This window comes from Lygodium microphyllum, chromosome 12 (assembly GCF_053477565.2).
Source record: "Lygodium microphyllum isolate KBCC chromosome 12, Lygodium_microphyllum_v1.1.10, whole genome shotgun sequence".
In the NCBI taxonomy this organism is placed as follows: Eukaryota; Viridiplantae; Streptophyta; class Polypodiopsida; order Schizaeales; family Lygodiaceae; genus Lygodium; species Lygodium microphyllum.
In genome coordinates, this window is record NC_141146.1 from 20402409 (window position 1) to 20474497 (window position 72089).

At 39.7% G+C, this 72089-nt stretch overlaps 2 protein-coding genes across 2 annotated transcripts in view; both read right to left on the reverse strand.

Annotated features, from left to right (window-relative positions):
• Positions 1-9259: 9259 nt before the first annotated feature.
• On the reverse strand, positions 9260-18623 carry VPS24.1 (SNF7 family protein). Its single transcript, XM_087689247.1, has 6 exons — positions 18323-18623; positions 17526-17602; positions 17038-17140; positions 16826-16947; positions 9942-10130; positions 9260-9751 (listed from the first exon to the last, which is right to left on the reverse strand). The coding sequence occupies exons 1-6, from the start codon at positions 18432-18434 to the stop codon at positions 9677-9679; spliced, it is 678 nt and encodes a 225-aa protein (XP_087545373.1). The 5' UTR covers positions 18435-18623; the 3' UTR covers positions 9260-9676.
• A 48415-nt stretch (positions 18624-67038) lies between these two features.
• Positions 67039-72089, reverse strand: part of PSF2 — a 15135-nt gene continuing 10084 nt past the window's right edge. The window contains exons 4-8 of the mRNA XM_087688909.1: positions 68230-68329; positions 68076-68106; positions 67851-67943; positions 67616-67774; positions 67039-67447 (exon numbers count right to left, since the gene is read on the reverse strand). Of these exons, the coding sequence (XP_087545035.1) occupies positions 67427-67447; positions 67616-67774; positions 67851-67943; positions 68076-68106; positions 68230-68329 (404 nt within the window). The 3' untranslated portion in view covers positions 67039-67426. The remainder of the gene's footprint in view (positions 67448-67615; positions 67775-67850; positions 67944-68075; positions 68107-68229; positions 68330-72089) is intronic.

Sequence of the window (72089 nt, forward strand, 5' to 3'; positions counted from 1 at the left end):
TAATCTTTTCTTTTTCTTTATACTTGTCACGACCATACAAAATTTGAAATTGACGAATAAACTTCAGAAGAAGATCAGGATTTCGGGAACCATCATACATACTGAACTTGATCTTCTTTTCAAGTTGAGATAGTGACTTAGTCTTCTTCTTCTTCTTATGCCTTCGTCCATGCTCGGATATTGAGGTTGAAGATGATGAAGTGCTTGATGGGGATGAAGATGGAGACGAGGGTGAAGAATGTCGACGCCTTTGACGATGATGAGGTCTTCCACGAGAAGGGTGTGACTCTTCATTACTAGAAGAGGATCCATCAGAATAGGCGCCAGATGACTTTGAAGAAGAGGATGAGCTTTGACGCGATCTCTTTCTTGAAGTAGAATGGGACTGCCTCTTAGAAGTAGTTGGACTTCTTGATCGGCTCCTTTCATTGGTATGGCTTTGTTTCCTTGAAGTAGATGGACTTCTTTCCTTGAATTCTTTGGGATTCTCAACTTTTTCTAATTTGAGAAGTTGCTCACGAATTTGCTGATTCTCCTCTCTAAGACTTTGAATGGCTTGAAGGATAGCACTCGATTGATCCATTGAGACTAAAGAAAAAAAATATGCTCAAGCACTCAATGCAAGGGCTGAAAACAAACAAACTTATAGTTGTAAGCACTACCAGTGTTGGGGGTGAGGACCGAGCCAAAGCTCTGATACCACTGTAAACGCCCCGAACAACGTAGTATGCTTAACAATTATGATATTTGCTTGTTTTTGAGATTTAATATAAAAGAGAATGAACACTTAAAGCTGAAAATGAAAATTACTCACAAAATTACAACCATGAAAATGTAAAAGTAATGGAGACAAGATTGAGGGTTGAAGATGGGCAACCCCCCCCCCCGAAGGAATGTATTTCTGCTCAACCCAAGTCCCTTAGGGAATAGCTCAGTTACAATCAACCTGAGAGTGAGAAGAAGTAATTCTCACTCTCACAAGATCATGCAAAGATGTACAAACACACATGCATTATCTATTATGCAATGATAAGAACTGATTTCTTTACAGTATGAGAGAAGAAAAAGGGGAATTCAGCCTTTCTCCATCGTTGATCAGCAGTACATGGATAGAGCTTGCTTCTTGTAGCTAAAATGGAAGAAAGAGCTCAAGAAGGAGGTGCTGTAATGAATTTACAGGCTTGCTGTCTTGTAAAACAACAGTGATAGAAGAGGGAATATGGAGGAATTTGATAATGGAGAAGTGGGGGATGATGATGGGGATGGATGGGGCCAGTTTCTGGCTATCTGTGGGTGTTGTACATGATTTTACAGCAAAGAAAAATAATGTTGAATGAAGAAAAACGAGCTCTTATTTATAGGAGAGGGGAGAGCTAGTACAAAAGGGGAAAGTGGAGTAGCACAAGACAAGTGTCCAGCCACATGTCATGAGATGTGACAAGTGGTGGGACACTTGGAAACTTGTGTGACAAGTGTCTTGACACTTGTCTCTTCTCTATGGCCTTCCTTTTTGGGTTGAATACTGTCAAGAATAGAAACAACCAAATTTAGTAAGCATAGTCAGAGTACAGAACTTACTATTTTTAGAATGACATCCCTATTTTTTAGGACTAGCATTTTTAGGCTAATTCGAGGCTCCTAAAATTTAGGGATCTCCTAAAATTTAGGGACCCCCCAATATGGGTATCATATGAAAGCTTTTTCCGTGTACATCGCAAAAATGGTATCCGAATCTTCATGTGACTTTCCTATGCAAAGAAATGTGCATTTCAAGCTTTCAGCCCACACATGCACATTATACAAGCATTTCATGATCATGCCATCTTGTTGATTGTAACTGTCTGTTCTGGTGGATCTAGCCCACACTTCAAGGCATCAATCCTTTCTGTGTGCGAGTCTAACCCTGATATGCGTGAGTTCTAGTCACAGGCACCCAATCGGGTCATATAGGTGGAAGTGTGAACTATCTTTTCTCTAACCCACCGTGTGGGTCCACCATAACCTGTGACCACTCATCAGTGGCCAGCTCCAATGCACTTTTCTTTATATCTAATTAGTGCAAATGAAATAAATTTAATAAATCATTATATAGACAAATTAATGAAAAAGAATACAAATTCTGTTTCTATAGAGTTGTGACATAGATGGGCGGTAGGAAGGAAGTTAGGAAGATAGGAGGATAATGGGAAAAAATGCCTAGACCACCACTTGCTATGTAAAAAAGAGGATAAGGGAATGACCGCCCAAAAGAGATTTAAGATTTTGTATATAAAGTTGAAAAGTGAATGAGAAGCTCATTCTTGTGTGTGGCCAAAAGTAGCTCTCCTCTTCTTCTTCTTCTTCTTCTTCTTGTTTGCTTGAGAGAGGGAGTGTGAGAGTATGAGGGAGTGAGTGTGTAAGGGTGAGGGATTGTGGTGGAGAAGCTCTCCATCTTATCCTCTCTTCTTCTCTTCTCTTCTCTGGCTCACAACAATGGAGCTTGGAGTGTGGAGCTTGAGGATCGAGCTTGCTTAAAGCTTGCACTTGGATCGTGGAGCTATCGAACTGCTCAAGAGAGGAGGCAACTCGATCGGGCATGGAGATAAGCTCACTACACTCGTAGAGAGAGATAGCATGTCAGCTATGTGAGAGGTAGCCACTAGTGCTCGGCTTGAAACACTTGAAAGAATAAGCAGTCTGTGGGTCTTGATGGTTGAGCTTGAGCTTGTGCCTCTACATTCTGGTTCCGTTGCCAGGACCAACGGATTCAAGCCTTGAGTGCTTGCACGCTTTAAATCGAGCATAGAAGTAGAGTTTTCCCCAAACCGGTACTTAAGCTAGATAGGTAGGAAGTGAGGGAGTTTGAAGAGGTATTCAATCTCCTTGGCAAGTTTTTGGTTCTTTGGATTTGGAAAAGTATATTAGAGTAGTGTAGGTGTTTGCTTTGTGATTTGGATGCATTAGGGTAGGAAAAAACAAAGAAAAAAAAAGCAGACATTAGGGTTTCTGTTGTCATAACAGGGCAAGGGGGTTTGATTTGTTTGCCGATTTGTATTTTGGAGTTTATTTGCTATTCCAAGTATACACAATCCTTCATTAGGGTCTATTCTTACATTCTGGAAGTTTGTGCAACCCCTCATAACCAAAATCGTTAGAACCAAGTTATTTTCGTCATCCCTGGAAACTCTCCGTAGGAATCGAACACTGTTATTAGAGTTTAATTCCCAGAATCGGACTCGGACGGTTCGATTTCAAGAATCGGGCGGTCCAATTTTCGAACTCGGACCAACCCATCCTGTTCGATCGAACATACCCTGTCCGATTTCAAAAATCGGACATCCCATAATCGAACACGAAAATCGGACATCCCAGAATCAGACGCCCAAAATTGGACTACCTAGGAATCAAACACTTCAAATCGGACACCTGTGAAATCCGACTCTGACTCCCAAAATTGGACGCATGAAAATCGGACACTCAAAAATCGGGCCACCATTATTGGACCCCCACAGAGGGGGTTATGCCCCCTCTGCACCTCCCCCAAGTTGGAGAGAAAACGCGTGTCGTGACAAGTCCTCCAAATTAGATCGTAGTGTAGTAATGGCTTTGCATAAGCATAGATTTGATGGAGCATTTTTCCTTCCTTAGGAAGATGGTGGGCGTAGGATGAGATGACATCTCTCCCCATCCTATTGTACCTATGTACACTTGTACCTTTTTTTATTTTTTTCATCCTCCACTGAGGCAAATTCACCTTTAAGTAGTGGGAGGTTTTTGGGGGTAAAGGCAACTTTGCCTAGCCACCCATGTATTACTACACTGACAATACCCGCGCCTACACACTGCAAGCACGACGAGCGCCCATCACTGTCACTTCATTCTTTATTCTTTCAGTGACATTTGAATAAAGGGAAGGTCGGTCACATATTGTGATTGTTGGAGTTCCCACATTTTGACTCTCTCTCTCTCTCTCTCTCTCTCTCTCTCTCTCTCTCTCTCTCTCTCTCTCTCTCTCTCTCTCTCTCTCTCTCTCTCTCTCTCTCTCTCTCTCTCTCTCTCTCTCATCATAGCTCTTGTTCCTGCTCGTAATTCCACTTTCAGGGCTCACCTCCCTTCAAACAATATGCAAAGAGCTTGTAACAAAGCAACAACACAAGGATTCAAGAGCAAATGCTTCATTATAGTATGACATGCAAGAGAAATGGAAAAGTATACATGTGCTACAATATAAACATAGAAGAAGAATAGAACAAAATAGAATAAATCCCATCCAAAAGATGAAAAAAAAAATTCAAACCTAGCACCCCATTGGAAACGATTTTGAGAAGAAGATAGAAACAACAACAAAAGTATGCACGATGTAAGAACTCTAGAGCAAGCAAAAATCCTTTTTTAAATGAAATATCTACAATGTATAACAGTTTTCATGGATATCTAGCAAGATATAGAAGCTACTCTTCGAAGAGCAAAAACTTGATTGATTAGGATGAAAAAAGAAAACTACTTTTGTTGGCATTTATCAATGTTGAAGTATCATATAGACCATTAATAGAAAGAACAATGAGCATACAATGCACTTAAATTCTTCTACAACATGATAGAGTACTCTTTCTCAATGAAAAACACCATTAACTAGACTTGGTTGCATGTGCATTACTAGTTACAAATTTGGTAAAACAAGGTAAGATAGTTACTAGAAAAAGTTGGATCCATGCAATTTACATGGTAGACAAATGATAATGGTAGGATTGTCAACCTTGTCAAGTTAGGCCACTAGGCTATTGTTAGGGTTGCAAAGGAAATCTACAAGGTGGCTATACCCCCAACACTTTCACCAACTAAATTTCACTCACACCACATACCTTCATGCCTTGTTTCAATGGTCAAATCTGGATCATGGACAAAAGTTAGGCTTGCAAATAAGCCCATGTATTGCAAGGCGCGAATAGAGGCATGGTTTCTTAAAGTATGTGTGGGGATCAATGTTGTTCTTAAGGATGAGCATGGCTTGTAGTAGGTAAGGAATTGGAGCTATCACCTTCATGTGCAATGCAACATCTCAAGTGATTCACTCTATCACATTATGCAAAGCTATCTACAACGTGGGCATGTCTATGTATCCAATTGTGCACGCACGCACGTGCGCACGCACATAGAAGGCAAGAATCATTGCAAATCCATTCTCCAATATAAAGCACTAGAAGAGGGTCAATTATAGCTTCTCTAGTGGGATAGTATGGTCATATATTGATGCATCAAGATTGATATGTGAAGGACCAAGGTAAGCATGCAAGGGCTAGCAACTTCATAAGCATTCATGATCAAGGTCTCAATGAGTTGCCCAACCATTGAAGACTTGTTTTTGAACATGTGTTAGATGTCGATGTCCCAAAGCCTCATGTATAACAAGTTAAGGTAGCTTCTTTGCTTCGGATGAGTCATCAAAGGAGTTAGATTAAGAGAAAGCCACTACTATGACATACTTGAGGAGAATGAGAAATGCTCGCTATTGCACTCAAGATAGCAACTTTTATCCATAGTCCTTGCTCCTAACAAAACTACTACTTCAGCAAGGTAGCTTACAGCTTGATGGTAGCTTGCGTCCAACATAATACATCATAAGTTGTATGTTCTCAAAAAGCATAACAGCCAACAGCTTTCACATGTAAAGAGTTAAAGAATGAAATATGATTTATGCATTCTAAATGGTTGAAAACGTCTTACTTGGATGACATTGTGGGTGAGTTTGAAAAATCTTAATTTGTGGATTGTAGATATGTTAGGGATTGGAGTACCATAACACTAAAATGCTATTCAAATAAGAAATCGGTTTGAAACAAACAATTGCCAAAGTTGAGCTAGAATGGAGCATTAACATCAAAAACATGGCACCTTGTGAGCATATATCAAGGATGGCATACATTCGCATGCATGTATGATCTATGCCATTTACCTTAGACGATGAGGAGAATTTCCCAAGTTTAGTTTCATAGAACGGTAGTATCCTTGCCATAATGGCTAACATGTGCAACATGTCTCCAACCAGCGCAAGGAGCTAGTCCAAAAGTAATGGTAAGTAAGCATTTAAGTTCCACATATAATATGGTCAATGTATACATGGCTAGTAAGTCACAAGAAGTGGATCCTCATATATCAAGGTAAGATTAGTGTGCTACCAATGGTGGTACATGCACATCAAGGACAAGGCAAGGTAAGCATATGATCTTCCCCTTTGGCAAGGTTAGTTTAATACAATGAATTGCAAGATGAGGTGTACTAAAGTAAAGCCCATCAAGTAGTCAATAGCATTTGCCCTATCCCAAAATGGATAGCAAGTGAATCCTATAGATGATGGGCCATTATGCACCATGTGATTACCAATGGCAAGGCAATGCACTCCTAGATCAAGGAAATGTTTTTTTTTTTTTTAAGGTACAATGTCTAACATATCCTTTAACATTGTAGTAAGGCCTACCTCATCTAAGTCCACCTCCACATATATGAGCTCTAACATGTCCAAAAAGAGGGCTTGTTTGTTAGAAGCACAATTGTTTAGGTCGTTGACAAGTAATATGTCTTCCATGCTGGAGAACCCCATGATGTTTGCATAGAATAGGAGATGATGCTCATCTTCATGCTAACATATTTGGACATGGACGGAGAAAATTTGAAGCCAAAGTGCACATGTGCTAGACCTTTCAATCTCACCTAAGATCCACATGTATCTAGCATTCTCATTTCATCTAAAAGCATGTATAACTCCCATAGATCCTCTATGTAATATGGCTACCATGGGCCTCTTCAACTTGTGCTCTATTTGTAGACTCCCATGAATTATCTTCATACTATTGAAAGGCTACTTTCCTAATTGTAGAGGGTATAACACAAGGTTATGACCATGGATGTGTCTCCAAATAAGCATGCATCTATTCTCATGGAGCCATCCCAAATCTATGCAAGGCTTTCCATGCAACACATTTCCCAATGAGATAATCTTCCAAATATATACTCTTCCTTTTTAGAGCACCTTTCTTGCTTATAGGAAAGCTTCTCAACCAATTGTGTAAGGAAATCAAAAGATCAATGCTCTCTCTTGATTATGGTCTTTACCAACTTGCCATGTGTTTGTGAAGGGTTTGTCTATCACTCCAAGAATGGAGCACAAGATGTAGATCATTAAGTAGTGATTCTCGTCATCCAAACCTATCACCAAATCATCTAGTACTCTCACCTTTCTTATGTTTTTCTTTCCTATGGCCTTATGCACAATAAGCTCTATAGGTTCTTGTGTTGTCTTTCTTGCACCCTCTATCTTTTTTGCCATAATTATCTTTGAGCTCCTCTTGACCAATTTCTCAACCTTGCCCAAGTTAGCCCACATATCTTATGGGATCCTCAGAGAGAGAGAGAGAGAGAGAGAGAGAGAGAGAGAGAGAGAGGGGGGGGGGTGGGAGGGAGAGAGAACATGTGCATGGGCATGCGTGTACATGTGCATACAAGTTGCTGAAATAAAGAATAAGTAGTGTACAAGTGGTTGCCTAGCTAGCTTGTAAAAGCCGTACTTATGATGGCTTTTACAAGCTAGCTAGGCAACCAGTTCTACACTACTTATTCTTTATTTCAACAACATGCATGATGAGGGAGAGAGAGGTATGCTTTGATGTTGCTTAAAAGCTTCCTCCTAACCCATAGTGGATATTGCATTTACTCACTAGACAGAATCATACCCTTATCTAGTTGAATATGTACTACTTATTTCGAATGTACTAAACCTGAAAAAAGAGAAACCCAAGCCAACATGGTATGCAATGGATGCATCTCAAACCCTTTTTTTCTTTTTTTTTTCACTACTCTGCTTTTTAATAGATCCATCTCTCTCTCTCTCTCTCTCTCTCATCTTGTATGTCGGCCACCTATTCTTCGCTTAAATGCATCACCTAAAGCTTTCTACTTTTCCAATAGATTCATCTCTCTCTCTCTCTCTCTCTCTCTCTCTCTCTCTCTCTCTCTCTCTCTCTTGTCTTGCATAAAATCAATGCATAACAATTTTTATATTCATCTCTTTTCTTTAATTTTTTCTACTTTTTTTCTCCTCTCCCCTCGCCTTTTTTAATTCTCTTTCCCTCTTTAGTTTTCTCTACTTTTTTTTACCTCTCTCTCTCTCTACCCCCCCCCCCCTACATCTTACATGGCAACTTGCATGTGGGCTACCTGTGGACCATTGCTTCAATTATATGCACCACCTATGGCTCTCTCTCTCTCTCTCTCTCTCTCTCTCTCTCTCTCTCTCTCTCTCTCTCTCTCTCTCTCTCATGAAATCAACGCATTGACAAATTTTTATAATTCTCTTTTCTCTAATTTTCTCTACTTTTTTCTCCCCCCCACCTATGGCTCTCTCTCTCTCTCTCTCTCTCTCTCTCTCTCTCTCTCTCTCTCTCTCTCTCTCTCTCTCTCTCATGAAATCAACGCATTGACAAATTTTTATAATTCTCTTTTCTCTAATTTTCTCTACTTTTTTCTCCCCCCCCCCCTTTTTTCTAATTATCTATTTTCATCTTTAGTTTTCTCTACCTTTTTTTTTTACATCTCTCTCCCCCCCAATCTGCTCTCTCCCCCCATCTTTCATGCCAACTTGCATGTGGGATGCCCCCCCCCCCCCTCTCTCTCTCTCTCTCTCTCTCTCTCTCTCTCTCTCTCTCTCTCTCTCTCTCTCTCTCTTTTTTAAGATTCATATCTCTCTCCCCCTCTCTCTCTCATCTTGCATGCAATCAAACCATCCCCAATCTTTCTTTATACTCTTTTTTTTTCTTTGTTTTTCTAACTTTTGCCCGCTAGTCATGACGTGAAATGGCAATGCCAATGTCTTAAGTAAACAACTGATGCAGTCGTAAGGACCTGCCTGATTAATAATGTGTTGTTTGAAATTCATAGATACTCGCCATATGAAAGAAAGCGTAGATAGTAATGTAGTCACCATAATGTGTTGTTGGAGAAAGTGATCATATCAAAGCAAGAAAGTGGCAGGAAAAAGCAGAACACGTCTTCCAATCCACATTTTACAAGTAACTTGATGATGGCTAACTACCCAGAATTCAGCCTATACCATCTATCTAGCCTTACCTTCTTATATGCAGCTTTCATATACTCTACCAATTCCCTACTGTCCACCTTCATAGTTCTCATTCTTTGATATTTTATATACAACCTACGGATGTAACTCATGTTTAAAAGGAGTGGCTATATGAAAGATGTCATAGCATGCACGATGACCATCTTTGTGCTGGTTATGCTCATTTAACTATATCAAATGCATTCATTGCATTCATGTACGCACACAGGCCTTCTAAAGGTAGACCAATAAAATGGGCACATGATCATTAGATAGATCCAACACCCTATTTCTGATGTTAGTAGCTTATAAAGCTGGTCATCTCAGTATAGGTTTGAGGACAGCAAATACTTCTATGAACAACAACAGTCAAGCCTTAAGACAAGGCATTTGAATCCACAATAGAATGGATTCATGCAATTTGGGTGCTCAGTTAAGAAGATTAAACTCAATAAATGTACAATATACACAAGGCAAAACTGATTCAACTAGGAAGCCCGATCAGGGACAGGAAAGCTCCTCCTAGGTTCTGAAACTTCAGGACTGAAGCTGCAATTGCACAGTAGTGGATAGTGGAGTCCAGACACCTCATGATCTGACATCAGCAAGTCGTGCTCGAAGAGCCTCCAATTCTTCATCATCAGCCTCCTCTGTAACTGCTTCCTGCAAGTACAGCACCTCAGTTTGTTAGGTGTTACCAGTGGACACACTGCATTTTGACCACGCTCTTTAAGAACTTGCTCCTAGCCTCTTTTAAGACTGGTCACTGGACTATCACAAGTGTATACATGCCTAAAAATCAGGTAACTTAGTTTGTATGCTACAGATGATTGTCTAAAGAAATCAAGAATACCTTTTCTTTATCCTGCACTGCAACTGGCCTGACCCTCTCTTTCCTTACTGTTGCAGGAAGTTGCGCTGCAGTTTCCCCAGCAACTTCTTCAAGAACCTTATCAACTTCTTCTTCAATTTCATCCTCAATGTCATCCGTATCAAGTGCAGTGTCAACAGCATCATTGACAAATTCTTCCATGACTCCAGCCTTCCACATAGAAAGTACCCCACTTATTAGAGCTCAATGACATTACCTTCATGTTAAAAAGCAACTGCATAACTCTGCAAACCTGCACTGCATTGGTATTTAGACATTTAAAGAAATTCATGCAGATTGAGTTGCAAAACTCTACTGCCCATGCTGAACTATACTTACACATCAATACTCACATCAAATAGGTGGATTATGGTACTTAGTCATAGACTTTAAATATTAGACAGTATACAAGGAATGATATCCTCTTGTCTGCAACAGTAAAGAGGTCACACAACAAACAAGAATGTGCTTCCAGCTGCCTAGAACTGTTCTAGACAAAGTAAGACTTGTCCGCTGGACATAAACTTCCACCATGTATTACAGTCTTTCCCTGTCTTCTGGGGTGAATGAATCTGGGTTTGCTCTGCTGTACATGAAAGGGACTTCAATTGCAGAAAATTTGCATGCTTCTCCAACTCTATAACTTTCATGAATTGGGCTTTCAGAAAGCTTTAATTTCTTGTTTATGCTTTAGGAGTCTATTGAAATACACATGATGCCATATGCCATAAAGTGTGTTTTTAATATATTTTGCACAGGTCACCATGGAGAATCTATATCTTTGTATAAAGGACTTTTCTCAAAAAAAAAGGACTTTAACAAAGCTCACAAGCAGGAGATGACAGCAGAAATACAATGGATGCAAAGATCCCCTCTCGGACCTTGGGAATAGCTGAAGGCCAAGTGCATATGATGAAGCATAGAGGGCAACTGAAGGGCTTTCATGAAGATATTCACAGCATTGTCCTTAGTATGACAATAGACCAGCTCCAGCTCTCCATCCAAACCACTCTCTTTGAACAAAATGATACTAGACCTCCGTGTGTTTTGAGCAAGCATGAAACACCAGGTTCTTTACAATGTCAAGAGAAATTTGGTTGTCATACCAAACAAGAGTAGGTGCCACATAAGGAAACCCAATGTCTGCCAATATCCATTGAAGGCAAACTGCCTCCAGAGCAGAAGAGCACATTGTGCAGTAGTTTACCTCTGTCCAAGAAAGGGCAACAGTAGATTGCTTCTTGACCACCCTCAAAGAGATCACATCGAATCCAAGGGAGAGGCATAGTTTGTGGTAGATCTACATGTCTCAACATCACCTACCTAGTCCGAATCTGACCATCTTGAAAGAGTAACAAAACTCACATAGCGGCCTGCAAATTATAAAAGAGAGGCTTCTTCATGAAAGTGAAAGAAAGTGCCACAACAAAGAGATGGCAAGTCGAGTATGAATGAGCCATATCAACAACCCAACCAGACTACAATAGCAGAAAGCCATCACAAACTGCTTAGTGGATTCTAGCTTCTCTTGCATGCCACAATGCCAAGTCTTCTATATAAGAGCCTCCTAAATGGTGCTAGGCTCCCTATTCTCCATGATCTTGGTCATAAGGATAGAGTTCACACAAAGTAAACACCTCTAAATTTGCTAAAGGCGAGCTAATCTCCAAGGTACACCCATAGAATCTAGGAAACAAGTAACTCTAGAATGATGCATAAGCTTACAAAACCACCATACAATGGTGAAGAATTGATCCTATGAAGGAGACCGTGAAGCCTCAGAGACCTCTAGGCTCCTATATCTTGAAAGAGCTCTGTCTCTCAAAAATTTGAGTCTTGCTCTAAAGGAGAAGTGGAGGGAAGGACGTGTATTTTTGAAACCTCACTTAACATGTGGATTAATTTTTAATCACATGGTTAAGTAAATGTTGCACATGTCCGGTATAACTAGGATTAAAGTAAATTTACAAGCCCGTGACACGAGGAAATCACAGGATGTCAAAGGCAAAAGTTGCTATAAGTTATGCCACACAAATACTTGGTGGTATCTAGTGACAATTGTTAGCCTAGGTCATTCATTTGGCCATAAGTGTCAGTTGGTGACACTAGAGAAGTGGTGTTTAATGATACCTAACGTCAATATGATGGTCAAAGATGGCACAAAGACACTCGGGAATGGAAGTTGCCTAGCCAATTTAGTTATTGGCCAGTCGGATTATTTTTCAAGGCGTCAAGATAATTATTAGATTAATTTTCAGTATTTAAAGATTGAAAATTAATTAGTACTTAATTATGGATAATGTTGGAAAAACTATTTGGGAAGGCTACCACTTGTCAAAAATGCCTATGCAAGACTAAAGAACGTCTTTAGAGGCTGGAGAGAGGCATTTTAGTTTATTCAGCCTACAACAGAGAGGGAGGAGATGCTGCTGGTCTGATTTGCAGCCATTGGAGGACCTTATGATGCAATCAAGGGCAAGAGAAGACCATCAACAACAGATGACAACATCTACAAGCTGTTGAGATAGGGCAATAGCAATAAATGGCTGATTTTCTTCGATTCTTTGCATCTACAAGCTGTTGATATAGAGCAGCAGTAATAAATGACAGATTTTCTTCAGTTCTCCACGAAGAAAGTCTGAATTTTCTATCTCCTCAGCATTTTCTCTCATCTCCCAGCCTTGCTTCGAAGATTACAGCATTGAGATCACCACAAGCTGAGAAATTTCAGATTTCTCTTCTGTAAACCCTAATCTACAACGGAAAATAGAATTTAGCAATAGCCTCAGAAAGCGTGCCAGAAATTGAAAGCTCCAAGACATAAATTCAACAGGGCTGAAGCTGTTTTTAGTCAAATTCAAGTGGAGGGACCAGCAAATCAATGAATTTGGGGCATTTTCCATCTCTATCGAAGCAAGTGAAGGCCAATTGGCTGCCCGAATCAAGGAGCAAATTAGATTGAAGACTTGTTAGTCATTTTGGACAGCAAGGGGAGTTGGAATACCAAAAGGGATTGGGAGAATTCATTGTACATCAACTTCTTCAATTAAGTTAAATAAATACCGAAAGGGGCGCCAATTTTGAGGCCAATAAGGTGTCCTATGTCCAAGATTGTAAGTTAATTTGCATTTCTCAGTTTTGTAATAAATGTTACTGCTATAACTAAGTTGTAATTAGGGAATTACCACCCATCCACGGAAGGAAGGCTAGTTACAAGAAGTAAAACCAATGGTGGAGGTGATAAAAGAAAATGTAGAGAAGAAGCCATGGGAGTAGAGACGAGGGAAGTTAAACAAGGAGGAAGTGGAGAGACTAAAATCACCGATAAAGATGGTGATAAAAGACAAAATAGAGAAGGTGCCATGGAAGTAGGAAGAAGGGGAGGTAACCTGGAAGCAGGAGGAGGGGTTGAAACCAACCTCTGGAAATAATCTAGAGAACAATGAACATTAACTAACTTGCACACAAAACAAATGAATAAATAAACAAAAAGACACACTAAAAAGGAGAGCTAAAAAGCTCATGCACCACGGTAGGTGACACTTAAATCGAGAAGATATGCCCCAAAGTTAGACGTCCTTTACAATATTCCTTTATCATTATTCAAAGCTTACACAATTATAAGTGACCTGTCATCAAACCAACGCTTCTCGTAATACCGTTGATTTCCATGTGCCTTGCATTTCATTAGGTCCTACCTTGCATTTCTCTAGTTTTCCTGTGCACTCCGTGACAAAAGAGTTACAATCTCACTCCTATATGTGCCAAACTAGTTACAAATTACCGTATTTCAATGACTCCACATGAAAGAACTAATCCACAAGTGCTCAATAACATTGTTACCTTTGATATTGGTCTCCAACTAACTTTGAAGTATTCAAAAATACACATGAACACTTTAATTTGCCAAACCCTCAAAATAACAACCAAGCCCATTCTCACTAGCATTTGCTTTGCCAACTATCTTCCATAGTCACTATGCAATCCCAAATGCTTCCTCTCGCAAACAAAAAGATTTCTCACAATGAAAATGTGCAAAAGTCACTTTCTTCCCAATCAAGTTGTCCACAAAGTGCACAAGGCCCAAGATCTCATAGCAAAGAAAGAATCTCTACCCATTGTGCTGTAATAATATGTTTTAACAATATTTAGATCAAAACAGCAACATACCCTACTACAAACAAAATTCTAGTTTTCTCAAATGAATTCCCCACGCAAAGAGAAGATTGGTTGTTGTTTTGACTCCATATATGCTATGAGCATATGCTCCATGGCTAAAAGCTTGCAATTTTTGTAGCAAAGAAGAAAACGATTCTCTCCAAACTTATGCTCAAATGATAGAGAAGAGACCCCAATAGCCATGATTAACTCTCTAAACAAGTAACCAGCTCCTTAATCAAAATTCAAGTTTGATTAACGGTCCATTAATCGTAAATACCCTACTCAATGGACCAAACTTAAGCACATCGGCTTGCTTTACAACTTAAGTAAAGCTACTTCCTAGACGAAACTGTGATGATTTAGCAAAACTATATCTTTTCTAGGTTCCTCCAAGTATTATACATTTGCTAAGTTCCTTTTGCCACATCCTTGTACCATAGCCCGTAACCTTGTCCACTACATGCTCAATGTCAAATACTCACTGATGGTACAATGGCCACCATGCCAAGGGCTAGGAGTACTAATATTAGTTCATTTTAATTAAATGATTAAGCTCATTTCTTATTCTAATGATATAACTCCTTAAACATTACAAGCCACACCGATGAAACGCAAACTCGCTATTAAGATCCAACATAGCATATGAAATGACCAATATATATTTCCAAGTAACCAAGAGCAAGACCGTGTGTGCACGCTCTAGAACATCATATCCACTAATGTGAGAATCAATAATGGAAGTACAACTTTATTACCTAAGGTACTAAGGTACCACAGCATTGAGGAGTTTTCACACAGGGAAAACCCCCTTCTCTAGCAAAAAGGTACCAAGTGCATGTGTATGTGTGGAGCCTTTGTGAGAGATGGTGGTGGAAGAGGAACACTTGAGTAAGAAGAAACGATCAAGGTAATGAAGGGAGAACACAGTTGATTACTAAATGAAAGCTGAATACAATGATCAGCTCTCCATGTGCTGCAGTGTGTGCACAAATGCCAAATAACATCAATGAGGCACTTCAATGAGAGGTAGATAATGAAGATGGCTGCTCATGATTAGGGCAAAAGCTGGACGAGTGAAATAGGCTAGGAGGTATGAGCATGGGCAACCTACTGCCCAAGATGGCCAACCTGTTGCCACCCATCAGAAACTGGCCAACTAGAAGCTGGAGATGCCATAGCAATCATGAAATATGGCCAACCTAATGGCTGCCCAATACAACCGACTGCCACATGGCATAGAGCCCCATAATGATGACAAAATAGACTGGAAATGCACTAAATGACTGACATGATGTCAAAGCTCCCATGTGTCCAAGGGACCCTAATTGAGCTCACAACCCAGAGATGACAGCAGAAATACAGAACTGCTAATCCGAAATGCATGATGCTTCAGCATTAATTAAGGCTTCAATCTGGCTTGCTCAACATGGATTTTTGCCCACTTGAAAACTTCATCGATCCTTCTCCTTGGTGGGGTCAGCAATAAGGAGGGGCCCAATCCAATCAGACACCTCTATCCATTCAGCTTGTGACCTATCCTTTCTATGCATAAGCAAAATGTTGGCATCACTCTTGCAACCCCTCCGCCCCTGCTTCTTCTTCTTTTCTCTTTTCTTTTTTTCGCCCAGGGCACTTGGTTGTTTGGGGAAGAAGGGGCAAGGGAATAATCAGCATCACAATAAATATATTTCACTTGTAGAGAAAAAATTGGGTTTTCTTAGAGCTTCCAAAAAGAGTGAGCTAAAGATGGCACTTCCTATGGACTAGAGAATCATATGCAATGCAGTTCTTGAAGCTTATGCCATAGATCATCATCAGGCTACTAGAACCTTTTTTTATTTTTTAAACCATTTTTGGGCCAACTGGCATTGGAACAAAACATGAGTTGCCTGAAAGATTAGTCAGCTACTAGAACTGCACAAACTAATTAGTAAGTATTCTCAGCCTAGCAGTCACAGACCAGTCATCATTCTAGCCTAATTCTCCAATCACCAAAGCATGCTTTAGACAGCAAGCTAGCAGAGTTATTGCAGTGCTTAGCTACAGCACTTCAGCACTCAGACTAGCTTTGTACTTGATCTTGATAAGTTGTTGCAGTTGACAACTTCAATTCTATATAAAAGCATTATGATCAACCTCATACCTAATCTTGCAACGTCCCCATATTGAGCACCACCAGCTCTTCCTATTGGCTGCTACAGCTCTTCACAATCAAGCTAGTCTATTCAATATGGTACTCAGAAAACAGGATCAATTGTTTAGTGACTACTTGCAAGTATACAGACAGATTTACAATATCAGCGGTCATGGACACAACTATTTATATGTATAGTAAGACAATACTGTATGGATCGCTGATTGATATGGTGTCAATGAATATGAAATAGTGATAGAAAGCCATAGGCTGCTGAGGATTGAACACAATAGGTGCACCAGCTCCTCGCAGTCCTTAACAAGTTTGCCTATGAAGTACATATATGTATGGGTATTTGTAGAAAACAACTCTTTCCAAAAAACCAAAACAGTACATCAGCACAATGTTTAGCTTAAAAACATCATATACAGAACCAACCTAATCTTCTTATCAAACCCTTTGCCCACAATGTTCAGAAAAATGCAAGGAAGTGTGTGAATAGAAATGTTTATACAGTCTCAGCCACAATCCAGTAAAGCAGGTGAAATTTTGGTGACATTGACTTAAGTACCTTTGTCATCTCTTTGGTGAACTCTTGCATTGTGTTTGAAATTTCAGGTGCCTTCATCAATCCATTTACAAGTTTCATGACTTCTGAGCTTTTAGACAGATGTCCAACGACTTTTGCAGTTGCTGAATCCAGTTTTAGGAACCATGTTAACAACCCCCTCAAATTACCAAAAAAACCTCCAGAACAAACAGATCATTCAGATATATACATACCGACACTTTCTCCAAGATGCATGGATATTGAGTTCAACTGTGCTCTGTTCTCATACAGACGAGTTACAACTCGTCTCGACCGGACAATCTCCTTTGCTAAGGCCTACAGTTACACCAAAGAAGACATCAGCACTAGAGATAGAGATGCATTTCACTGGTTGCTTGAAAAAGCCTAAGTCCCAAAATAAATGTGAGTTTGGTAAAAACATGTACTAAAGAACAACAACTCCCTGTTTTCTCTCAAACTAATGTTTCACGTGTGATTCCAAAAAGCATTAACTTTGCACCCTCCTAAAATCCTTGCCATTTATTTTTCCATTTCCATTCCCATTGTCTTCTCACCACTCTAAAACAGTTACTCACACGTGTCTTTTCTCTTGTTATAAGTTCATCCAATCTTACAATCTAACATTTGACTCAGATTGATAAACCAGCTCAAACATATCACCAATAAATTGTCACGACTAGGCAACCTTCCAAAATCAAACCTTTGCAGAGACTAGATCATTTCTCTTGACTGCCTCTTTGATGGCTTTTTGCACATTTTTCTCTTCACGTTGAATATCTGAAATGTCCAAGAAAGGGAAATCAAGGGCTTTAGCAGATATGACTTGTGTAGTTGCAAAGAGAACAAAGACATGCAAGCCAGCAAACATAAGAGCGTGTCACAACACCTGCCTTTCACATATTGCAATTATGAATGAGGAAAAAAAGAAGCAGGACTGAGGGAAGCATTTCAACAGGCAGAGTCTGAATCTCGTTACCAGAAGCTGATTTGTAATATCCTAGCATCTGTGTTGCAAGAAGACAGCAACGATTTGCTTGAGACATAGACGCATAGTCTGAATGCCAATAGTGTATATCCTAAATTCTGCGCTTTGTTACAATTAAGGGGGCTCTATTCATCCACAAGCATAGATTCCTTGAACATATCCTAATTTCTGCACTGCAATGTGTCTTTGAGACAAATATCCTAATTTCTGCACTGCAATGTGACTTTGAGACAAATAAGGAGGTTCTGCTCGTTGATACCTCGCTAATGTGCGGGCCAAACCTCAGGGATCTACTTCTCAAAAAACATGCAGGTGTTGCTTGAATGCCATTGTGCCATTTGGACTTAGCCTAGTCATTCCACGGTGACAAATGTGCGAGCCTTGCCATATCAATCCATGCTTCTGTGCTGGTTTTCCTGCGCTCCATTGCACTACATGCAGAGGGTCAGGGATCTGCTAAATCCCGTTGAAGGACGATCTGACTGTTCGTAATACGATAGAAGGGAGCGTACCTCGAACCTGCCGCTCGACATTTCTGGCTTCTTGTCTAAGTTTCCGTTGCCATTCACGCAACTGCTGCTGAGGATTAGGCTTCGGCTTCAGCATGTTTTTCACAGCTTCCATGGCCACGATCGAGCAGCTGGTCTCGTCTCTGGAAAACGATCCAAGATCACAGACGCACACAGCGGGAAGGGAACGTTCTTAACGGTTGATTTTTATCGTGGACTGCGATTCTCAGAGGACGCACATCAAACGACGAAAATTGCTGCGTATTTACAAGCCATCCCTCCGACCCATTGCGCTTAAGGAAAATAACAACTTCTTATATTTTGGCTTGCCATTAAGAAGCCATTCTCATAACGTTGTGTGACATTTTTTCTTGGGAGAAATTTCTCTTTTCTTATTTTCGAGGAATTTTCCAAATTCGAAAAAACATATTTTGGCTTGCTTATCACCCATTGTATAATAAAAAGTATTTATTACCCATCAGTTAATAAATATTAATTGTTACCTATAAAGACCTTGATATATTTTGGCTTGCCTTAAGAAGCCATGGTGATCATGTTGTGCTACTTTTTTTCTTATCACATAAAATTTATTTTTTTTATTTTTGAGGAGTTTCTCAAATTTAAAAACACATATGTTGTGACTTTTCAAATCTGGGGTAAGTAAATGAGTAGCAGGCTACACCCCAAAGAGAGATCAAGAGAGAGAATTCTTCTCCAATTGTGGGTGATATAACTTGTAATCTCTGCTTTCAAAACTATAGCCAACAAAGATGCATTTCACTGCCTTGCCATCCTATATTTTGCATCTTTGCACAATTATTAATGCCAAGCCTCATGTGGAGTTTGGTAGGAAACTTGTTTAGTACATAAGGTGTGCAGATAATAGCCTTAAGCTAGTAACTATGCAGCAAAGCTCGACTTTTGATCATACATCATGCCATCATACATCATGCCATCTTCATGAGAGATTGATTATGTCTCTAATCTATATTATTTTATTATGGTGTATATGAGCATGTACTTTGATGTTTTAGTGGTACCATCCTGCAACTATAGAAGAGTGTACTTGACAATCATTTGAATGCAATGTTGTTGTACTTTCATCCAATCATCCTTTCAGTCTTGTCCATGTCTACTCAAGATTGTGTTTATGAGTCCAAGTCAATTAATCTTGGAACCTAATTCACTTAAGTAAGAGTCTTGTTCAATCATTAGTCATCATACTTCTTATCACTGACTTACAACCTCCATAGCTAACCTTGCTCAGGATCCATGTTTCTCAACAAGGTATCAAAGCCATGGTGAGCTCAACTTAGCTCAATACACAGCTCCTCCAACTCAGGTTTAGTAGATGACTTCATCTCCTCACTCCATCTTCACATTACCCCTTCTTGGCTGCCATAGCCAACAACACCCACCTTCAGTGGAGGGCTTGTATTTTTCTTTCCAAGTAGTATTTCTTGGTGAACTAAATTGGAAAACTCTTCCTTTGCTTCTACACTTCAAGCTGGCACCTCACAATTTGACATTGATGCCTATCTACTCCAGCATTGTGCTTGCTTCAGGTCTCTATTTAGATCTAGCCGCCTATTGGTCATACAACCCATACTACTCAAACATGCTATGATCAGTCTTGCGAGTATAGGGCATCTGAAGCCCATCATGTGAGCTCTCTCCCCACTAGAGGATTCATTAAATAAACTACTATAGCTTTTGCTACAAGCAAAAAACCAGTCACTTGTGTAAACCCTAAAGTGGCCAACCATAGCCACTTTTCTTCAAGTTCATTTCTCACTCTATTTTTCTATTCCATTCAGCTTGAGCAAGTCACTACCACTCCGATTTGCTATTACATTCAGCAAAGGCAACCCTCCAAATCAGCAAGAGAAGACCCACCTTGAAGCATTCAACATCAAGTTCTTCAAAGCATAGTATCCATTGATACTCATCCAATATTTAACACTATTTTTATTGTGTCTTTGACACAATCAAGTACAACTCATTTGTTGGTTTTATCTCAGTTGTTTGAAGCTAACTCTTAGTCATGGAAATGACCAACATGAAGATTTTCATATGGATGCCTTCCATGACGAGTGACACAACTCTTCTTGCTCATTTGTACTACATAGAAGTTTTTTGTGCTCTACTTGCAGGAAGAGATGGAGTTGCCTACATCCAAGTGTAATCAATGATTTTATCTAAAGATTTTTTAGCCACCATGGTCATCATGCAAAACCCGAAGCTTATGACCTCTTTGCTTGAGGGGGACCAGAAGATAAAAGACAAAGAAGAAGCAAGCAAAGTGGAGAGCATCAAAGTAAAAAAGGACAATGAAAAAAATGATATGTTATGATGAAAGGAAATCGCAAAAATCTTACAATGTCATATTTGAAGATGAAGACCATAAGGCCCTATCGATCCTTGTCTCCAAATTTTACTCGACCTTTTTTAAGCCTTGTATGTACTTGCATCAATGCTCCAATCATAAGCCTTGTATTCCTCATGTAACCTATGCAACAGCCTCTACACACTTAGTGAGGCCTTCTAACCATCCCTATATGTTTACCATGTCTTTGGTGTACCCACACTTAGTAGAACGTTTTGTTTCCTTGTAATAGCCAATGGATGTTTCACCTTGTTTGTGGTATGCCACACTTAGCAAGGTTCTACTCATAATAGCCTCTATATACTCAGTGCTTTTTAAGGTTGTGATTGAGGAGGGGTGTTGAGAAATATGCAATCACACCCATATGTGCCTCTTTGTATGGAACAACTAGGCAAGAAATATGCAGCTCAATCTAGGAAGAGTTGCCTTTATCCCATACACACAGTGGAGGAAAGTAGTACCATCTTACAACTACAAAACAATGTACTTAACAATCATTTGAATGCGATGCTATTATACCTTTTACTTTCAATCTTGTCCATGTCTACTCAAGATTGTGTTTATGAGTCCAAGTCAATTAATATTGGAACCTAATTCACTTGAGCAAGAGTCTTGTCCAGTCATTAGTCATCATGCTTTTTGTCCTCACTGACTTCCAATCTCCATAGTTAACCTTGCTCAAGATCTGTGTTTCTCAACATATGTAGCCTACATAAATGTATTTTTCATGTGCCTCGAGCATGTCAAATTTTTGCAATCAGTGCAAACTAGCAAATTTCAAATGAAATGTGTGTGCCAAAGTTTTGCCATATGAAACATCTTGCAATTTTGCAACTATAGATGTCATATCTTCCACACATTTACTATAATTATTGAGCTTGTAAAATCCACAATATATCAAACAATATATAATATTCGTATCACCACGTGAGAGATTATAAATTATATATTTGTCATCCATAAAGTTGAAATCAAGCCAATCTTGACAAGTGTAAAAACCAACAACAAATTCTTTTTTATTTGTGGCACGTACAACACATATAGAAGTGTAAAAGTACTACCATTAGCATTAGTAAACACAATTTTTCTAGCTCCTTTAATAAGATAAGAAAAAGTATTGGGACATGTGACAATACTATCCTTAGGAACAAACTCACGAGAGGTGAACAAACTGTGTTTTGCAAAGTGATATGCATTGTAACACCACTATCAAAGTATCATACACTTGATCCACAACAAACATGAAAGAATCATTTAGAGAAGGATTATAATCATATTAGATACTAAATGCCCACTCTTTATCTTGCATAAGTTTTACAAAATTCGAATTAGAAGAAGAGGTATCTTTTAACAATTTATTACCCTCTTTCTTCTTATTTTCTGTTGCATCCAATTTTAGACATTCTTTAATGGCTTGATCTCTTGTCTTACAATACCCACAATAGCTTTTACTGTCACTTTTTTTCTCACTCTTATTAATCTTTCTTTATCAAAATAGTACTTGGATATTTTTGCTTACTCACAAATGTGTAGCTTTTTCTTTAATTTTCTAACTGGCTACAAATGCTTATTTGCAATATACACAAAGGTCTTGTTTTTCCAAGTTTGTTCATATTAGGCTAAACACACAACAATCGGGACACTGGACTGACTTCTATTATTTCAGAAGCTACAACTCGCTTTGGTGACAATCTCTCACATTGTCTCTTGACACTCTGCTTTGACTAACCATGCATCACTCTCTCTATTCCAAGAAATCAATAATACAATACTAGCTTTGAGATATAGTGAACTCACCTATCTTACCTTTTCGCATAGTAATTCAAAAGTTTGAAGACTCAAAGATGGTTTCACAACCTTAACAACACAATTCAATGTTGTCGCTCCTTCACATCCACCATTGAGCACACCAAGGATGAGAGAAGATGATGGAGGAGTTGAATGAGAGAAATAAGATGGAGAAGAGCTTCACCTTGCCAAATCCCTCACTCGCTCATAATCTCATAACCTCATACACAACTACAAACTCGACCCTCTTACTATGAATGGGAAGAAAAAGAAGAAAAGCAATAAGAAGATAGAGAGCTTCACTTTCCCTCAATCCCTTGCTCAATACACCTCACACACACACACACACACACACACACACACACACACACACTCTCTCTCTCTCTCTCTCTCTCTCTCTCTCTCTCTCTCTCTCTCTCTCTCTCTCTCTCTCTCTCAACAGTGAAGGCAATATGATAGAATAGAAAAAGAGGATAGAAAGCTTCAATAGTTTGTAAAATATTACACGGCGCAGCGAACAGAATCTGAGAAAGAGATAGAGAGTACACAACAGATAAGAGGAGAATCAGTAAATTCTTTAACTCCAAACAACTGATACAAAGATGGCTCTGTCCACCCGTGCGCTTCCACTGTGTGAAGCTTAGATGGCGATCTAGACAAAAGATAGGTGAAGAGTTTAAGGCTAGCTGGAACAACAACTCTGACTGGGTGAAAGATGAGTGAGTGATGGCTGCGAAGGGGTTTAGCTTTTATAGCCCGCGAAGGTCGTTAGGTCGGCCTGCTGACCGACCTACCATATGAGCCTCCACTAGTCGGCCAGGGAATATTCCAAGGAATATTCCCTTTACCATCGGGCCGGGGGCGCTGCCCCCGGACCCTCGCCAGGGGGTCCGCTGGCCCCCCTGGGACCCCCCAGCCAGGGGCCGCTTCCGCGGCCCCCGGACCCCACAATAGGGGCCCCTTTTAACTCCCTTACACCGCAACTCGATGCAATGCGCCTCGAGTTGCTACCAGCTTAACCACTCTGTCTAACCCAAAGATTAGACCCACAACAGTCACCTTTTTGCCATCCGGTCACATAGACCTCATCTGATATACAAGTCAGGACTCAACCAATGTCCGGGCTCACATTTGGCTTCTCCTCATAATGGGGGCCTTACAACTTTGAGCACCATGGATCATTGGTAGCACCTAATGAGGGTGGGGCATTGATCATATCTAACATAGTTACATTGATAGAGCTTTTCCAACATGGATGCACCAAAAGGATAAATACAAATGAGATCTCCTATTCTTATATAGACACAAATTAGGGTTAGGGTTAGTTCACATCTCTAGTATGGTGCCCCGTTTGCATTTTAGGATTTGTATCCCTTTTGCATTTTAGGGATTGTGCTCCTTTTGCATTTTAATATTTCCACCAATTCCGAATTAGGGTTTGCATCCTCTTTTGGTCATCCTACCCCCTTTGTGGATTCTAAGCTAACCATTCCTTGAAGCACGCTTTGTCCTTAACCTAAATAGACCTAGCCTATACTAATACAATCACAATTACATGTGCACAATCTACATTCAACAATTGTGGGTGCGATAAATACAATGCAAGTGATGATACAATGTGCATGATCAATTGTCACAAAATAATGCATCCATGTAATCATGTGGCCCTGAGGTACAACAAATAATAAAAGTGTTTAAAAATAATGCATTAAAGCTCTGAAAAAATAATATCCTTCTAAAAATAATGTATGGCACTTGCACTTCAACCTTCTTTGACTTTAGCATTCACAAAATACTATTAACATTATCCACCTCCGAGACGAGTACCAATCCCATGGCACTCACATCAAAAGTTGATGTGGAATGCTAGGAATAGTCAATGAAGTAGCTCTAAAGAAGGAATGGTCGTAAATCACATTGCCTCATTGTGATGAAGCTATTATTGAAAAGAACATGTCCTTGTTGATGAAGACTTATTTCTGCATTGATGAAACAAGTTGCAACTTCTCCTTAAGAAATAGATAACCATTAGATGTTATATTTAGGATACTAATGAAGAGATTGATATGTCATTGTTAAGGCCTCTTAGATGTCATTGTCTTTGGTTTGAGTCACTCGTACGATTTTGTTGGTGTGAGATTAGATATCTTAACTGGATTTAAATGCACTGGAGCTTTTGACTGAGAAGAAGAAGATGTGTGAATCCTTGGATTCATTGTACTCTTTAGGCTAGAGTTTGTATTATGTTGTGAGGCTAAAGCATGAGAGGTTTGTTCCTTAATTGAAATGACAAGTTTGTAAATGTTGTGACTATGTAGGTTCCATCTCAAAATTAGAAGCAATAATTTCCAACGTAGTGGATTGGACAATCTTAATAGTCAAAGAAGACTAGCACTTGGATTCTTTGGATTGATTGAAAATAGTCTTAGTCTAGGAATTTCCAACAATGTTCTTGACAACACTCTCAAAGGGAGGTTGTCAATCCTTTGACATTTTCTTGGCTATCCCTTGTGGATCAATTTTTTAGGATTGAACAACTGCAATAGGCTCCTAGTACTATATTTTCAATTTGATATTGGATGACAAAGGTTATGTTTTTCCGAGAGACTTTGGTTGCTTTGAAGGACCAAAAACAACTAAGGGTCATTGCTTGTCAATATTTAAATGCTCTATCTTCTCCTTCTTTGGACTAGCTATTTTAGCATGACCAACATTGCTGGGAAAAGTGGATGCTTTCTTTCTTTCTCTTGACTCGAATGACTTCTCAAACACTACTAGTTTCTCATGTAAAACTACAAAACTACCTTAAGTGGTTGCTCTTTCGAATTTGTGGACAATGGTGTCATAAGAAATAGCTTTTTGGCAATCACTAACTTGCCTATTTTTGGCTCCTCGAGCATCTTAGTCCTTGATCTAGTTCTATGTTTGGGTCTTTTTATTTTTCACTTGGATTTCAATGGGACTTGGGCTCTGGTCAATGAAAGTGGCTTTGCACTTGGTTTTGACAACCGAATCTAACAAATTTCCACATAAAACCCTTAAGCTTATAGCAAGGCTCTGGAAACCCATCACGACTTTGTGCTAACTCTTCATTTATACTTCTTTTGAGTGTATGTCCTAGGTCTCCTCTTCCTTCTAGACGAATTTCCATGCCTAACACCTTGAAAAGTTGTTGGAGTGTTCCTAGCATTGTTAGTTTATCCTTTGGCTTTAAGAGGATGCTTACTAAGTGGTTCTCTCTTATCCTTGTGTACTAGGAGCAATTCCTTCAAAACTCTTTGGCCATCCTCACTAGCTTTTTGGTCTAACTCTAAGACAGGTTGCTCGCCTTTCCTTGGAGAAGAATTAAGGTTCCCTTTGTTGAAAGCAGTGATAATCTCAACTTAGAACCTTAGCTATATTCGGTGTCTTTTCAGTCCACAATGCATTTGGTTGCATGCTTGAAAGATCTTCCAAGCAGGACTTCCTTCTCCATGTCCTCTCAATTTGGAAGCACATAGAAAACAATGGATATGATTTCAAATGCAATAATCAAAATAATATTGCATCATTTTAGGAGGAAATATGGTGATCCTCCATTTGGTCTAATGGGACTGCATTGGTTAGGACAAGTTTAGGTTGTCTGATCTCAATCCATACATCATAAGTAAAAATATTGTAATATGAATCTTCGTTAATGAGAGCATCAATGATGAGCTCTTGCTTGGTAGTCAGCTTGACCCTAATGTATGCTCGAGGTATTAGCTCTACATCTTAAGGTTCAGTGTTTGAGGCTTGGACCTTTTGAATGTGAGGCCATGTATATCTTGTTAGGGTGCTACTAAACTCCTTTCATGTCAAACAATCATGATACAAGTGAGTGATGCCACACTCAATGCATCTCAGGTCAACGTTTAAGAGGTTAACTATCACCATCCAATCCATTAGTTGTGGCCTAGGCTCTTGAGTTGCTAGCTCATTCATATTGTCAATGGATAGTTGGATGGGAATGTATGCTCTTAGGGGTTTAGGCCTAGTAGATTTCATAGTCTAGTCTACTATTAAGCACATCAATTGAGTATAAGCCTCTTAATATCCAAATGGAAAACTCTTTCACTCTTCTTGCTAAGTCAAGGTCTTGTGCCACCTTGTATGCACCGCCTTCTTCTTGATCTCTCAACTTGTTTCTTGGGGTGCGTATCCTTCAAATTTATCTCTCTTTGGTCACTCTTCCTTGTGATCATGTACTAAGTGCAAGTGTTGAATTTGTGGGCCTTGTCGTTGGCTTCTCCTAGCAATAACTTCGATCTTGGTTCTTTCTATGGATGGGACTCAAAATGATTCAAAGTTGGTTGAAGACTCTTGGTAGGTTGGTCAATAGATTCTTACTCGTCAACCCATACAATGATTAGAAGTCAATGCATGGTGGTAGCTTGGATGATCCCCCCCTTCGATGTGTAGTGGGTTCTATGGTTAGATATGGAGTTAGCCTAATGTGTATGTGACCTAGGTGTGCAATGTGTGCCAAGTCCTTGCAATGCGACAAAGTGTTTCCTTAGTTTAGCAAGCTCCTTGTTGAGTTCTTATAGCATTATGATATTTACTTCAAATGCAAAATCAGGCTTTCCTCCTTTTAAAAAACAAGGTGCACTTATGCAAGCAATACCACATGTATCACAATCAACAAGATATCAATGTGTCAAGATTAGTTGTACATGATGCAAGGATAAGATGCGTAGATGCAATGAGATGGGATTGATGTTGCGCAAGGATAGACAAGTGAGTGCATGGAATTAGGCGTGCATGGGGATAGTGTGTGTGTGGAGATGTAGTGTGGAAGTTCCTAGTGTCAAAGTAAGTGCAAAGACTGTGTAGAAGCACAAAGCTAATGTAGATGTCCAAGGTAAGTGTAGAAGGGCTAGGCTAAGGTAGAAATCCTATGGTAAAAGCCCAATACACAACTCCAAACTCAACCCTCTTACCATGAATGGGAATAAAAAGAAGAAAACATAGAAGAAGATATAGAGCTTTAGTTTCCCTTAGTCCCTCACTCAACGCACCTCTCACTCTCTCTTTTCCACTCACTCTTAACAATGGAGGTAAGATGATAGAATAAAAAAAGAGAATAGAAAGCTTCAATAGTTTCCTTGATAGAGCTTCTGTAGCATGGATGCACCAAAAGGGTAAATACAATCGAGACCTACCCTTATATAAACACGAATTAGGTTTACACTTAGGTCACTTCTCTATAATGGTACCCAATTTGTGTTTTAGCATTTTTACCCCTTTTGCATTTTAGGATTTCCACCATTATATGAATTAGGGTTTGCACCCTCTTTTTTGGACATCCTACTCCCTTTGTGGACTCTAGGTTCCTTAAAGCATGTATTGTCCTTAACATAAATAGACATGGCCTATACTAATACAATCAAAAATACATGTGCACAACCCACACAACAGTTTTGCATGTGCAATAAATACAATGTAGATGATAATACAATGTGCACAGGAGTGAGCTCAGCTCTCACAAAATTAGATATCCACGATAATCATGTGTTACTAAAGTATAACAAATAATACAAGTGCCCAAAAATAATACATTGAAGCTTTAAAAAACAATATCCTTCTAAAAAATAATGTCTACGACTTGTGCTTCAACCTTTTTTAACTTTAGTTTTCACAAAATACTATTAATAGTTCTTCTTTCAATAAAATAAACTAACTCATCAAATGACAAAGTGTTGGAATTCTTTTATTATCAAACAAAGAGTAGATGTGAAACAATGATAAGAATCAAGAAGAACATTAAGAACAATTTGCACAAGTGAATTATTCGGTCAATTTTCATTTATAGCAATAATTTGCTTTAAAGAGAGAAGCCCATGAGTGCATGAGTAAGTAGAAGAAGCAAGGGATGTGCTAGCTATGTTGTGATAAAGGGCAGTGCCCATGTCTGCCCGTAATGGCCAGGCTATACATAGTGTTGAGAATCAAGCTCGTGATTAGTATCACTGACATGACCGACCTTATCTAGACAAATGTCATCTTAACTGTCTCTCTACATGTGTGGTGTAATTACTGAGTCGGTTAGACTCAACCACAGTTAGTGGTATGATCAATTAGTGACCTAGTGTGTTTTCCACTTATGTGTGATTAGACTTTAGTAAGCATTATGGAAGAATGAGAACAAGAGAACAATGAGAGTTCACTACTCTTTGTTACAGCTCCATGTCTTTGTCTCTCTCTCCCTCTGAATCTTGAGCATAGTATCAGAACCTAAATGCCTGAAGCCTAAAGGCTTGGTAGTGGCCATTTGACATCAAGACATCAGATTTGAAAAAAGTGTCATAAAAGGAGACTATGCCTGCATTTCGTTTTTTTTTTTTTTTTGCAAAAGCCATATCTTGCTATAGAAATGGATTTTGGAGAAATGGCATGCAATTCTTGAGTGGTCTACAACTTTGCAAAAGAAAATTTTTTCAAATTCTTCATAGATTTTGAGATATTTAGCACAGACCTGTGCAGACTGGCGGTTCACTGCACTAAACAGCAAGTGGTTCTAGGGCATTGGTGGCTTTCATCCTAGCAATGTATATGCCCTTATTATCATGTATTTGAGCATGATAATAAGGGCATTGGTGGTGGTTCCAGGGCATTGGTGGCTTTCATCCTAACAATGTATATGCCCTTATTATCATGTATTTGAGCATGATATTGGACTATTAAATGCTCAGTTTTGGAGCTTATTTGTAGGCTAACAATATACCTACAGGGTTGAAGTATCTGTGATACTCAATTGCTACTAACAAACGCTTAGATCATACCACTTGAGTGGTAGATGCTTTTTGGGATACCGTGAGGACTGAAAGTCCAAAGTTTGCACTGATTGGTTGCTGGTTATACTGGGGTATTGACTGGTTATTGTCTGTAGGAAGTATACCTATCATCTTCACTTGACATACATGCAATATATTTTGACCGGTTAGAACTCTTGCATAGAGTGGCAACTGGATGAGATGTTTTAGGGCTTTTTTGAGATCTGGATTCTGAATACTCTTATTTTAACACAGAAAATAATGTTGGTTATAGCAGTGGACTGGTTGTATTTGGTATTGCTACTTGCATACAGTACAAACATTGATGCTTGTTGGGTCACATATTGAATCCCCAATGCATTAGGACATGTCTATGGTGGTTTAAGGATATTTTTGAGCTGAGAATACCATGATTATTGCAGAGTTTATGCTGTTGGTCATAATAAGCTATTTGTTTGTCATCAACTGTGAAAAAGTCTAGTTAATGTCAACATCAATTCTATGCATCTATTGATGCTTGTATGGACATAGTTTGTTTTAGGGATATTTTGCCACTACCATAGAATGTTTTGAACTTATTTGAGCTTGGTTTATGCTCAATTGACTGTGGTTTTTTTTTCCTAGAATATAGTTTATATTTTATAGGTTGTCAGGAAAATTGGTCTTGAACTGCAGGAAAACTGTTTATGAACTGTAGGAAGTTGTTCCTGAACTGCAAGAAGACTGTTTCTGAACTGCAAGAAGACTGTTCTTGAACTACACAGATTTAAGCACTTACAGATACCTTAGTTGCAAATATGGTAAATGCTCAAAGCACTAACAATATCACTCAAATTGTGGAAGAGAAGATTGATAACAAAAACTTTTCTCTATGGAAGTTTAAGATGCAAAACTTTTTGATTGGCAAAGGCTATTGGGATTTATGTACGGGGGTTGAAGCTGGAACCCAAATTGCTTGAACTGAATCCTACACAAGAACAATGGAGAGCTCACCAACAGTGGTTGGAAAGAGCTAATAAAGTAATGTATTAGTTTTCTTTATGCATTTCTGATGCGATGGCTATGCAGATTACCAATTGCTATTCCCCGAAGGATGCTTGGGATGCACTCATGAAGAATTATAGTAATGTCACGCATGCAAGAAATATACAGTTGAAGCAACAATTCAATAACATGTTTAGGAATGGCAGGAGCATTCAAGCATACACAACTAAAATAAAGACCATAACTGACTAGTTGGCTACTATTGGATCTCGTGTTTTAGAGGATGATATGATTGCAATGACATTGTATGGGTTAGGCAAGGAGTATAAGGCATTTGATACGTCTATTTCTCTGAGAATAGAACCCCCTATTTGCAATGAGTTACTTGCACTCCTGCTACATGAAGGAGTAAAGCTTGGCTTAAATACAGGTTCAAGCACATCTCAAGGCAGAGACACTATCTTTTACTCTAGTCAGTGAGCTAGAGGTGGTAGAGCTTGTGGAGCTTTTTGGGGTCAAGGAGACACTCAAAACACATATGGACAGCAGTAGCAAAATGCTTGGCATAGCTCAAATACACAAGGATAACGAGTATTTGGAGCCTTTAGAGGCAGAAGTGGTTCCTAGCAGTCGCATGAGCAGTTTAATAGGGATAAAGACTGTCATTATTGTGGAAGATATGGGAATATTGCAAAGGATTGCCATAAAAAGCAAGCTGATATAAAGGCAAAAGGTAGGCAACATGGACATTATGCATCTTCCAATGGTACTCAGGATGACCAGGGAGATAGACTGTTTGCTATGCAGCATGTATCTAAGAATATGCCTAAGCAAGGCAAAGATGAGAATGGTACATAGACTCAGGAGCATCCAATCATCTGACTCCTCATGGTGAATGGTTTGATGAGTTAGTAGCAGGGTCTCATGGATTTGTATGTACTAGTGATGATACACAACATGATATTCAACATACAGCTGTGGTTCCGTTGCTCATGCCCGATGGCAAAAAGAAGAGCCTACATGATGTACTACACACATACCTTCTATTACCAAGAATTTACTATCAGTTGGATAGATGGCAGAATAGAATCTGCAAGTCAAATTTAGTAGGGATGGTTGTTTTATTGAAGAATATGGCAATGGTTGCAAATTGATTGCTAAAGGCAAGAGAGATGGCAAAATGTTTACTTTGGATGCATCTATCCCAGAATTGAAGGTAGCCATGTTTGCCCATGATAATGAAGTAGTTCGAGATGTAGAAATCTAGCACAAATGTATCGGTCATGTTAATATACATAAGCTAAAAAATATGCAGCAGAAAGAGGTTGTGCTTGGCTTATCGAAGTTCAAGTACATTGATCTTGGACATGTATGCTCTGTTTGTCAGTTTGGAAAACAAGAGAGATTCCCGTTCACGAGACATGTCAGAAACAATTCTTGGCCTTTGTAGTTGATACATTCGGATGTATGGGGTCCTACCCATAATGCATCTTTTGGTGGTGCTAAGTATTATGTATCCTTCATTGATGATTTCAGTCGATGCACATGGCTATATATTCTTAAGCACAAGGATGAGGTGCTTGATGTCTTTAAGGACTTTAAGAAGCGTGCTAAAAATGAACTTGGATGTTATATCTCATGTTTGAGATCTGATGGAGGTGGAGAATATGTATCCAGAGAGTTTGACAGGTACCTTGCTAAATATGGCATAAAAGGGCAGCTCACATGTAGTTACACACCTCAGCAAAATGGTGTGGCTAAGAGAAAAAATCAGGTGCTTATGGAAGTTGCCATGGCAATGGTTAATGAAAAGAATTTGCCAAATGTTTATTGGATTGAATGTGCTAAACCGAACTACAGCTGGGGTTCACGATTTAACTTCGTATGAGAAACTGTATGGGCACAAGCTAGACATTAGTCACCTAAAAGTATTTGGTTGCATTGCCTACGTACATGTGCCTGATGAAAAGAGGAAGAAGTTAGACCCGAAAGCTGTCAATAGTGTTTTTCTTGGCTATGCGCAGGAGAGAAAGGCTTACAAATGCTATGTCCGTCCACTCATGAAACCTTGATCAGCAGTGATGTAGTTTTTGATGAGCTGGCCTCATGGTATGGTAATCTGAATGCAATGGTCTTTGATGGACGATCCAACTCTAATTATGCTGAAAATTATCCTTTAGCTAGTACGTCTATGAGTGTCCACCGACAGGTGATGGTTCATCTACTGTTAGTCCTTGGACAGGACGACTCCGCAGTCGTGCTACTGCATCCACTGACACGGATATGTCAGTGATGGGGAGATTGGATAAAGGTAAAGAAAAAATATTTGACGATGTCACTAGTCCACTTACATTTGGATATGAGTCAATTGGTAGTTATAGTCTTGATAGTGAATTGGGCATACCATTAGTTATGACGCCTGGTGCGAGGCAAAGCAGGTATGTGCCGCCTCATGAGAAACAAGCCTAGAGTACATCGCAATTAAGGAGGTCCGAAAGGGTCAGAAAACCAATTGATAGGCTGACATACAATGGGTATTTAGCTAAAGTGTTAGGCTACAAAGAGCCTACGAAGTTCAGTGAGGCAGTTACAGATGAGAGTTGGTGTGCCGCCATGGATGAGGAATATGTATCATTGGCTGAAAATGAGACATGGGAGTTGGTCTGTTTGCCTGAAGGCAAAGTACCCATCGGCTGCAAATGGGTTCATAAAGTGAAATGCAAGTCAGATGGTTCATTGGAAAGGTATAAAGCCTGACTGGTTGCAAAGGGATATGCACAGTAGCACGGCCTAGATTATGAGGAGACTTTCAGTCCAGTTGCCAAGATGGCAATGGTGACAACAGTTATTGCGTTAGCAGCTTCCAAGGGCTAGAAATTATGGCAGATGGATGTTAAAAATTCATTCTTGAATGGTGACTTGCTTGAAGAGGTGTATATGCAGCAGTCTAAAGGTTATGTACACCCTGACTATCCGACATATGTGTGTAAATTGAAAAAGGTCTTGTATGGATTGAAACAAGCGCTGAGAGCATGGAATGCTCACATAAGCACTTATTTGCAGCATCTTGGTTTTCAAATAGGTCATGTAGATCACATCCTATTTACAAAGAAGACAAATCATGGTTATGTTTTTCCGGTGGTTTATATCGATGATTTATCATCATTGGAGATGATGATCATGGAATTGTTGAAATTAAAGCAATGTTACAAGCTGAATTCAAAGTCAAGGATCTTGGTGAGATAAAGTACTTTCTCGGGATTGAGGTTGTGTTTACACCTCAAGGTATATGGCTATTACAAAAACAATATGCTCATGATACATCGCTGAAATATGGCATGATGGAGTGTAAAGCCATGGAAACACCATTGGATTAGAATATCAAACTTGTAGTTGATGTTTGGACTGAGATCGAGAATGTCACTTTGTGTAGACAAATGGTGGGTAGCTTGATTTACCTTACTATTACCCGTCCTGACTTGAGTTATGCAGTGGGGCTGATTAGCCAGTTTATGTAGAAACCTATCTAAAACATCATTGAAGTACACTCTTCAGTACCACAAATTGTGTGTCTCTATCTCTTCTCTCTCTCTCTCTCAACCTGCATCTCTACACAGAAGCTCCATTGCAGCTAACTCAACAAATTGTAATCAAAGATTGGTTTAGGCAATCAGGAGCTTGGCATTTCTTCAAGTGCAAGAGCTTGAAGTTGAAGAAGAGTTCAATGTGAAGAGTCTGCATGCAGGGCAACAAGGTTTGAAGCTTCTTCTTGAAGCTTGAAGCTTCCCTTTTCATTCGAGCTTGTTGGCAACCATCATTGGCCACTTGGGGACCCTATCCATCATCTCCAATGCTTGGACCAACATTCCAATCTCTTCAAGGCTGAAGGCGCCATCAACATGGGTATGCAGATCTAGTTTTCAGCATGCTCACGACCTACAACAGCTGCTTCTCTTCATTTGGCATCATGGTTGTGCTCCATACTTTGCATCTAATTCTCAGCATTGAGCATTGAAGTGTATATTACACTTGGGGCTGATATACATTCAGCTTCAAGTTTGAAATATACAGTATTCATATATGAAAAAAATAGGGCAACACATATCTTTTTGTGTCTAGTGCATATAGATCATGCTCATTTGATGGCTATTAGATGTTACTGGTGGGGATGTTGGATGTCTCAGGGATCATGTGGCATTGTCTTGAGGCCATTTTGAGATAATCTTGGGGCAAGGATTTGGCTTAGTTTGCAAATTGGCTTGTGGCTGGAATACACAATCCATAGCCTGCAATTTTACAAGTAGCTCTGTGTCATTTAATGACATTGGTTCTTGGACATGCATGTCGATGCGTATACATGCTCAAGTGATGTCAAGACATTGAGGAATGATATGCCTATGTATTGAATTGCATTTGGGTTGATTTTGATTGAGATCTCACTTAGTTTTGATAGAGATTTGGCTACTGGAATAACAGGGTTGAATGACATTTTGACTACCTATGCATTATGTCTTGCTTCTAGACTTGGTCTCAGGCATTCTAAACCAAGTATTCATGCTTATGGTTGATGTTACATGCTTGGATTTGATTTTGGAATGCATTTAAGCAATGATTAAAGGTCAATTTTTGGATTAACTTTGCTTATAGGACTATTGCTGTACATTCATGATAGTTTCCTGCATATATAGGATAGCATACCTCACTGTTAGGAATTTTGATATTTTGAGCAGCTTTGCATGGTCTTTGGAGCTCAATCTCAATCGGTCTAGGAGGTTATTTCAATTCTGAATTTTCAGGATAAAATTTTCCTAAATTTCTGGGGGATTGCACTCCTAAATTGCAGAACAACCACCTGTATTGTCAGGAATTTCAAGACTACACTATGTTTTTGTCAGGAAATTGGTATGTTTACTGTCATTGAATGCTTTTGAGGCATTTTGGGCAATGAATTGATGTATGTTCTCATTGTACATACTTGGGGATATTCCTAACATACTACTGAGTGGATATTGGAGCTTCCATTGCCTGGCATTAGCTATCATTTACTATCATACAGTTATTTAGCTGTGAATCATGGCTAGCAGTAGTGACAATCATCTTATGCATATCAAGAAGCTTGAAGGAGCACACAACTTTGCAGTTTGGCAAAAGCCATGCTATAATATCTTGTTGCAGAAGAAGCAAGCAAAGCCGATTAAAGTAAAGGGAACAAAACCAGCTGATGTAGAGTAGGATAACTGGGATGATCTAAATGAGCTTGCATGCTCGACCATCAAGCTATCAATTTCTGATGCCTTACTTTTTAACATTGAAGGGTTGGATTCTACTTATGACATTTGGAAGCGACTAGAAGAATTGCATGCCTAGAGGAGTGCTGCAAGCAAAGTCTACTGGTTAAAGAAACTCATGGATTTGCATATGAAAGAGGGCACTGTAATGGCTACTCACCTTAGTGAGTTTAACTCCATTTTCAGCCAGCTTGCTGCTTTGAAGTTCAATATTGATGATGAGTTCAAAGCTAGTTCTTGCTTTGCACCCTCCCAGAGAGCTCGGATACCTTCAGGACTACTATGAGCAATTCTAATGCTATGCTTTTGTATGTTGATGTAGAGAGTGCCCTACTCATGGAAGAAATGAGTCAACATAACAATGCATCCAGTAAGTCTTCCGGTGCTTTGCATACTAGAGGCAGATCACAATAGAAAGGCAAATATGATAGTAAGGGATGTAGTAAATCATGTGATAAGGATGTTGAATGCCATTACCGTGGCAAGAAGGGTCACTTTAAACATGACTGCTATAAATGGAAGAAAGAGAAAGGGAAGGGCAAGAAGACAGATGATAGCAAGGAAGAGAAGAAAGAGAGTTAGCCTGCTAAGAAGAGCAATGTAAAGATCGAAGAGGTGAATGTAGCCAGCCCCCATGAGAGCGACAGTGCGAATGATGTACTCTTTGTCTCTTCATGTTTCAGTGCACATGCTTTGATAGCCGATACGGATGATGACATGCACACTTGGATTTTGGATTCAAGTGCCTCTTTTCATGTCACCCTCACCGTAAGTGGTTTACAGACTATACATGAGGTCGACATGGTGTTGTTCATCTTGGGGACAATTATGCATGTGACATTGCAGGCATTGCTAGTGTGCAACTGCGGTTTTAGCATAGATCTGCCTTCACTCTTCAAAATGTAAGGCATGTACCATAGCTCAAGAAGAGCTTGATTAGTACTGGTCAGCTAGATGATGATGGTTTTTATAAGGGATCTAGGGTTATTGCCAGAGGTTGCAAGAGTGGTACGTTGTATCCACCTCATGTATCTAGTGTGCATGACCATGTTGTTGCCACGATTGAGCAGCCAAGTGTTTGCTTGTGGCATGGTCGGTTGGGACACATTAGTCAAACAAGAATGAAAGTACTTTCTCTTCTGGGTTACTTGCCTTGTCTTCGTTATGCTGATTTTAGCACTGTGATCATTGTGTTTATGGTAAGCATATGTAGACATCTCATAAAAAGTCACTTTCACTAAAATCTTCGCCTCTAGAGTTAGTACATTCCGATGTATGTCAGATGCCAGGGTTATCTCTAGGAGGAAAGAAATACTTTGTCACATTTGTCGATGATGCTACTCGGAAGGTATCCTAAGAAAAGAAAGATAGTACGCATCAATGATGTCATCTTCCATGAAGATCGCATGCACAAGCAGCTTGAGAAGATTGAGAAAGTCATAAGGGTTGTTTTTAGGGAGGATGTACCTTTTAGACAATCATTTGTGTCCAGTGGACAACAACGTATAACTACTGTAAATACTCCTGAAAATGCAAAAAATGGTGCTGGAAATGACTAGCAAGGTATTGCCCATGATACACCACAATTTTAGCTTGAAAACATGTAGTTAGGACAACTTGAACTGTCAGGATAGCATGCCGAAATTTCAAGATAGCAACATATACATGCAAAATTACATGCTCATATTTTAGAACAATAACTTGTAAATGTAGATTTGTAGGCCCAGTAGCCAGCAAATGCTGAGCCTTTGCTTTGTAAGTCAATTCAACCATCGAGATTACCTAATAGATTTGTTCCTGGTGCGCAGTATGTTGCAGATTATGTCATGTTGACGGATTTGGGTGACCCATCATGCTTCAAGGAAGCAATGACTAGACCGGACAGTAAGAAGTGGTTCAAGGCCATGGTGTTGGAAATGGAATCATTTGATAAGAATGGTACTTGGAACTTGGTGCAACTGCCTAAAGGGTAAAGAACTCTTCCATGCAAGTGGGGTTACAAGATGAAGGTCACTTCTAGTTCTTCACCAAAGTACAAAGCACAATTAGTTGCAAAGGGGTACAAGCAGGAACATGGATTTGACTTTGATGAGATATTCTCTCCTATAGTCAAGATGACTACTCTAAGAACCATTTTGGGCTTGAAGCTGAAGATATAGAGCTCATACATATGGATGTAAAGGCTGGATTCTTACATGGTGATCTGCATGAGGGCATATATATGCAATAGCCTGAAGGTTTTGTTGCTAAAGGCAAAGAGACAATGGTTTGTAAACTAAAATAGAGTTTGTATGGATTGAAACAGAAACCACGAGAATGGTATCATAAGTTTGATACTTTCATGCAGCCTCAGGGCTTTCAAAGAAGTCAAGTTGATCATTGATTGTACACCAAGAAGGCAGCAGATGGCAGCCTGATTATCTTGGTTCTATATGTTGATGACATGCTGATTGCTGGCAAGGATACTCATGCCTTGGATTCATTGAAGCAAAGTCTTCATGGTTGGCAGCTTTGACATGAAGGACCTTGGTGATGCCAATCACATTCTTGGGATGCGGATACTCAGAGATGGATTGAAGGGGTTACTCTACCTATCTCAACAAGAGTATGTATCCAAGATTTTGCAACGTTTCAATATGGAGGGGAGGAAAGCAATCGGAGTTCCATTGCCTCCATATGTGAAACTCAATGCAGAGGACATCCCTACATTTGATGATGAAAAGGCTGAAATGGCCAAGATTCTGTATGCTTCAACCTTTGGTAGTTTGGCGTATGCTATGTTTGCTACACGTCCTGACATTGCCTTTGCAATGGGAGTGGTTAGCATGTACATGGCAAACCCTGGCAAGAAGCATTGGGAAGTAGTGAAAGGTATTATGAGATACCTCAAGGGCACAAAGGATTTGTGCATCTGCTTTGGTAAGCAGAAGGCATCTGTCTCATTGGCTCTACGGATATAGACTATGCTAGACATGCGGACTGCAAGAAGTCCACTACAAGGTATGTGTTTAGCTTCACGGGGGGATTTATCTCTTGGATATCCAGGCTACAGAAGTGTGTTGCACTGTCTACTACTGAGGTAGAGTATGTGGCTAACACTGAGGGATGCAAAGAGGCCTTATGGCTATCATGTTTGGTTGCTGAGCTTGGGATTACTGAGGTTCCTATCCTCCACTGTGACAGTCAGAGTGCTATCATGTTAGCACGGAACCTTGTCTTTCATGCAAAGACAAAACACATATAAGTGAAGTATCATTTCATCAGAGAGGTACTTGATAGCAAGAGCATTGAGCTGGTCAAGGTGCACATTGATGATAACCCTGTACTTCTTCTGACAAAAGGTCTTTCAGCAAAGAGGTTTGTCCATTGCTGGCAAATGATGGGTATTGGATAGGTATAGTCTCTTCAACTTTGTACATACTTAGACTTAGCTAATTCTTTTCCTCTACCTTTGGGAACATTGCCTTTAGGGGGGAGGTTGTTGGGATAAAGGGCAGTGTCCGTGTCCGCCTGTAAGGGCTAGGCTATACATAATACATATCCATGGGAATCACCAAAGGAGACAACATAGCTTGCATCATCCAAAGTGCTAGCATAGATAAGGCTCTTCATGAGAGCTAGTACATGATATACATCGTGAAGAGTGAATGTGTAACTTGAACCAAACTATAGCTGGACATCACCAATACCAACTATCTCTAATGCCAGGTCATTATCTAAACAAATAGATCTAGCCAAATTGCGATAGGAGTGGAGTCACTCTCTATGAGGGGTCACATGAAAGAAAGCCCTTGAATTTATCAACCAACATTGAGTATAGCATGACAAAGCATCAGCTGCCTGTGAAGTATCAAGAGAAGAAGCTGCAAGTATTAAATCATCATCAAAATTAGTCTACACAATAGTGATCTCTTCAATCTTAACATTGGACTTGTTAGAGAATGCTACAATCATAATTTTTTTCATGTACTTTACCCTTGCCCTTTTTCTTGCACTTGTCCTTGTGCATTTTATGGAACTATGGCCAAATATGCCCTATTTTCCTATAGTAACAACAAGTCAATGAGGACTTATGGCCATGGAACTTACTAATGAGACTGTCCATGTGACTGAGAGTGAGACTACTAGGAGTCTCTACCATAGCAATCAGTACCACTCCTACCATTATTGCCTCTAATTGTCAAAGCATGAGAGATGTGGGAAGCATCAATATTCTTTCTCTTAACCTATTCATTTAAGAGTGCAGTGTCGACATCCTGTAACTTCAACCCATCAATAGGCATGTTTACACACATAGTAGTACAAAATGTATCCCATGATTCAATCCCCTACGAAGATAAATGACTAAAAATGGAATGAAACTCATTTAACTGGGCTAACATGGAAGTGCCCTCCTTCATGCAAAGATCCATGAGTTGCTTTAGCCAATACATTTGAGAAGTAAGGCTTTGCTTGTCATAAACATTGCAAATCTTATCCCATAAGTCCCATGCGGGTTGCCCATCAAAGAAAACATTATAGAAAACCTGCTTAGAGAGGGACAGAATTATTGTGGACTTACATAGCTCATCTAGTTCAGCCCAATCTTCTACATCAATATGTTTGGTCTTAACACCCTTATGTTTCAAAGGCTTGAATTGCATTTTCTACACTAAAACTTGCCAAATTTGGACCTTCCAATAGTTGTAGCTAGTACCATCCAACTTGTGAATATTAAAGATAGCACTATTATTAGAACCACTAGTCATAATGAAACCGAGAAAATGCACGAAAGGGAAAAATAGACTGCTATAATAACTTGGAAATCAGGTCCAAAACACTACCTGGCCAAGTAATGAGTTGTCCACTAGCTCAATGCAAAAGATTGGCAAATGGAGGTGATTTTTTGCATAAACAATGCAATAAATTGCAATTACAGTATGCTGAGAATGAAGTACAATAGTAAGAAATCAATGCCAAAGAGGGGCAATCACTGATACAAGATAAATTGTAACTGCTAGGGAATAGCTACAATTGGTAGTGGGTGAATATGCGACTGGAACTGAGAATTTTCAAAAAGGATCAATTTTTTAGACTATTGAGATACATCCCATTGGCATAACCATCATGCATAGAATAGGTCTCACATGTAATAGAAGAGACCAACCAAAGGCACAACAATGGACTGAGCAATGTAATGGAAGCTCCATACATAGCCAACCAAGATGCATACATCACTGTCAATAGCATGACAGAGATAGGTCCTAGACCAAAAGCAATGCCAGATATGTCCACTAAGCAACAACCGCATACATAAAGCATGACAAGAGTATGTACATGTCACCAAGTCCCACTGTCTCACTATAAGAACCTCAAGCTCAATTGCATAACCAAATGTTCAATGTAACATCCAAGTGTCAAATAGTTGCTCCCACTGGAACAAAAGTCAAATGCTAGATGAGAAAACAAAGCTCAAAAGATCATGTGAAAGGCATCCATATATCCAAGATCCAAGTAGTATATATTCGGGAGCATCCAACCCAAGTGCACTGTGTAAAGCTCTTATTAGGGTAGCATCCAATGACCATACATAACATTGAATCACAACCAATGTCAAGATTCAAAGCTCCAATCTCAGCTCAAGATCATGTAAAGAGCATAACCAAGCATGTAATATCAATGGTATATCCCAATGTAGAATCCAAAGTGCTTGGGAAGAAACATCCAATAACAATAGGCATAAAAGATCCCTAATAAAAAAGTATTTAGCCATGTGTATTCTAGCAAGTAAAACTTCTATAAAATTGAGTGAATGAAGGCTCAAACTAGGGCCAAAATCATCTCACATCAATAGTATAGCATCCCTAAACATGATAGCATCATATAGGCATGAATAGGCATCATATGACCGTCACCAATGAGCATGAAGCATGAAGAAAAGGGACTGCCCTATTTCTCATAGCCTATGGATTGATATTCACAGTCAATGAAGTTGCAATATGAGCTCAACCTCAATGCCAAGTGCCAATGCCAAGTATCAATGCTTGAGTGTTGGTGAGGCCTCTAATATAGAGCCAAGCTAGCAATGAAGGAGGAGATGCTAAAGAATGTGTTTGCTCCCACAACCTAAAAATAGGTGCAAACTGACATGATGTTGTTGCTTCTCTTGAAGTGGACAAGAGCCATGGTGGGAGGAGCAAGTGCAAGAGAAAGAAAGAAAGAAAGAAAGCTATATTAACGTCTTCTAAAGACCAAAACTGGCCTATGAGACAAACTGTGATACAACTAATGAGGTCCAGCTATCCAAAATAAAAGTGCTGAATGAAAAGCTAAAAACTGGAAACTGAAAATACGGTGCTGTGAGTGTGATAAGTGTCGTGTATGTGTATGTGCGTATGTAGCTCTGGTACTCCAGATAATGGCTACAAAAGGGAAACAAATGTCGGCTATGATAGGGGAACAACTGTCGGCTGTGATAAAGTGGTGCGATGTGTATATGTAACAGATGCAGGGAGATATACTATCCTGGGATGTAGTAGCAGTCGCCGAAGTCGCTAATAGCAGGTGATCCCTCCTGGATGCAGGATGTGGTACATCGGCGGTGGAGAAAGAGCAAACTGGAGATCTGAGATCCAATGTGTCGAGTATCGTCAGATCTCAGTCTGCTATCGATGTAGATCAAGAATCCTCCGGATCTCCTATCGGTGTGGCTGTGGGGTTCGAAACCCACGGATCCTCGTGCGGCGTCGGGTACGCTGGTCCTCAGCCTGCTGTAGTGTGAGCCCGGAGGTCTGGTTGGAGGCTGGTACAGTAGCTCTCACTCTGTCTGTCTGAAAGAACTGTGTAATAGTTGTCTGGGTGGGCCCCTCTCTGACTGGGGCCCGCTGTGTGCTCTGCTCTCTGATGTGCCATGCCTCTCCCAGAAAACGGCCAAATGATCTCTGATCCATATCAGTCATACATCCCTGAAGTGAGCTGCTCAATGTGTATCTAGATCTCAACTCTGAGTATGCCGGGCATCTGAGAACAAAATGCTCCTCACTCTCCACCTCTGATCTGCAAAGGGGGCATATCCTCTCCTCCCGTGGGATGCCACTAGCTCTGCCACTCTCAATCATAAGCTGATGTGATGATACCCTGAGCTGTCCAATAAGAACTCTCAATCGATGTGGCATATAGATCTGCATATATCTCGGAATCTCTATGAATCCCTGCTCTGATATGCTCAAGAACTGTGTATAATAATGTGCCATCTTCGATGGTAGTGGCTGTGCAGGGCTGACCCATGTCCTCTGTATATAAATATGCCATATCTCTTGTCTGATGACTCTGTTCCTCTCAGAGAGAGAGAGGGTGTAAATGGGAGCCTGAGTATCATATAGAAGATGTGGGAGTCTATCAATGTCCATCCCATGTCTGTCAAACCAAGCTCTAGTCTGTGCATACCATGATGTGGTATCCCCCGCTCGAGCCATCTCCTGAGATGCCATATATGCTCTGTACGCAATGCGATCTCTGTCCATATCCTGAAATCTGTGTAGGAAGCAGACTGTCTAAAATAATGCCTCGACTAGCATGGGCGGTGTGGCAAGCTCTGCTCGCACAATGTCATGTGGGACTGAGGCCTTGCTGCGAATCAATCTAGATATCATGATCACTTGAGGTCTCTCCATCAATGTCCATACATAATCGGCAAGGCCTGGCCCCCATATAGCTGCTCCATACATCAGTGCTGGAGTGACTAGAGTATCAAAGAGCCACCCCTTGGTGCGGGGCTCCTAGAAATATGCCTGATGACACTGTCGCTCCATAAGAGCCAATGCTGAGTATCCTCTAGTGAGGCGGTCACGAGCTGCCTGTGTCATCGAGAAAATCCCTGAAGCTGCTGGAAAGGTGACTCCCAAATATACATATGATCCAGTGACCTCAATACTCCCTTCTGCTGCCATGAAAATACTCTGTCTGCGTATCTGAGCTGATGTATGGAGAGAGAGAGAGAGAGAGAGAGAGAGAGAGAGAGAGAGAGAGAGAGAGAGAGAGAGAGAGAGAGAGAGAGAGGATGTGGGAACTCTAATAGTCACAATGTGTGATCGACCTTCATTTTATTCAAATGTCCCTAAAAGAATAAAGAATGAAGTGATAGTAATGGGTGCTCGTCACCTACAACAGTGTACATGTGTACGTGTAACTAATACACATTGCACGTATTGTCAGTGTAACTAATTACATGAGTGGCTAGGCACAAGCACCTTTACCCCAACATGATAGGATAATTGCATTTAATAAATATCAAGAGAGCATGTTCATGTCACAATGAGTCCCACTATCTCACTATAATAAGCTCAAGTTCAATTGCGTGAACCAAATGTTTTGTAGTATATCCAAGTACCAATGTGTCTCAGTATATAAAGCGGAGTAGCACCCACCAGTAAATAAAAATTTGAATGCCAAATGAGCAAGCAAAGATCAAAACATCATGTGAATGGCATCTTGCATCCAAGATCCATTGAGCATATATCCAGAAGCATCGAACCCAAGTAGTCTACAAGATTCTGACTATAGCATCCAAATAACATCCATAGGAGTGATAGCTAATGTCAAAGCATCCAAGCTCCAATCTTAGCTTAGGATCATGTCATAAACATATCCATAGGCATACATGACAACCAAAGTGTGAATACGTCCAATATGTGGTATCTAAGTAGCTTCAAAGCATAATGAGCATAATCTTTATCAGACAATTGCTTGTTGTCCACTATGAACATCAAGGATATGACAGTCAAAATTGTGTGAATGTGAGCTCAATCAAAGCCCAAAAGCATTCTAAGAAATGTGTCAAGTATCCCCAAGTGTTAAGCAAACATTCGGGTATCAATACCAAGCCCCGAAAGCATCAACTAACAAGAGGTATATGCTTTTTCTAAATAAATGACATTCAGCCTTGTTATTACAACAATGAAATCTCTTAGAAAACTAAGCCAAATGTGTGCTTAAATCATCCCAAAAGCATAACCACACCATCTGAGCATCAAAATAGCATTCCCAAAGCATCAAACATGCATTATGGAATTTACTATTTGCTATCTAAACTAGAACAATTCTATTCTGTGTGAAACAAAGAATAGAAAAATTCAAACAGAATCAACTATGTGAGTGACCAGAATTGTAGCTCTCATCGGTCTCTTTGTTTCTAGCTATAGAACACCAATTTGATACCATATGTAAAAGTTATGGCCAAAATACAACAATGTTGTCAAGCTACCATAACTGTCCACAACTTTTATAGCATACTCTGTATCCACTCAAAATTAATAAAATGGTTGCTTCTCAACTCAATAATACTCGACAAGGCTCAACGAAGCCTTGGAAAGCTCCTTAACAAGCGTGAAGCAAGCTGGAATAGGCTGAAAGAAGGAAAGACTCAACCTCGAGATAAAGAAGCAATGGCTACCATGAAACCTTGAGTTGAAGCTTTGGATCTAGGCTAAAAAAAAGGATGAAGAAGCTCCTTAGATAGTTGGCTCTGATACTAGTTGAAGGGAGTGGGCTAGAAGTCGAAGCACACGAGTGGAAGTAAGGGCTATGGTGGAAGAAACAAACTCAAGGGAGAGAGACGCACAAGATGTGGGAACTCCAACAATCACAATGTGTGACCGGCCTTCCCTTTATTCAAATGTCACTGAACGAATAAAGAATGAAGTGACAATGATGTATGTCTATATAGGGGATGACACAAAGCATGAGATTACAAATATTGGGAATGTGCCTATTCAAAGTGATAGTGATAATGGCACTACACAAGCTCTTGGAGAGGTCATGTATGTACCTAGCATTACAAAGAATCTTGCATTAATTGGTCATTAGATGATAGAGAGGAATCTAGAAGTGCTACAATCTAGTCGCTCATGAGCACATTAGTCATGATGTAGTCTTTGATGAGTTGAGTAGTCGATACACTCTAGTCATGAATATTCATGATATGATCATTGATATGGATGGAAATCAAGTGTAGAGACATGCATAGTCAGGGGTTGCAAGTATTTCATCTAGTGAATTTACTACATTAGAGGCAATCAGTCTTTGTTTGGGGTGATTGAGAGCACATGTAATGCCTTTAGAATGGTGAGATTGCGCAAATTGCAACTAATCTTATTAAAAAAATCATCACCAATTGTATAAGATAGAAGATCTAGATCAATGCCAAATAGCTTGAGATCCCATGATCGATGAATATATTTATTATATTAATTATCAATCAATGAACTCTAGGGTAACTTTTTTTAAATAGCAAATAGGTCAATAGAGAAGAGGAATGGAATCTAGCTTACCCCTCACTTTAGATGTGTGAGATACATGTACAAAGGTTGACATACGATGGATTTCTAGCTATGCATCACGTATACATGACAAATGTGTTAGAAGAGAAAGAGCTCGATAAGTTTGAGGATGCAATGGGGAACTCCCAATGGGTACTAGCCATGGATGGGGAGGTGGATGTTTTAGAGTAGCAAAGTACATGGTAACTTTGATGGTAGTCTAAGTAGGTATAAGGCTAGACTTGTAGCCAAAGGCTATGCTCAAAATATGGAACTAATAATAAGGAGAATTTTAGCCCAGTGCAGCCAAGATGGCTATTATTCACACAATGGTTGCATTGGCGATAGCCTGGATGTAGAAGATGCATCAAATGGATGTGAAAAATGAATTCTTGAGTGGATAGTTGATCGAAGAAGACTACATGTAGGTACTACCAGGATATTAGGATTAGATGTGTCCACATAGGGTATGCACATTGTTAAGGCAATCTATGGCCTGAAACAAGCACCAAGAGCATAGGATTAGATGTGTCCACATAGGGTATGCACATTGTTAAGGCAATCTATGGCTTGAAACAAGCACCAAGAGCATCACATGCACATTGTAGGCTATTTACAACAATTGGGATTTCATACATCTCCATGAAACTTTTCCTTTTTGCATTAGTCAAGAGGAGTGATGAAGGTCTTGATCATTCTATATGTCAATGATGTCATTCTTACAGGAAATAATGAGTAGCTTATTGCTCAAGTCAAGGGAATTTGAGATAAAGGATCTTGGAGTGCTCAAATATTTTATTGGTATTGAGATGATACATGGAAGGTGCATAGATAGTATGTATTGCTCTAGTAAAGTATGGCATGATCGCATGTAAACCCATGAGCAGACCGCTTGATTCAAACATGAAGTTATTAGTGCACAACAAGGGTGATGAGATAGAGGACCCAAAGTCATCAATGCATGATGATGATGAGATAAAGGACCCAAATATGTATCGACATATGGTAGATGTTGGGGTAAAGGCACCTCTGTCGTGCCGCCCTGTGTATTACTACAATGACAGTACCCGCCACTGCACACTGCAGGTGGCGGGCGCCCGTCGCGTCACTTTATTCTTTACATTCATTTTAGTGACTAGTAAATAAAGGAAGGCCCGGTCACACATTGTGACTGTTGGAGTTCCCATTTCTTATCTCTCTCTTTCTTGCTCTTGCTCTCCTGCCATAGCTCGCGTGCAAGCTTCGATCCTTCTCACCTTTCAATTGGTATCAGAGCTTGGCTTCCTCTTGCTCGATCTCAACTTGGTGCTTCTCTACCTTCGCATCGACTCCCTTCACGCATTGGATCTCCATCCCAATAGCCATATCCGATCTCCTCGAGCTCCCGTCACTCCCCGACTTCCCGAGCACCTTCCCGGCCTATTGAGGCACCTTCAAGGCATTGGTACTGAGGTATTTGATCATTCTTTTAGGGTTTTATTTCAGTCTACAGGTTGCAAATAGCAAGGGCAGCCATGGCTTCAAACCCTTGAAGCTTATTCCCCTCATATTGTGCCTTACACCTATCAAGGCTCAAAGAGGCTTGTCATAGGCCTTTGATAGGCCCTTCTTGAGCCCCCCATTACCCCCTTTCAGTCCATGTGGAGGAGCAGCAAGTTCAGCACCAACAGGGCAGATTGAGCCATTTTTTTTAGGCTGTTAGCACTTGGTTGCTATCGGATGTCATTGAGTTGACAGAGATCTTATTTTGGGATTATGTATTGCTCATTGGTTGCTTCCATCAGTTGCTTCATGTATGTCATGCTCTTGGGATGCGTATGACGCATTGACTTGGTCACTTGTCATCACTGGTACTTTGTCTTGGGTTGCTTGAGCCCTTGAGCTCGTTTGTACACCTTTTGTGCTAGTGGGAGCATCTTGCATGCTTACTTGACCTTGAGCAGGGATTACATGCTATTGGAGCAGTCTATGTCATTGAGCAATTATAGATGTATTGAGAGTTTGGGATTATACTCCAACAATTGGATGTTGCATTGAGTATATTTCTTGGTTCACAGGATGCTTATGAGTTGAGTCTCAGTTTTGGATCCGCTTTCTTTTGAGCAGACACCTATTTGTGTCAGGTTTTGGCAGTTGGTTCTACATTTTGCCTAGATTGTCTGGGGGTGTGCCTCTTACTGGCAAATGCTATTTGACATCTCTCGGTGTTATGCTCATGTATTTTCACTTTCATTTGGCTTTGCTTTGTCCTCTTTATGCCGGCTTTGGACCTAGCATTGTTTAGTTGACATTAGATCCAGTTTTGGGACAGTTTGCTCTCATTATTGCAATTCTAAAATTTATTATAGCAAGCATTTATTAGTGGACTAAGCAGTATTTTTTATGCTGAAATATCCTGATTTGGTGTACCGCACCTAGTACTAAGTGGGCAGCATCTTTTGGCACACTTTTCTCGCCATTTGGAGCTCATTTCAGTGGATTTTGGGCATTTTCTGTAGTAAAACAGCCAGTAGTTTTACATTGTCTGTGCATTTCCAGCCTGGATTATGGGGTCCTCTTCGACTGATAATGCCATATTTAACATCACAAAGTTGGATGGTACCAACTACTCTTATTGGAAGAGTCAAATTTGGCAGGTCTTGGTGCAGAAATCTTAGATTAAGCCACTTTAGTTGAGCGGGGAGCAGCCTGAAACTATGGACAATGACGCGACTGGCTTGAACTTGATGAGCTATGCAAGTCCACGATTGTATTGTCTCTCACTGAACAGGTACATTATAATGTATTTGAGGAAGCACAGAGTGCATGGGATCTATGGAATAAGATCAAGAATCTTTATGATAAGAAAAGTCCAGCGAGTCAGATGTACTGGTTGAAGCAGCTTATGGATCTGCGCATGAAGGATAATGCGACTATGTCTGCTCACTTGAGCCAGTTCCATGCTATACTGAAGAACCTGACTTCACAGGATATCACCTTTGGAGAGGAAGTAACTCCTCTTTTCTTGCTTGGGACTCTGAATGAGTCATGGGATGTATTCCGCACTGCCCTATGTGCCTCTAGTGCTACTCTGAAACTGAATGATGTTGAGAGTGGTCTTCTGCAGGAAGAGGTTAATCGCAAAAACTTGGATGCCTCTCGTGTTTCACATGCTTTGACAGTTAGAGGCAGGAATGACAGGAATGAATGTGGGAATGGCCATGGCCGTGACTCTCAGAAGGGTCGGTCTAAATCTCATGGAAAGTCACGTAGTAAGTCGCGTGGGCGCAACGCTAATGTCACTTGCCATCATTATGGGAAAAAGGGCCATATCAGACCACAGTGTCATGAGTTGTGCAATGAGAAGCGCAAGGATAAGGGGAAAGAGAAAGTGCAGGAGAAGTCCTCTGATCGCAGCATAGTACCTGCGAAGTCCAGCGTCAAGATTGAAGAAATTAATGGCACGCAGACCGAGGATTCCGATGGTGGTGATGAGTTCATACTTGCAGCTAGTTCTTCTGATGCCTCACACTTGATTGAGACACCTAGTATGTATGCACAGTGCTAGTTATTGGATTCAGGTGCGTCCTTCCATGTGACGCCTTACCGTGAGAGGTTTCACTCTTACCGTACTATACTGGATCAGTCAGACTTGGAGATGACATGTCTCTTGATATTGTGGGCTGTGGAGATATTCAGTTGTTGCAGTTTTCCACTAGCAGTTCCTTTTTGCTCAGGGATGTACGTCATGTACCTGCGCTTACCCGCAGTCTTATGTCTGCAGGACAGTTGGATGATGGAGGGTTTCATGTCTGTTTTGGGGATTCTGCCTGGAAGATTATCAGAGGCAGACTTGTGCTTGCTAGAGGCGCCAAGGCTGGCAGCCTCTATCCTCTTGTTGTATCTGGTCTTCTGTAGACCATGTTTTGGCAGTGGGCTCAATCCCACATGTATCACTTTGGCATGCCCATTTGGGGCATATGTCTTTGAAGGGAATGAAAATGTTATTTGGTTTGCAGTATCTTCCGCCTTTAGACTATGCACGTTTTGACTCGTGTGATCATTGTCTTTATGGTAAGCGAAAAGGTCTACGCATAAGAAATCGGGTAGGCCATGCATGAGTGAGCCCTTGGCTTTGGTACATTTAGATGTTTGTGGGCCCATGCCGTGTATGTCTATGGGTGGCGCGAAGTACTTTGTTACCTTCATTGATGATTTTTCTAGGAAAGTATGGGCTTATCCCATAAAGCAAAAGTCCGATGTCTTGGCAGTCTTTCAGCGTTGGCTTGCTCTTGTTGAGAACCAGACTGGGTATAGGCTAAAATGCCTTAGGATTGACAATGGGAGAGAATATGTCTCACGTGCTTTTGAGCGGTTTTGTGATGACAGGGGTATTAAGCGTCAGTTGACCGCCCCTTACACCCCCGCCCAGAATGGTTTGGCTGAGTGCATGAACAAGACTATTCAAGAGCGTGTCCGCTCTATGCTTAGCCATGCAGGCCTACCACAGAGCTTTTGGGCTGAGGCAGTTAGTACGGCAGTGCATGTCATAAACCGATCGCCTTCTAGTGGATTGGATTTCCAGGTTGTAGAAGAAGTTTGGGCTGGTAAGCCACCCTCTTCTGCGCATCTCCGTGTCTTTGGATGTGAGGCATTCTGCCATGTGCCCAAGGACAAGAGGAGTAAGTTGGATCCAAAGAGCATTAAATGCATCTTTCTTGGTTATGGTGATTCAGGAGAGATGGGCTATCGCCTATGGGATCCGCAGGCGCGAAAAAATAGTACGCAGCCATGATGTAGTCTTCCATGAAGACAAGATGCACAGGAAGCAAAAGGAAGTTGAGATCCGCAGAGTGATGTTTCAGGAGGAGCCTAGAGCTCCTGCACAGCCAGTTGGACAGCCTACAGCTGCAGCAGATGCTCATAGTCAGGGTGTTGGAGAGGCAGTTGGGCAGGTAGCAGCAGAGCCTACAGTGAGATGATCTGCTAGAGACAGACGTCCACCTGATAAATTTCAGCCCTCTATGCATTATGTTTTGGTTACAGATGCAGGAGAGCCTTTCACTTATGATGAGGCTATGCACAGGGGTGATAGTCACTCTTGGGAGAGGGCTATGCAATCTGAGATCGACTCCTTGCATAAGAATGAGACTTGGGATTTGGTTGCCTTGCCTAAGGGCAAGAAGCTTTGCCATGCAAGTGGGTGTACAAGCTGAAAAGTACCCCTGGACACCCCAAGCCGGCATACAAGGCTAGATTGGTAGCAAAGGGTTTTAAGCAGGAGCATGGTGTAGACTTTGCTGAGGTCTTTTCTCCTGTGGTTAAGATGACTACCCTGCGCTTGGTCTTGGCTTTGGTTGCTCAGCTTGACTTAGATCTATATCAGATGGATGTCAAGACGGCTTTCTTACATGGGGACTTGCATGATGAGATCTATATGGAGCAGCCTAAGGGCTTTGCAGAACCTGGCAGGGAGCACTTAGTGTGCAAGTTGAAGAAAAGTCTTTATGGCTTGAAGCAGGCACCTAGGGAATGGTATCATAAGTTTGATGCCTTTATGCAGTCACAGGGCTACAGGAGGAGTGCTATGGATCCGTGTCTTTACACGAAGAAAGCCCGTGATGGTTCATTGTTTATTTTGGTACTCTATGTGGATGATATGCTGATAGTAGGGAAAGCTCATGATGAGCTAGATGCTCTTAAATCTCAGCTGAAAAGAGCTTTGAGATGAAGGATTTGGGACAGGCCTCTCACATACTTGGTATGCGCATTAGACGCGACAGGCATCAGGGACTCCTCTACTTGTCACAGAGGGAGTATATTCATAAAGTCCTTGAGCGCTTCCGCATGCAGGACGTAAAGCCTATTGGTTGTCCATTGCCTTCTTATGTGAAGGTATCACAGGCCGATTGTCCGCAGACAGATGAGCAGAGGGCCGAGATGGCCCAGATCCCTTATGCTTCAACTGTGGGCAGTTTGATGTATGCCATGATAGCCACTTGTCCAGATATTGCCTTTGCAGTTGGTGTTGTGGCACGCTATATGGCTACACCTGGCAGGAAACATTGGGATGCCGTGAAAAGTATCATGAGGTACCTGAAGGGCACAATAGATATGTGTATTTGCTATGGCAACTAGGATACAGGGGTCGTGGGGTACACTGACTCCAATTATGCAGGACATGCAGATAGTAGGAAGTCCACTTCTGGCTATGTATTCACCTATGTTGGAGGTGCTGTCTCTTGGATGTCCAGGGTTTAGAAGTGTACGAATTTGTCTACCACTGAGGCCGAGTATGTTGTAGCCACTGAGGCTTGCAAGGAGGCCATATGGCTAGGCCGTCTAGTTGCTGATCTTGGGATTGATGCTATACCTACAATGCATTCGGAATCTGTGAGTGCCATTCAGTTGGCTAAGAATCCGATCTTCCATGCGAAGACGAAACACATTGAGGTGAGGTATCACTTCATACATGGTGTCGTGGAGGACAAGTCTGTTGACCTTGTCAAGATCTCCACTGACGAGAATCCTGCAGATCTGCTCACGAAAAACCTCACTACTGAGTGCTTTGCCTTCCTCAGGAGATTGATGGGCGTTGGATGAGATGTTGCCTTTCCTCATCCCTTGTATCTATGTACAGTTGTACTGTCTTTTTCTTTTCTTTTCTCTCTCACTGGGGCAGATTCGCCTTTAAGTGGGAGGTTGTTGGGGTAAATGCGCCTCCGTCGTGCCGCCCCGTGTATTACTACACTGACAGTACCCGCCACTGCACACTGCAGGTGGCGGGCGCCCGTCGTGTCACTTTATTCTTTACATTCATTTTAGTGACTAGTAAATAAAGGAAGGCCCGGTCACACATTGTGACAGTTGGAGTTCCCATTTCTTGTCTCTCTCTTTCTTGCTCTTGCTCTCCCGCCATAGCTCGCGTGCAAGCTTCGATCCTTCTCACCTTTCAGTAGAAAGTATTATTTACCTTACATTACACAATACGATCTCCGCTACGCAATAGGAGTTTGGATTCATTTTATGTAGATACAGAGGGAGCCTCATTTAGATGTAGTGCACAAGATCATGCACTATGTAAGTCTACATGGGTTATGGATTGATTTATAGGGTAGGTACTAAGCCCACACTTTATGCCGATACGGATGCAAGTTGGGCAAGTATTGTAGATGTGGGTAGATCAACAAAAGAAAATATATGATAGTTGTAACTACCTCAACCCAAAAATGTTGCGGAAGCCTACTTGACTAAGCGTATTGAGAACTCTTTCCTAAATGGTCATGTGCATGCGCTCTACAACACCATCCACAGGTGGGGTATACGAGGTGGTTAATCGATGCTTAATAGCCCTCTCATTACAAAACTATTCAAATGCTTTAAAAATATACTCACCCCCATTGTCAGACCTTAGGTATTTTAGCCTATACCCAAAATAGTTCTCAACAAAAAGAGCAAGCCAACATTGAAAGGTAGATAAGACATACGATTTCTAATAGGATATATCTGGACCTTATGTGAGTAATGACCAATGAATACAACAAAGTACTTCATGCCACCCAATGGTGGCTGATAGGGCATGGAACCACAAACATTAGAATGCACAAGAGCGAGAGGCTCACCCATATATGTAATACGAAACTTAATATAGAAACTACATTTTTGCTTGCAAGAGGCAATGATTGATAGGGCAATGATTGATACGAAACTTAATATGGGAACCACATTTCTGCTTGCAAGAGGCAATGACTGATAGGGAATGGGACCATAGACATCAAAATGCAAGAGAGACAAAGCCTCACCCATATGTGTAATGCCAACCTTCTTGTGGAAACTTACATGTCTACTTGCCATAAAGACAATGGTCACAAGAATTAAAAAATTTGTACTCAAGAGACAAAATATACTACAAACGAGTAAGCAGTTTTATTCCCTTTAAAGACATGTGCCCAAGGTAACGATGCCATAAAGATACATGTGGTATGCTAGCCACAGTCAAGACATGGTTAAGAGATGCAAACACAATTAAAGGATAGAGGCTTCTAGCAGATAGAAGGCTTATTGTTAAAGCCAGTACATGAAATACATTATGTAGAGTAAAGGAGCTACCTAAAGGAAACTGTAGCCGTACATCCCCAATGCCAATAATATCCAATGCCAAGTCTTTGCCCACAAGTGAGAGTAAGTGCATTCAATAGCATCAAGAGAGCATATATATAGTCTTAAAGAACCAAGCTTTGCTAAGTAAGTACAAGTGTCTCCCACTAAAAGCGAATCTCAAATGCAAAGTGATCAAGCAAATCTCAAGACATATATATCAAAGAATCTAGGAAGCCAAAGTGTATCACAAATACATCTGAGAGCAAAAGTGTCCACCAATGATGCTTTAATACTCATAAGTGAGTACACACAGAAGCTCAAAGCAACTGACCAAAGCCCAAGTACATCAAATGTATCTCAAATCCAAGTGTCAAAGCATGTTATAAGCGTATCTAGGCTCATACATCAATACTAGACATCACCATAGACATGTAAAAGACCCAAAATATCATGTCGACACAATAGGCATTCAAAGCATGAAGCTCATTGTTGTATGCTTGCTACCAAAACTATTATTACAATAATAAACACTTCAATGACTAAGCTAAACAATCTCTAATCAGCCTACAAGCCTTTCTAAAATGTCATGCATCATTCGGGCATTGCAAACATTCCCCACCATAAGTATCAGTAGAGCATTCCCCACCATTTCTAAAATTTCATGCATCATTCGGGCATTGCAAACATTCCCCACCATAAGTATCAGTAGAGCATAAACCAATCAAATGATTGCTATCCAAACCAAAATTGTTTTGTTCTATATAAATTAGAGGACTAAAAACTACATAGAATCAACTCTATGAGTGTTCAAATCTATAGCTCTCATCACATCTTCATTTCTAGTTATAAAACATCTGAATCCCATATCGTATACAAGAGTTATGGCCAAAATACAAGAGTACTATCAAGCTACCATAGTTATCCATGATTTTTGCAACATGCTCTGTACCCACTCAAAATGGATAGAATGGCTACTTCTCAGCTTAATAAGCACTCAACAAGGCTTAGTTAAGCCCTAGTAAGCTCCTTGACGACAAGCCAAGAGTAAGTTAGAACAAGTTGAGAGAAGGGAAGACTCAATGCATATCTTGAGAGGAAGAAACAATAGCTGCCATGAAACATTGGGCTAAAGTTTTGAATTTGAGCTAAAGTAAAGGATGAAGACTCTCCTCAAATGTCCACTCTAATACCGGTTGAAAGGTAGTTTCTGAGTGGAAGTAGAGAAGAAGGTAGAGAAGAAGACAATGAAGAAGAGGAAGAAGAAAAGATTATCCTCTCTCTCTCTCTCTCTCTCTCTCTCTCTCTCTCTCTCTCTCTCTCTCTCTCTCTCTCTCTCTCTCTCTCTCTCTCTCTCTCTCTCTCTCTCTCTCTCTCTCTCTCTCTCTCTCTCTCTCTCTCTCTCTCTCTCTCTCTCTCTCTCTCTCTCTCTCTCTCTCTCTCTCTCTCTCTCTCTCTCTCTCTCTCTCTCTCTCTCTCTCTCTCTCTCTCTCTCTCTCTCTCTCTCTCTCTCTACTATATCTCCTAAACCCCTTACACAAAGGGTCAGACAAGAAATATAATGTAATATGGAGCTAGTCTAAATATGTAATTCACTCAAACAAACAAAGTTACATAAATGTACTATGTGAGATTTGCAAAATGTAAAACAACAAGCTAGAAATTGTTTAGAAGAAATTGAGAACATGTATAGATGAAATGATTGGCACCATGCAAGAAGCCATGTAGGCTACTATGGTACAAATGCTATCGAAATGTAAGGTTAAAATGGAAGAGTAGTTCTATGCATAGCTTTGTATCATGGAAAGAGAGCATGGAATGGGGTATGCACGAAAGAAATGTGGTCATCACATAGTTGAGAGAAGAACTCATGAAATGCAAAAGACAATTGGAAATAGTTTCATTCTATATGAAGGATGAACTCAAAGAAGGGCTGAAATAATGTAAAAGACACATGGAGTTACATATGCGAGAGGAGGGGAGATCACCCAAAGGGTACAAGATGAAATTGAACATATCCATTTCCACATGGAAAAAGAAATTAATTCATAGGTTGAAGTGATGAAACAAACATGAGTAGAAGGGGAAATCAAGTTATGGATTGATGTGGTTCAAAAACAAAAAATGTCGCCTATTTATAAAGTGGAGGTCATGGACACCACTCTTGAGGAAGAGTAAATTGTAAAGTGCACACTTTACAAGTGTGTATAGTAGGGTGAGCCAAGAAGAGCATCCCCCCCAAAGAAAATGCAAAAACACTTGGGACACAAATAGGTGCAAAGGATGTGCCAATTATGGATGCATGGCATGGGGTTACAATGAATGTCTTAATTCATAGATTTAGGGGTATGGAAAAAAATGGGGCTTTCTTATCCAAGATAGGAGACTTAAAAGGGGAGAACATATACTCAAGTGACTATCACCAATTGTCAATCCAAATGACAATGTGTACAGCCTATGAGACATTTTGATTCATAGTACAGAATTATAATGGAACTCTCCGAACAAATGTTGGTTATTTTGAGGACACTTTCAAAAATGTAGATATTGTCATGTATGCTAAGACACACTACTGGAGTGGTAGGCATTTTCTAAAGGTAAAAGGACATAGATGGGAGTTAGTTTTTTGTCCCCAGTCACACACAATGGGGGAACGATCTAGAAGAGTAGTTGTACTATTCAAGGAGGGGCTCCATGATCGAGTATATAGCTATGTAGAGATAGAGAGGCATCAATACCTTTATCGTACATATCATACATAGAGATTAAGAGGCACAATACCTGTGGGTTTGAGTATACAATGATGGACTCAAAGATTTATACATAATAGTTTTCTACTTTTCCCACCACATCTAGTACAATGTGTGTATCATCAAGAGATGTAGCAAAGTAGTCCTCTTACATGCCACCATATGAGGATATTTTATAGTTTGCTAGTATGGGAAACAAATTACTAGTTTTAGGATAAAGTATTGTAGGATAAGATATTTGTTGTAAAGAGATAAAGATATGCAACATGTAGGCAAAAGGATTCCATAATGATCCTCATTGTAAATATCTCAAATATTTAGAATAAGAGCTCACCTACGTCATTTAATGTACCATGTACAGTCGCAAGTAGTGAAATCAATAACTGCAATACACTCTACTTTTCATACTCTCTCTATCTCTCTTTCCATACATTCTGTACATAGTGTCATCTCATTCTCTTATCCTTTATTTTATCATGTTCAATACAGCTAGTTGGAGATTTTAAAGCATGCTATTGCATAAGTAGTGATATATGACACATATGATGCCATCTATTGAGAGATTGCACTGGTGGATATGAACATGCAAAGATCGTCATGTGACATTGGGGTGATAATAGACTATGGTATACATTTCATCACATTTGAGAGTGCACACAAGATGGTCATATTTAACAGCATGTCATGGCCAAGTTCATGGCGGCTCACATATTGGAACCCCCCCAAGAAGGGGGATCAAGTACAATAGACTATTTGATGGGTTCACCTTCTTTGCTACTGGATATCATTGACTTTACCCTTTTAGGAAAACCTACTAGTTTAGCAATGGAACATGCATATTTGAGTTTTACAATGATAGTAGGTTGCTCACTTGCCACTCCAATTTTTAGATATCCTAGATACCAATTTGTATAAGAGATAACTCATGTACATAGAACTATATTATATGATGGACTACTTACTATGGACTCATATTGCTCTTTTGATGAAATCACAACAAGGTTGGGAGAAGTTTTGTATGCATCAATGACACATGCCTTCCCTCATACTATGGGTTCCTCCACCCCATCACAACGTTTTGCTCCACAAAATAGTTGGTATGACAATGATCCATTATATATAGGCAAGCTCAATTGATTTCTTGATGCCTAGTGCTACAAAGAAAGAAATGAGCATATTTAGCTAGCCTAGAGGTAGAGATATACCAATTGTTCTTTATGTGAGATAGCAAGAGGGTATGGGAGGATTTTCAAGAACGGTGGTTCTGCACCCTAATCATAGCACTAGAGGCATGGTACAACTATATAAAGAAACTATATGATATAGAAAGCCAATCACCTATGTCCCCACACCCCCCCACCAAATGCCCTATGCACTTGCAATTCATAATTTACTATAAGGATGGTGATAGATGCTATTCCTAGATTGCAACATGGAAATTTACAAGATCATGACGGCCTAGTTGGGGAACATTTTATGTGTGTGTGTGAAGTTATTGCTCCTTTGTTGATGGTACATTTTCAATAGAGCCATGCATGAGGGATTTCCAACAAGTTGGAAAGATCATACCATTATACCACTCTCTAAGAGCAAGAATCCCATGGTATTAGAGAGCTACATGATTATCATGATGGGTCACTGCTTGGACAAAATATATGGTTGCATTTTAGATCATGATCTCAATACATGGGTAAAGAGCATGGGGGCAAGTAGGCTATATGAGAGGGTTCAGTATGCTTGATCATATATTGACCCTTAAAGCTATTACAAAGGAAGGTAGGGCACATGGGAAGAGGATTTATTATTGATTTTTGGATTTTTGCAAAGCATTCAATATTGCCTTGAGCTAGGCTCATGCAACAACTATAGGATATTTCCATTCCAGAGGATCTACAGTGGGCGATTTATGCCTCACATAAGCTAGTGAGATAGAAAGAATGTGTGTCTAGGAGGGCTTTTTGATATGATAGATAGTGCCATTAGGGTGAAGTAGGGATACTCACTCTCATCTACTTTGATGTTTATGTTGATGAGCTCTCAAATTATTTGGATAGATTAGAAGGACGAGGTGTGAGCTTGGCTAGCATATCGATACCCACCTTGTTGTATGTGGATGATGATATTGATTGTGAATTCTCTTAAGGGCTTCCAAAGACATATGAATGCATTGCACACAATTTGCATGGATAGAGGAATGGCAATGAACGTTTGAAAGACCAAGATTATGATGTTTAATACCGCACAAGCTTGGGTGATTCAAGCGGGACATTAGTTCACTCTTGGAGGGGATTCGGTTGAGTACCCTAGATCCTATGTATATTTGCAAGTCACATTTTTATAACTATATTTTCATTGTGAGATATAGTAGTTGCTAGGTTAGATAGAGGTTATGTGGCACTTGAGGCACTTGAGGGAAAATGTACATGTGTCCAATTTGAGGAACCCCAAACTAAATCATGGCTATTTGATACATTGGTTACCGTGGTCTTGCTATATGAATCCCTAATATGGGGGTCAAGTCTTTGCAAAAAGACCTAGAAGAGTACTAAGAGGCCACTAGCAATGATGATTGCTTGCATGATATGAAGCAAACCATCAAATATTATCAAAGTAGAGATTGGAGCAACACTTATGTTCTCATGGATGCATTATTTTAGTCAATAACTTGCTTACAAAGAATATGGGAGCTTGTTAGATATAAATAAATGTAGTTGGCACTGACTTACTCCAAACAGTTAGTGAACAGTGGGGATACACACTACTAGTATGTTGAGATGCAATCATGGTTCAGGACACATGGATTAGAGATTGAAGCACTCCCACCACTTCAATATAGTTTGGGTTGCCCATACTTAGATCTCACTCATATAGAGTGGAATCGAGTTATATTTATATTGATTGTACATGGGAACATTCCTTAGAGCCCCTTAATATGAAGATGACATAGCATTAGCATCATTTCCCACACACGTAAAAAAAGGGATTCATTGTCATGCCAATGTACATGGATCTCTCTACCTTGCCCATGGGATACATAGTGTTATTGGACATATATGGGCATCATCACATCAAATTAGGATTGAGACAAGATAGTATAGGGGAGGATTCATGCATTTGCCACCATTTATGCCACCAGGGGGTTGTCTAAAGAGCACTTATTTGTAGATGTACTATATATTATGAGATCAAAGGGATATTTCATTGCATTTTTTAGGAGGGGTTTGATCCTCTCTATAAGGTGATGGAAAAGGACCAAAGATGCATGGACTATTATTGGAGCTTTGGGCATAAAAGAGAAGCTTCTAAGGAGCAAGATAAAGATAGAGGCAGAGTCAATGATCCAACAAGCTCTTACATATTTTTTTAGTGTTGCAATCTCCAGAGCTAGCTCACTAGATGCTACCACTAGGGTAGAGGAGTTGATAATCATGTTATTGCTATTATTGATCAACTAGTTGTCACCTTGGAGGTGATGGTGTTGATTTTGAGGAAAAGGACGTGTGTGTGTCACCATTTTATTCATGGAAAACGTGGTGTTGTTGGTCATTAGGGAGATTATGGACATAGAGAAGGTTTGAATGTTTTCATGTGGATAAAAGTCATGGATTGAGTTTGCATTACAAGGGGCTAAAAGTGTCAAGTCTGAGGCCATATTCTTTGAAGTTTGGAAGATCAAAGTGTGCTTGTGGAAGTGTGGAGGCTAGTTGTTGAGCATAATTCCTTATGGTTGAAGATTTAAGGTCTCCAAAAAGGTGCTTTTTTGAAGGCTTTAGTGGTGCGCCTCAAAAAATATGTGTCCCACATGTGATCAACAAAAGGGTTATTTTATTTAGTAAACTTTACATGATTACATATACAAAGGGGATTTTTTAAATTATGTTTGCAAAAAATCCATAAGTTTCTTCAAGTAAAAGAGGGTATTTTTGCACCTTATAATCACCCAATTTGAAGGTTTTTTACTACATGTTCTAGAGTTGCAAGAGTTAGAGAGGCTTATGCTTTTGATTTGTGAACTGTGGGTAGAAATGTTGGTATTGCTTGATGAAGACTATGGGTGCAAAGGTGCACTATGTCTAATGTTGAGAGGGTTGTTGTGTTTATAACTCTAGATGTATTGTATGTACATGGAGTTTATCCTCCTAGTGTTAGGCCACCATCAAGTTCATTTAAGAATAGTTATAAGTGGAGGTTCTCTCTACATAGTGTGCACCATGAAATGTTGTCCATAAAAGTGTGATGTTAAACCCTATTTTGAGCTACAAGTGAGCTTGGAGTGGTCTATATCATTTTAATATATGCACACTAGCCTTAATCTATATCTCTCTTGCCTTGAGGTGTCTTGTGTTTTGCAATGGATTGGAGTTTCATATGAGTGTGGGTCTAAGGCAGGTTTCTCTTTTCTTTCTCTCTTTTATAGCTTCATAACATCTACAACTAGGCAACCATTAGAGATACCTTCATCTCCAAGGGCAAGGATAATTTAACACACAACTAAGCTAATTGATACACTATTTGGCTTGGGTTGGAAAAATTTTAATGCCCTATAATGGCGATTTATTGGACTTACCTCTACTGGCATTGTGATGGATTTACCTACTATATCATTATGATTGAACTTGGCGGATGTATTGGAAACTACTATAAGAGCATCTAAGCAATTCAAATCGTTGCCATTAGTCATTAATTATGGTGTATGTATTAGATATACTTAGCTACAATAAAATCTTACTATTTCCCTAGACATTTTATTTTGATGATTGTATTTATATCCCTTGGTTGCAAGCTTGGCTCCCTTGCTTTGTCAACATCATGGTAGATGCAAGTGGCTTAGATAATATTACTCAAATTGGTTGCAATACACTTGACAAGACAAACTTCTTAATATGAAAATACAAAATAATTTTTGATTGGTAAATGGTCATTGGGAAATAAATAGGTGATGAAGATGTAGAGCCAAAGTTGCCTAAAAGAAATCCACCTGCTATAATGTAGTAGAGAAATCATGGGAATTGGACTAGAAGGGCACAAAAGGTGTTACATTGGTTTTTCATACATATTTCTTATGGATTGTAATTGGACTAGAAGGGTACAAATGGTGTTACATTTATTTTTTCATACATATTTCTTATGGATTATTGTAAATCAGTCGATGCATATGATATCCTTATGAAAGTTCATGGGGCTACTACTAATGCAAGAAATTGTAATTGAAGCAAGATTTTAACAACATAGAGAAAATTTGTAAGAGTGTTTAATAATACATGATAGATACTACAACCATTGTTCATGATTAGCTTGCATCTATCCAATATGGTGCATCTATATGTTTAAATGATTTAGGTCCTTAATACAAGACATTTGATACTTCTATTTTGGTAAGGCAAACGTATCCTAACTTTGATGAGTTAGAATTTTCTATCCATGTGGAGGTGGAACTTGGACCAATTGCAAAGTCTAGTAGTTCTAAGGCCAAAGATGATATTTTTTATTTCACCACAATAGGGTCCATGCAATAGAGGTTGTTGGTCTTCTTAGGAGAAGAGCTAATCACGATGAGTTTTAAAATGAGAATGTTCGTTTTGAAAACTAGCAAGGTATTGGTAGACGCCATGGATAGCCTTAGCAACATGCTTCATCACACTTTTGTTATGATCTATATTAGGGAGCCTTGGGATTAATTCCTTTGATCATGTACTTATATTTATTGTGTGCTTCTAAGCATATGACACCACAGTTAGAGTGGTTTGATCCTATGGCACTCTAGTTTTGTGGATATGTATGTATAAGTATGAGACATAACATGATATAGTCCATATAGGTATCGCTCTGGTTGTCATGCATGATGGAGAAAGTAACAAAATATTCCATCTATCACCAAGAACCTTCTATATTTTTTAACAAGTAGATAAGTAAGGTTGCAAGTTGGCATCAATGTAAATGGTTGTTTCATAGAAGAATTTTGGCAAAGCTAGTATGTTGATTACTGAAGCCAATATACATGGTCAAATGTTTACTTTGTATGCAAGAATTCCTTTGCTTAAAGCTATTATGTCTCTCATAGTGGTGAAATGATATGAGACATAAAGATTTGGCACAAATAGACTAGATGTATAGATGTTCAATGGCTCATGGATATGTGATAGAAAGGAGGGATACTTGCAAGTTTATCACAATTTAGATACATAGATCTAGGACATGTACATCCACCTTATCAATTTGGAAAGCAAGTTCAACTTATTAGTTTGACAAGCAATCATTGAGCATGGAAGCATAGCAATAGACCACTTTATTAATACATTCTAATATTTGAGATCTAGGTTAAACTATTTCACTCAAAGGATCTAAATACTAGTTAGTTTTATTGATTTTTTCAATAGGTTCACTTGGATCCCCTTTCTCAAGCAGAAAGATGAGGTCTTTGTGTGTTTGGTCACTTTAGTAGAAAGTGTGAAGAGAGTTTAATCTCTTAAAGCCTTAAGGCTAGATGGCGGTGGATAGTTTATGACAAATGCGAATTTAGACATTGTTTTTTGCTACCTAACCATACCTAAACAGTTTTATTGATTACTTAAATAGGTACACTTGGTTCCACTTTCTCAAGCACAAAGATGAGATCTTTGATATATTTAATCACTTCAGTAGAAAGTGTGAAGAGAGTTCAATCTCTTTACCAAAGGCTTAAGGCTAGATGGTGGTGGATAGTCTATGACAAATGTGGATTTGGACCTTGTTGTTTGCTGCCTAACCATACCTAGACTTAGGATTTGGTCTATATTCCTTTGGTTGTATTGTTTTAAGTTTCAATTCCTTTGTTTCATGGAATAGAGAATGGACGACACAATGCTCTCTCTCTCTCTCTCTCTCTCTCTCTCTCTCTCTCTCTCTCTCTCTCTCTCTCTCTCTCTCTCTCTCTCTCTCTCTCTCTCTCTCTCTCTCTCTCTCTCTCTCTCTCTCTCTCTCTCTCTCTCTCTCTCTCTCTCTCTCTCTCTCTCTCTCTCTCTCTCTCTCTCTCTCTCTCTCTCTCTCTCTCTCTCCACACACACACTTGGAGGTGACCCATGCAAAGACACTATATAGTGGCAATCCCATTAATACCAAAGTCATCAAGAAAGTGCTTCAACTACTGAAAAGACCTCAAGTTTATCATTGCAATTATAACTATAAGCAAGGCACCACCTGCTTTAATACCAATCAAGATGGAGAGTTATCCAAAACATCTAAGATGCAAAGTTACGCAAACAAGTCTAAACATTCCATGCCATCCTAGCCTCATTGAGCTCCCTCAATATCATGTATGCCGAAACAATACCTTGACATGAGATAGCAAAGCCAAACACTATAAGTAGGATGACTCTAAGCTCTCATCATTGGCTTTGGAATTGCTTTCGCCATGATTTTCAAACCCACAATGGTGGATGAAAAGAAAAAGAATGTCCAGAAGTGTGAATCCTACCCAGGGAGAGAGGGGAAAAGAGTAAAGAAGGAAGGAGAAAGAATATTCCAAGCAAAAGGAGAAAGAGAAGGGAAACTCCAACAAGAGGAAGATAATGATGAGAGAGACCATGGCCATATCCAATCATCGCACCATTAACAAGAGCAAGCAAGCTACCTTGAAGGCCTCTCAATTAGAAGTGGAGCACTTAAAACTATAGTGGCAAGATGAGTTAGGACAAGACATCCACACATAAATCAAACTGAATTGAGAGTAGATTTGAAGTGCTATCATGGCCAAGCACAATGCATATTTGATGAGTAGCTAATGAAATCCAACCAAGCTACCACCAAGGACAAGGAAGCAGTAGAGGATTTATATGTCAAATACATGATTCTATTGCAATGTTAAGAAGTGCTAGTGCAAATAAGTGGCCTTAAATCAATAATATGTACAGACTGTTAGGAGCTCGAGAATGTTACATCACCTTGATCTAAAATTAACCATATTCAAGAACTACCTAAAAAGAATAGTTGTTTAAATTGGTAAAGTGTGGTTGCTAGAGTCGAAATTGTTAAGGAAGCTCCCAAGGGCACCAAGAGTTATGGGAAGCATCATTATCACAAGCTGCCATAAATAATAGCAACTGCAATAGATAGTACCTATTAAAAATAGTAAGCGATAATAAAAGTGAATTTTGGATATATGAAAGGCCTTGGGATCTCTTTAAAATGTATCTCTATCCATTTTTCACTCTTGAGACTACTCTACTGTATTCTAGAGCCGGATTGTAAAATAATCATAGCACATGGAGAGGTGGTTAATGTACAATTTGAGTGTTGGGCTGACCCGCATGCAATTTGTATGAGCTTCTAGGTGGGACTAAAAAGTCCAACAAGCCTATGTGCAATAAAATATCTTGTAGACTAAATATGAAAATCTCTTGCATGCATTTCTATGTCCCATAGGCAAGCTGGTAAGGCTAATGTGGGCACTATAAGTTGATAAGAAAGCAATTGACTGACTAAGGGTGTCCATTCTTCTCTTCTTTCTCTTTCTCCTTCTCTTATGTCAACCTTTGACTATGATTTGTTGGACCTAGATGGGTTCATGCATATTGTTTCATGCACTCTTGATTTCTCGATTTCTCATAGCCTTTCTTTATGTTGCAAGTATTTGTGCCTAGCCTAACTACAATGAATTCCAATTTGTGGTCTAGCCGAGCTATTGAAACAAAGCAAAGAGAAATAGATAAGACAAGAAGACTTGTGGAGTTGTACTTTAAAAGAATCTTATGAGTTCCCAAGCTCCACTGATCTCCATGGCAACAAATTTCCAAGCTCCGCAATTCTTGATACCACAAGCTCATGCACAAGAAAGCCAACTCTACTCCTCTCTCTCTCTCTCTCTCTCTCTCTCTCTCTCTCTCTCTCAAAAAAAAAAAAAAAAAACAATAAGAGAAACAATACTCCAAACAAGAGAAGAAGGGTAGCCCATCGTCTCTCAAAGCTTCAAAGTAGCAAGTGACTTGTTCATGCAAGCTTGGAGTGCATTAAAAAATTCAATTGAGAAGATGGAGGAAAAAGAGCACAAATTTGTTTGATTCACAACAATAACTAGAATGACCTTTGATTAATTTTTCCACATTAAGTATGGGTGGACTAATTTACACATGGGCAAGGTCATTCAACTCTTGGGTGGTTATGACCAATCACTCTTTTACATGCAACCATAGGGTTATTTACTTGCTTAGCACATGTTAAGTTAATTCTCATTAACCCACTCTCCCATACCACATTTATGTGTAGGTCACTTAAAATTATAAGTTGTAGGGGAGTGAGCCCAATACTCAATAATACACATTCAAGGGTCCTAGATTTTACATTTAACTCCTTGCATGGTCTTAGAGCGCTTGCCACCTTTAGTCCATTTTTAGTTTCTATGATTTGGAGTCCTTTTTATTTCAAATTTCTTGGCCACATCTTTTGCTTTTGATCTTATATGTTCTCAAACAATCTACATTGGGTTATTTCACTTTATGGCAACTTGCACAATTGGAATAAAAGTTTAACATCATTGTAGCCCATAAAAAGCCAACCAATTTGGTATCCCACACACCTGATGCTACCCAAATTATTCACTTACTCTTGCTTGATGTCACTCTAGGATCCAACTTGTTTAGAGTATACTTCATGGCTTTGCTTTGGGCTACCTCTTGGTGTGACATATATCATTGTTGAACTGCTTTGAAATTGTTACCATTGCTCTTGGTGTGACATATATCACTGTTGAGTTGCTTTGAAATTGTTACCATTGCTCTTGTTATTGTCTTCTTACGAAAGGCATGATCTTGTGTTACTGCTACTTACTACTGATAATTGGATGGATCTCTTGTTTACCTATTTAAATTTGAGTTCTTTAAAACCCCAACCATGAAACAATTGACATAATGTGGATGCTTGATAAAGGCACCAATACTTCTCAATAACGATTTATTTATTGAGACAACAGTGTTGATTGTAACTCAATGGAGATCGTTGCTAGTTGAAGCAACATTGCTAGTTAATACTTTGATGGACATTTTCATGTTGTATTAGGTTGCTAACTAGGTGGAGGCAACCTCTTTATTTATTAGTGGATCGCATATGTATGCTCTCCCCCCCCCCCCCCCCCAATGTGGTAATTTTCCGCATCTTCCTCTGTATACAAGATTTGCAATGACCAATTATTCGCATAGAAATATACTTGGATTTTCGGACTCTTAAGGAGACATTTCAGGTATTGTGATGTTGCCAACTAATGTTGAGTTTTACTAATTACATTGGGGAAATTGAATGGTTGATTGATTAGAGAGAGAGAGAGAGTGTGTGTGTGTGTGTGTGTGTGTGTTAATTCAGACTTCTTCACATTAAAAAAAAGAAAGAGAGAGAACCTACAAACTTTTTGAGGTACTTCATTGATATCTGTTGCAGATGCACCTGGACAACATGTTTCATTGTCAGGAGTTTCCCATTGGAGGAATTCTAGGCACATTTTCTCAGCAATGACATAGGTACAAGTTGTAGAGGACCCTTCGACATTCAATTTGAAGTGCGTCTCTGATTTGGCAATTGGGGCAAGAATAAGAAGTTGAATGTTCAGTCAGAAGCTTCTTGAGCTTCCTGGCAACCTGATATTGTCACTTTTCAGCTTCACGACACAATCATGTTGTTGTAGCTTGTGACTAAGAAGCACAGCAATATGCTCTTGAACACCTCTGCATCATCCAGAGGTGACGAGTTTTATGCAAGTGATCAGGTCGAGCCAATTTCATCCTAACGAGGTCTCAAAATCCTCTGCATCAACAGAACAGCAGTTACCATAAAGACAAAAATAGCTCCATTTCAGATAGCAAATGGTGACTTCAACTGAATTATCAGATTAGCCAACAGTAACTCCAACTGAAGCCTCAAATTCAAATTTTATTGGCTCCTTTCATAGCATACTTCAGAACTGATACTTACACGAGGCAAGCGATCTGATGAAATAGCAGTCTGTTGACTGTCCACTTCAGGAGCAGTCTGTTTCACCATATCTTCACTGTCATGTTTGTAGAAACACTGTAAAGACCTGACTATGAATGGGCGAATTATATTCACTTCCATTGCTGCAAGATTTTTAAGCTGGAAGACATAGGGTCAGCCCACAAAATAAGAGCACATATGAATAGATCACAGAAGCTGCAGACTCTTATGCTACCTTCACAGCATGAGTCCTTCCTGAAAGGGTCTCCAGACCAGTCTCCACTTTGTGAAACCGTACATCTCTAATATCCTCAAGAAGTGAGCGCACCTGAAAGCAATATGAACCCTCAAGTCATATTTAATGGATACCAAGACTGCACCTTGCAGGCACCTTCATATGCTGTGAGAAACTTGTGAGGAAAAAATGTTGTTGCTTGTCAAATACAGATGAGATGCTCACAAGGTATGGATCTGCAATATCTTCTCGTGCACTGTTGAATACAGAAAAGTGATGTCAGATGCACATTAAAGCATGCACCAGGCATACCCATGAAAAAACATGAGCTGCAAAAATCCAATAAGAATAGACATGAGGGTCAACACACGGTACTCACTGATCAAAAAGAAGCCTTGAGATTTCAACATAATGAAAGGGAAGGGGCTGAAATTCTCTAGGCGCCTCCCGCTCATCTTCTAAGACTTGTGTCAACTTCTCTGAGGAGCAGCAGCAGCAATTAGACGTAAGGTTGTAATACTTCAGCTTATGACACTGATATTAGTTCAATGGAAAAAACTATCCTGAAAACAAACAATAATTTTAACATGTGAAAGTCTGCTCTTCTAAGGCACACAAACTGTAGGTAAGTTACAGTATTAGGAAATTACCAGCAAATTTATACAAGAGTCTCAACACATATAGTGTTTGACATCCAAGCATACACAAGACTTTGGCCTTAAACAGTCGATTACTTCTCTTTTCGCATATAAGATCCCTTCTAGAAGAATATGTGCTTGAGTATCCCTTATACATTCCAAATATACTTCATGTCTCCAACACTAGCAACTATTTTATTTTGGGTATATCTCCTACTTCTAAGAAGCAAACTACAGTTGCTGCCTGTAGCTGTGAAGCTGAGTACAAAGCAACATTCACAACTATTATGGAGTGAGTTTGGCTCCACAAGCCACACACAAATCTCCATGTACACCAAACTGTCAGAGTGCAACAAATGCAGAACAGTATGACCGGACACTGAAAGAAAATGAACACGAAGAGAAGAGGGAGAGAAGAGGGAGAGAAAGAGAGTGGAACACAGAAATCTGCAGTGAATGAATGCTGAAATGAAGAAGACAGATATGTACAAGGCTGTCGAGTGTTTCTCTGCCTGATGATCTCTCTCTCCACCTGAAAAAACAAGTGAGAATGACAAGGGGCTGGCCAGCCTATAAATAGGCCAAAAAATAAGGAAATTTTAATCAGGTCAGCCAATTAAAAACTGGCCTACTGCTGCATAACTGAAATTGCAGCGATAAAATAATAAGAAAAAATGCTGTGCAATAAATGCTCATGCCACATACAAACTACACAACTTGTGTGGCCTGTTCAACTGCCCAGAAATGCTGGAAACTGACTGAGACTACATGGAACTATCCAACCTATCTCCAGGAAATGAGCAACTATGCCCAAGAGTGCTACAACAGTACACTACTTGTCCCCGTCCAGGGCATGATTGAATCTCTAACATAGACAACTCTGACACATCTCTACACTGATAATCAAAGTGCTTTACCTCATTGCATGAAATCTAGTCTTCCAAGCTCATACTAAGCATATTTAGGTTCATTGCCATTATGTTCATGACTGTATGCTAGCAGGAGATATTCAATTGTCTTATGTACTTACTGAAGTCAACTTGGCAAATCTATATTCACAAAGGCTCTTCTTTAACCAACATTCCAAACCTTCCGACAAGCCTTGAACTTGCTACCTTATGTTCCATGCTTTGTCATGCTCTATACTATCATAGGCTAAGATATCCATTTGAATGAGTTTGTGCAACAACGACCTCATGTATGTATATATATACGTATGCACAACATTGTGTGCATGTGTGTGTGCACGCGCGCTCCTGTGCGTGTTCGTGTACATACATGTGTGTGTATGAGTGTGTACATACGTACATACATACATACATACATTCACATATATGCACATGCACACACTCTCTCCCTAGGATTTGCTACGTTTTCCTAGATCAATCATCCCATTCCATGGAGGGGAGTTTGTTGGCCATCTCATGGGCTACACATCGATGCCCTTTGTCCCCTAGTCTAGGCCTCCTAGCTAGCATGAACTCACTTAGGACACTTAGGACACCTAGTACATTTAGGACTAGAGTTTCCAATGACAATTAAGATATTTAGTACTAAGATTTTCTATATAAAACCATTTTGTGCATTTTGGCACATCAATCTAGTCAATTATTTAAGGTAGACATTTCACCGCTGATGATTGCACTCATTCATTGATCAAGTACATTCATTAGCATTTGTGATTAAGTATTGCTACTATTCTTTTCTTCATATTGCTACAATTCTCTCTCTCTCTCTCTCTCTCTCTCTCTCTCTCTCTCTCTCTCTCTCTCTCTCTCTCTTGCGCGCGGAATTATTCCACTCTTGGGCCAACACTCCTTTACTCTTGGATTTGGCACGATCTCTTGGAGCAGCAAGAAGCGACCTACCATTGATCTTTCTTTGACATAGTCAAGGTACAAAGTTGTGTGCTCTTCATCTATAGCAACAATCTACTCCTCTCCAATGCAAATATCAGATTGGTCCAACCATTGCATAGAACCCCTTATGTCATGCTCACACAAAACATATTGAGGTTCAATACCATTATGTTCAAGAATATATCTTGGACAGCAAGCTAGAGCTGATTTATTCTCCTACCAAGTACAATGCTACAAACATCTTCACAAAGGCCTTTGCATCACCTTCTATGCTTCATCGCATGTGTCTTCTAGGCCTTTAACCAGTCCTAAGATCTAAGAGGGGATGCTAGCATTCATGTCAATTCTGCTTGTATCTCTTCATTGTAAGCCCTAGTTTAAGTTAGACAAGAATATCTAGAGCTCTAAGAGTGTCTCTGCAACCTCTATTTTGAGTCTCAAGCCATCGATGCCTTATATTGGTCATTTGACATTATCTATTTGTCATTGGGTCTTTGTCATTTTTTTGCAACCATGAGGTTTTGATTTTGCTAGATAACCATGTTTGGCAACACATTAACTATATTTAGCAACAATTGGCCCTTTTTGGAAAGGCAACCAAACTTGACTGTTTTGGGCTATTTATAGCCTTAATCTCCATGCATTTCTTTCACCATTTTGTCATCCTTTCCCTCACATTCACTCCTCATCATCATCAACTTCTCCTCTTTCATGTTGCTATTCTATACCCTCACTAACATGGTCTTTCAACAATACCTGCAAGGGCTCCACCTTGTGAAACCAACATTCCTTCTTGGAAAGGTGGTAATTCCTTGATCAAGTACTTAATTACAACAATCAGCAAATAAACATAAATTGAAATGCACAATTTACCTTAATAATCTTAGACAATAGACAATCTGTTGGCTTCAAAACTGGCACCCCTTTCGATATTTCTTTAACTTCAAATGCCAATGGATATATTACAAGCCAAGATTCCACAATCTCCTTGGCTAATCTAGAAGCCCCTTACTGATCCCACAAATTGGGCAATTCGCCCCTTAATTTTCACCCACGACTTGCTCTAACTGAACCCCAATGGGCCAAATGCTACCCCTAATTTAAAATGGATGGTTGGGCATCTAAAATCCCTGATAATACAGTTTTTGCAAGTGGAAGGTGTTTGTGGAGACACAAACTACTTCCAAAGTTCATGATATACAAGCAGATCATGGTGGCAAGTTTATTTCTAATCTCTTTTCTCAATTTTGCAAGGATCACAGCATTCAGGTGGAGTATATCCATCCAAACATACCCTCCGACTATGGTGTGGTGGAGCATGAGAATTGGACATAGAAACATGAAATGAGGAACGAGAATGGGGAGCGAGGACGGTGATGGGAACACCAAACCTAGGAACGGGAACGACATTTAAAAAATTAAAATTCATGAAAAAAATCTAATATTTCACTCATAATCCATGTGGAGTGTTAAAACCAAGATATATAATCCACAAGGACAAATCGTCTTAAGTTTTAACTTCAAAGATATCATGCATCATTCTAAAACTACTCATTAGAAATTGAATTATAACTTAAAAGGCTCAAGAGTTAAGCTATTCAATTATAAAATGCATAATACATATCCCATAAATGATAAAACAATGAACAATGAACTAAACTTTATAGTCTAAGTTGAAAGAATATGCCCATGGTCCTATTGCCAAAAAACTTAAAAGATTACAAATATGAAGTCTAATCTTT

Coding starts and splice junctions, on each gene's coding strand:
- VPS24.1 (XM_087689247.1), bottom strand. CDS start 18,434: ATGGAAGCTGTGAAAAACATGCTGAAGCCGAAGCCTAATCCTCAGCAG. Junction 17,141..17,525: donor ATGATCTAGTCTCTGCAAAG/GTTTGATTTTGG, acceptor GTGTAACTGTAG/GCCTTAGCAAAGGAGATTGT. Junction 9,752..9,941: donor CAGTGCAGGATAAAGAAAAG/GTATTCTTGATT, acceptor CTGTACTTGCAG/GAAGCAGTTACAGAGGAGGC.